Below are 71,028 nucleotides of genomic sequence, written 5' to 3'. Positions count from 1 at the left end.
TTGTTTTTTTGGGTGGGGGCATACTTTAAGCAACACCGGGACCCATAATTTTGGGAATTATCAAAGTTATCGGACCCGCTCCCTGCTCCCCATAAGGCGTAAGTTTGGGGGCCGATAACTTTGAATCCTTCAAAAGTTTGCGGTGGGGCATCTTTTAATGGCAAACTTTTATCGGATCGCATAAACTTTTGAATGAATTATCAAAGCTTACGCTAATCTTGTAAGATACTTACGCCAAGTCCGCCCATAAGGCATAAGTAATGCCGGCCCAAGATAACTTTGGTAATTCCTTCACAAAGTGTATGCTGTCATGATAGCGAAATTTAAACTTTTGCGAATTTTTTTTTAAAATTTTGATCGCGCGTGCGGTTCGAACTCGGAACCTACGGGTTTTAACCGGGCCAAGAAATTTAAAAGATTTCAAATACGGCGCAAAATTTAAAGACCACTAATTAAACGGGTGGCACCACACCGTCTCTAAAAGCTACTTTTTTTAAATTTTCTCGTAAAAATAAATTTTTATTACTACTCGAAACATAGGCGGAATGCCCACAATTTCAGCTTTATAGGTCATAGATTCTTTAAAAAAAAAAAAAAAACAACAACAACAACATTAGTGGGCTCTCTTTAAATTATTTAGGGAAAAGAACACCACCATCCACTACACACAAAATAATTACCCTTTCATGCCCCCTTACTTTCATACCCCAAAAACTATTTACCCTTCTTGCGCATTGTAACTTTTGTAGGTAATTATCTCTTCTTCTTTTTTTAATTTTTATTTTTTATGTCTCTCCTTGGTTTTCTATGATACTCACACGGCATATTCATATCTCTTGTCAGGGTATCATAGAGGACTGGTTCATTTATTCGAAAAAAACATTTCTCGGTCCTCTATGATACCCACAAAGTATATTCATATACTTCCAGGTTATCATAGCGGACTGGTTCATTTTTTCGGAAAAAACCCCTCATATTCTCTATGATACTCATTACACGTATATTCATATACCGTCAGGTATCAGTAGGACTAGCTCATATCTTCGGGAATAAATTTCTCAGTCCTTTGTGATACTCACATGGCATATATCATTTATCGACAGAATTTTCTAGAAGACTGGCTCATATCTTCGGGAAAAAAAACTTCTCAGTCCTTTGTGATACTCACATGCTATATATCATATACCGATAGGGTTTTCTAGAAGACCTGTTCATTCGTTCCAAAAGAAAACTCAATCTTCTATGATACCAACATAATATATATCACACACTGATAGAGTATCATAGATGACCGATGCATTTCAACACTATTCAGTTAATTTTACTATATTTTTATTAATCTAAAATAATAAGTTAATATTTTTATTTTGTATTTTTTAATCTTTAAAAAAAAAACAAGAAGAGAAAAGACAAAAAGAAAAAGGGGCAAAAAAGAAAGAAAGAAAATAAACTAACAAAAAGGAAAAGAAATTTAAGAGAAAACAAAAAAGAAAAAGGAGCCAATTAAGAGCAAACAGATACAAAAGGAGAATAGGAAAAGACAAAAGAAAAAAAAAAAGGTGCAGACTCACATTATTGAAACACAGCCGCAGTTCCGAGTCATCCGGAGGGGCAGCTACTAGAAATAAATTCCATGGGGGCAAATCAGGGTAAATATTTTATTGGGAAAAGGGTCAAATATACCCTTCTATTTTAATTTATTGGTTAATTTTACCCTCCGTTAGTCAAAGTAGTCAAATATATCCCTCTCGTTATAAGTTGGGCCAAATATACCCTTACCGTTAGCAACGTTTCAAAAATACCTCTCGTTTCTAACATATTTCCACATAAACAAGTCTAGTAATTGGAATTGGGTGACATGAACGCCACATGGCATTTAACTTATTCTATATGGTGTCTACGTGACACTTTTTTTTAAAATAATATGGAAAATTGATTTTTCTAAAAATAAATCTGTTAAAAATGGCTTTTATTAAAAATATGATTTTTATTTTATTTTATAAAACCCGCTTCCAAAATTTTTTTTTGAAAAATTGGATTTTTTTATTAAAAAAATCTGGAAAATGATTTTTTTTTAAAACCAGTTTTTCAGATTTTTTTAAAATTAATCCAGATTTAAAAAAAAAAAATTAGGAACATTTTTTTTAAAAAAAATGCTTTACAGTTTTTCAGATTTTTTAACTAAAATATCCAATTTTCGAGAATATATTTTTAAAAAAGGGGCTTTATTAAAACAAAAAAGTTTCAGATTTTTAATAAAAGTCATTTTTTTCTAGATTTGTTTTAAAAAAAAAAAAATCAATTTTCTAGATTATTTTTAAAAAATTACCACGTATGCACCACATAGAATAAGTTAAATGCCATGTGGCGTCCATGTCACTCAATTCCAATGACTAGACTTGCTTATGTGGAAATATGTTAGAAATGAGAGGTATTTTTGAAACGTTGCTAACGGTAGGGGTATATTTGGCCCCAACTTATAACGAGAGGGATATATTTGACTACTTTGACTAACGGAGGATAAAATTAGCCAATAAATTAAAGTAGAGGGGTATATTTGACCTTTTCCCAATAAAATATTTACCCTGATTTGCCCCCGTGGAATTTAATTATAGTAGCTGCCCCTCCGGATGAAAATATTTACCCAAAGAGATTTGACTTCAAATTCCTCAGAACTGCGGCTGTGTTTCACTGAATGTGAGTCTGCTCCCTTTTTTTTTCTCTTTTGTCTTTTCCTATTCTCCTTTTGTATCTGTTTGCTCTTAATTGCCATGTGGCGTCCATGTCACTCAATTCCAATGACTAGACTTGCTTATGTGGGAATATGTTAGAAATGAGGGGTATTTTTTTTATCACGCCCCGAACCATGGCCTAGAAATGAGGGGTATTTTTTAGCTTTATCCTCGATCATTCTCGCATCGAGTATGCGAGCCAAGATATTTTCCATACCCCGTTCAACCTACTCGAGGGTAATCCTCCGGGATTTCCACAGTTCGTGTTTAACTAAGAGTGTAGAATGAGCCTCGGTGGCCACTATATCTTTAAAAGCTTCCTCCAGGTCGACCTGATCTTTCTTTAATATCTTCTCTAGCTCAGACTTCATGTCACTCGGGGTGATCCGAACCTCATTGAGAGATGCCAGTTCGGCCTGAAATGCATCATTGGCTAGAACAGCGTCGTCGAGCTGACCCTTAAGTTCATTATTGATCCGGACTCGTTCCTCGGCCTTTTCCTCAATTACCCTCAACTTCTCCTTCTCGGCAGCTCTTTCAGCTTCGAGCTGTCTGAACTTTTCTATCGTTTTCTCAGCATCAACCTTGACAGAATCAAGCTCTTCCCTCAGTTGGACGACATTAGCTTCAAACTCGCCAAGTTTGGTAGTAAAGTCAGCCTTCTCTCGGCTGAGGTTTTTGTTATCCCCGTCCAGGAGCTTGTTCTTTTCGACTACGTCGTCGAGCTCAGCCTTTAAATGAAGGTTCTCCCTTTTTGCTGCCTCAAGCTCAGATTGAAGATTCGGGGGAGTGGTGACCCAGCTCAGTTCATCCTCTTTTTCTCGCAAGAAAAGTTTGAACTTCACGGTTTCTCGACTTTAAGTATGTAGCTGGGCCTTCAAGTCATCCACCAAGTGCTGGGCTCGGACGAAGCCTTCATTCACAAGCACGACACTCTGAAAAAGGAAAATAAATGAAGATTAAAGATCAACGAACGAAAATAAAGAATCATACGTCGGATGCTTTAAAGATACATTGGAATATTTACCCGATTACCGGCATGCATGCCCTCGTTTATAAGGCACTGCCATGGGATTCCTTCTTTCTTCTCCTTGTCTGAATCTGAAACAAGAGGTCTTAGATAACTGGCAACCCCCACAGGGGGAAATAAAAAGTCAGTCCTTAGGGACGGTAACCACGGCCGACCTTGTCCTTCTCGGCTCTACACTCGGGGCCAAGAAAATATCTACAAGTCTAGATCTCGAACTTGACTCAGTAGACCGGCTAGAAACCCTCGTTGCTCGAGAAATACGGAGATGGCCGAACCCTGAAGCTTCTGTCGTTGCAGCATGGGTATTGGCAAGCATATCATCAAGTTCTCTTGCTCCGAAGAAGGAGCAGAAGGAGAAGTCAGAGCTCTGTCAGTCATTGTCGGCATCTCGGCTATAGTAGCTGGTTCGACACTTGAGGGCAAGTTGGTAGTGTCATACCCTATTTTAACCAGGGTCAAAATAGTTTATAACATCCGGGTAATTCCGGGGTATTTAAAGTTTAAGGAGTCGCCACCTAATTATTTACGGTGAATTAGGGCACCTAAGTTAATTAAAGTAGTTATTTAAAGTTAGCTTTGTTAAAGGTCTCATAAACTTAAGATTCTAGGTAAGGGTTCAATTAGTCTAAAGGGAAGGTATTAGGCACCCTTTAAGACCCATTAACAATGGTTAACCGACCGGACTTATGATTAGTTAGGCTAAGTGTGAATATAGTATTTTTAAATATTTAAGAAAATATCTTATAAGTATTCTTAAAGTTATTTAAAGTAAAACTTGTAGAAAATAATAGTTGCATAAAGAGTTTAGTTAAAAAAATAAACTAAAAGAAATGGGACATGTGATGTTTATATGTATTTGGAGAAAAGTGAGTTATACCGACTCACAAATTAAAAGAGTTATTGTAAGATTAATGTTAAAGAAATTTTAAAGGTTTCATATAAAGACTAGTAGTTTAATATATATATTGTGCTAAAGTTGTTTTAAAACAAATATGTATTTCAAGTGTTGGAAAGGAACTAAAGTGAAAAGTTATCCGTTGAAACTAATCGCCTTTTTTATTTCTTAGAATAAGCTAACATTAGTGTAAGATTCGTGACGTTTTAAACTTCTAAGGTAGTAAACATAAATTATGATTCTCTTAGCTAAAAGATGTAGTCATGCTATTTTGAAAATCAATTACTTAAATAAATGTTGTAGATACCATAAATAGTTTTAAAAATAGAAGTGAATGTAATTTGTGGAATTAACTACCCATTACTAAACTAAAACCCTTAATGTTACTAAAGTTTATCTTAATTAATAAGCACAAACGTTAGTCATACAATACATGTTAAATGCACACAGAAATAAAAACAAATAGAGTGGTAGATATAATGGAAATGGGCTTGGCCCATTAAAGATTGCTGCTGTCCGCTACTGTTGCCGTTCACATTTATTGGGCTTTGGCCCAAATTTTATTTCCTTGTTTGGTTGCGGTTTGGCCACTACTATATGGAGGCTGACTCGAGAGGAGTTGTGTTGGGCTCGTGGCCCAACTTCACAATGCGGGAGAAGATGACGAGTCACTTGGACTCGTATGCGATGTTCATGCATAAGAACAAAAGAAAATGATTAGTATATAATCGCGAATGAGATTAAACATGTAGAAATTAAACCCAAACAAATCAGTAGATTATGTATATATTGTGTATATTCAGGTATATTCATTAGGGCCATTACACAACGCAATCAGGCTGAAACACCAACTCAAGCCAACAAATACGAATGTCAGGAGACAATTTGCACACATAGCAGCAGTTATGAAGCAAAACTGTTGGACCAGTTTAAGCTAGGAAACACAACAGAATTAATTAAGCTAAGAAAACATGTTAAATGGCAAATTAATACTGGCCATTCTAGCAATTGAGCTAATAGTGAGATAATGCAGGATTCATACAACTAATTTGATCTAAAAATGTACTGCTCTGAATAAAGTGGCGTGCCAAATTAACTAACATCTACCAAATGGGTTAAACTAATCATATAAAACAAAACTGAATACCAAACAAGATGAAACAGACGTCCGAGACTTAGTTCAAGCCTTGTGCCATTCCTTAGAAGTTTGCTATCACCTATGTCCAGTTTAAACTTACCAAACTCGAAGACTATCATAAGATATATAATGTAGCTAAATCAAATAGGTAGAACGAGAATCATGTTCATCTTGTCACTTTCAAAGTGTAATTTTAGTTGAATCGGCAAGTCCTTTTCAGGCATTGAAACAGATGTCATCTCTGTTCCCCTTTTGAGCATACATTCAGCACATGCTAGCAGTCTAGAATCTTATGTATTGATCACATTTTATCATGTCATACTTGAAGAGGATATAGCAGATTCCCAGTTACTTCGGACAGGGAACATTTTGAGAATTCAAAAGCATATGATTCACAACCAATTTATATTTACCAATTAACATAAACCATAGCGGAACCCTGCTAGCAATTGTACCAAAACAGTGTACCACCTCAAACACATACATCAATCTTATCGCAAATGATCATGAACCAATCCAACAACTCTTATCACAAAATAGTATATGGACACAATGGTTGAAACTAGATCAGGTTTATCGTTGTTTTCGAGTAAGCGAACAGACAGGTGATAATGCAGAGTATATTTGTCACTTCCGAACAGTCGCAGGCAATGCGAGATGTGTTAATGGATACTATTAGCCATAAAGGGGATAAATAAGTTCTGTTAGGCAGTTCTAGGGCTTGAATACTGCAGCAAACCAGCAGCATTTGGTTATCTAACAACTATAAAAAAAACTTAGAATCCTCTACATGATCATATTAAGCTATTTAATGCACGACAGAGGCTAACTAAGGCACAATAGGGACACTGCCAAATCCAGAGTAGCCTAAAACAGGGCACTAACATGAACATGCATTTTCGACAGCAAAGAGGGACTTGACAGATTAAAGAATGATCTATTCTTATGTATCGAGTACAGATAACACAAATATTTTAAGAGAAAAGGGAATAAGGAAGACCATGGTGCAAACATCCATTCCTCATTTACACTTAAGCTATATTGACACTTTCAGTATTCAGACTTACATCAGTCATTTAACTAACTGCTCAAAACTGAATTATGTTATACCAACAGCTACATCGAATTAGTGCATAAACAACAGTTTTTGTTTTCCTGATAAGCTACTTCAAGACTCTAATGCATTCTGATTCAAACAGCCCAGCAAATAAATATCGAGACTCCCTGATCACAAATTAATTTAAATACCAAGGCAGAATCCAAACCGAGATGAACTAACTGAAACTGTCAAAGAGCCCGGCTAAACCAGACGCAGCAATAGCATTCAGTACTGTCTAAACACAGCAACAACTAAACTAATAATTAAACAGCAAACCAAGACCAAACAATAAAACTAATAAAACATACATACGGAGAACAGCAAGAACTGTAAAAGAGTAATAAAAGATAGGAAATGAATTTGTCGACCTATTTTATCATATACACAATATACCTAAGGTATACACACCACGATGTGTATATCAGATGCATATCGAAGGTATACCTTCTTCTTACCTTGATAACCCATTGTATATCCCATGTATATTCGGTTTCAAATAGGTTCTAAGTCCTGAAAATTCAGTCTAAGCATCCAAACTACAGTATACGGCTTTCAAATTCGTTCTAATATCGAATATCCTATCCTAACACCCCCAAACATCAAACAAATAGCACGACGACCAAGAACTAAATAAAAATGACCATTGTTGGACATATCCTATCCAGCAGATTAGCTTCAACATAAATCCCTAATAATCTTATTTGACTCGAACAAATAGCAATCGCTCCAAATATGCTCATTGGACCAACATATCATATGAATTAGCATTTTTACCACATACCTAACTAATCGATAAGTACATCACAAACGGACGTGCTATTTTCGATAATACAACAAGAAAAACATCCCACTTCTACAAACTTAGCGAAATGTAAACAAAACAAAGAACATAACCAAACGAAACCAAATAGAATAACTAAAATGAGGGAAAGTTACCTTTGTTGGGTGCGGTGAAGTGGGTGTCGACGTCTCGGATTTATGCTCGAACTCGAAGAACTTGGATTAAAGTAACAAAAATTTCCAACCAACAAATAGAGTAATTGTTGGCTGTTCCTTTTCGAATAAGGCTATCTTTGATGATTAAAATTTGTGTTTTTTCGGGGATTTTATGGTTTTTGATCCTTGTTTTTCCTCCCCTTTTCTCATCCGAATTCCCATTCTTTATAGGGTTGTCATTAAGGGTTTTAAGAGAAGAGAGAGAAAGGAGCGTATGAGAGACAGAGATGAGTGGAGAGGAGCGGGGGACAGAGATGAGTGGAGAGGAGCGGGGCGTGGGGAGAGTGGAAGGAGAAGGGAGCGGGAGAGAGATGAGAGGAGAGGCGGCTGAGAAGGGAAAGGAGAAAGAGAAAGAGATGTAGAGGTTAGGGTAAAAATAAGGGGAAATGGGTTGGGCCGGACCGGGTCGGGTATTTGATTGGACCGGGTAGGGATTATTTGGGCTGGTTGATTAAATTAAAAGTGGGCTGATATAATGTGGGTCGGGTATCAAAATGTGGGTTGATTATTTGGGTAGGAAAATAATACTGTATTTGTATTTTGGGCCATTAATTTGGCTGGAAATTGTGGATCCTTCCTCCGCTATTTAATTATTCTTGGGCTTCTTAATTTGATAAATAGTACAATATATACTATGTAAAGACAATAAAGATTTTACAAAATGTTGTCTTGTAATTAATTTAACGATTCCAAACCCGAAAATGAAACGATGACTAACCGTTTAAAAATTTGTGGTAAAGTAATGCTCATAATGTTGAAAATAACAGTAGTGATATTAATAGTAGTGGCAATAAAATATTGTGAAAAATAAAGTATTTAGCTCGTCAGAAAATTTAGAAACCCGAGTAAATTAAATAAAAGAGGGACAAAATTGGGTGTCAACAGGTAGCCGTTGTTGTTTTGACTTCTTGGGTGGTTTCAGCCCTCGGAGCCGTCTCGGCTCCTGAAGTTGGGTCGACCCTTCGAGGCCTCTTTCCCAAAGGCACCTCCTCAGGTGAAGTATCACCGTTAATATTAATAAATTCAACAGACCTTAGTAGAATCGGAGGTTGGATATACTCGGTTATTGGAGGAAAAGGAACCTGATCCTCGCCACCTGTAATCGGGGTCGGAACCTCGATCGGAGCTGTCTCGAACCCGATAGCTATGGCATCGAAGGGTCTCGATACACTTGCGATCACGATGTCGTCCTCGAGTTCATCCCTCAGGCCCTAAATATCTTTCCTCGACCTTTTTTTTTTTTCTTTTGGCCCTTGGTCGAGGGTTTTCTCCTTTCCTTTTCAGCCGCAGCAATAAGCTGAGCTGAACCTGCTGTATCAAAATCTGAGCTTGGTGTTGCAGGCTCATTTGCTGGTGCGGGTCATGGGGTCACAGAACCCTTGCCCAGACTTGGGAATTAGAAGATAAAATGAAGGTAAATTGGAATGGTAAGGGTGTGACAAGGATTAAAGGAAACAGAAGGTTACTATGATTCTGCGCAATCCATCGATCACGAGACAAGTCTGCCCATGTCCGCTCTTCGTGCAAGTGCTGGCCGATAATAGCTTCAATCCAATCGGGGAAACCCGGAATGGCACTTGGAATCCACGGTTCGGCTGTAATATTGGAAAAAGTTTTTAAAAAGAAAAAAAAAAGATGGGATGTTCGAAGGAGGCAACTTCAAGAAACTTACGTTTGTCATTCCATATTTTTGGGAAAGGGCATATATTTGGCTGGTATAATGTCGGCGGTCCTAACCCGGACATAACGCTCGAACCAGCCTCAGTCCCTGTCTTTATCAACACAGGAAAGAATAGGACTCTTGCCTCGTTTTGAGACCTTTATCACACCCCTGCGGAAGATCTTGGGCCAGTACAACCGAATAAAGTGAGCCAACGTAAAGTATTTGTTGACGTTATTCGCCAAAAGACGAAGGCAGGCAACGATCCTCTAGATATTCGAGTCAATCTAGGCCAGGCACACGTTGTACGTACGGCACAATTCAAGGATGACCGGATCAATTGGAAGGTTGAGCTTCAGAGTAAACGGATACGTGTAAACATATAGAAATCCTTATTTGAAGTCGGTGATCGAGTCGTCATCACCGGGAGCAAAAACTTAAACGGGGCGGTTGTCCCAACCACACTCAGCCCGAACTCAAGGAAGATGCTCTTCTTTAATCGATAAGGGGTGACGTCTTATATCATAGCCCCGGTCAGAAGTCTGCACGGCTTTTTCGATGTCGAATTCGTGGTTAAAGTTGGGCTTCAAGGGTATTATGTCTTTGGCAGCCGGCTGGAAAGGTGTTTTACCCCTGGGCTTAGAAGTAGGTTCGGCAGTCGAAGAAGAAACCGATGACATGTTCTGGGAAGCAGTGTTTTGTCGACATTCTGAATTTAAATGATCAAGTATAAAGATATGAAGATTCAAAGGATTTAAGCTGAAGATTTGAAGGCTTGAGTTGAAGGTATGAAGATTTGAAGCCCAGTAGTATAAAGATATGAAGATTTCGAGATAAACAAAATGGAGCTAGCAGAAATTCAAGAAGATTTGCTAGAAAAAAAGAAGATTTTGGGACCCCGAAGGAATTTCCTTAACAACTTCTCTAAAATATGAAGATACTGAAGAAAATAATGTGAAGAGTAAGAACTAACTGAATGGTGAAAAGTGAAAAATGGAGAAATGACAGTGGCTCGCCTTATATAGGCAAACCTCTGCGACGGTTACCGAATCCGACCAACCGAGAGAGGACACGTGTCCACAAATTAATGAGACGTGACTTGAAGCAACGTAACCCTAAGGTGGTTACCGAAGCTGGCCAACCGAAAGGCGACACGTGGCCGAAGTCAGAGGGATGTGACATGAAGAGGCGTTTCAGTTCCCGCTTATTTTCGAGGACTGAACAAATTTACTGAGGAAGTCACCGGAAGAAGTTTCTCTTTTTTTCCACTTCCCGTCGCTTCGGTGTAACTTTGGTCCGGAAAGTGTAGGGACTATCTGTATACGGTAAAAACTGGATAAACTTGTGTCCGATGGGAACCGGAGTAAAGGACAGAACCGAGAAGTCACGAACACTCTGAACTCTGCTTTAACACCGAGGGTAATTTACTGGACAGGGTAAATCTGAGCTTAAAGAGCACACTCAATATAGGTCCAAAAAATCAGTTATGGAGCAGGCCACGCGTCACTCAACCGTTCCGCCACTTGCGCTGACAACAGTACAGGTGTCAGACCATATGGACCAACCTTATCCATTTTAGGGATTTCTTAGAAAAGCTTTTTCTACATTGTACTAGGGCCCATTTATTGTTACCTATAAATAGAGGGCTATTCCTTCCTTTTTTAGGTTAGCTTTTTCACTAATCAAAAAATTGTAATCAGCAAAGTGTTATAAATATTGCTTCAAGTATTTTGGCTCAGTTAAAGGAAGCTCGCTCTAAACCGGACCAACTCATAGCATTTGACAACTCTTCTTCTCTAGTCTTTCCTTGCTATTGTTTGCTATATTCGCTAATATACATCATTATTCACTCGTTATTACTTTATATTATAATTAAATCTAACCACATATTTTATCCACAACTTACAAATTTAATTGTTACTCACTGTTGGGGGTAAACAAACATCTAAAAAATGAAAAATATAATTACAAATAAAATAACTATTATCGGTTTCCTATATATTTCAAATTAAATACAAGATAGGCTAAAAAGGATATGTCTGAAAATATCAGCTCACTTTGTTCTTAAGCTCGAACCCAGTGAGAAAGCAATTTTTTGCACGGATTGCCCTTCGTTTGGGGTGGTCTTTAAATTTTGCCTAATTTGTGATCTTTAAATTTTGCCCTTCATATTTGTGGTCTTTAAATTTTGCCCTTTGCTTGGAAAGATGAGCGAATACATGAAGTTACGGGTTCGAACCCCGCTCGGGCATAAAATAAAAAAATAATTTCGCAAAGGCGGGGAGGGGAGTGTATGGGATCCGGCCATACAATCTTTGAGAAAAAGTTAAAGTTATGCGGACATAACTAAATGTCTGCCCTCGAGGCAAAATCTACCTGGAGGACTTTTAGTTAAACATTGGCTAAACTTTGCCTTATAAGGCAAGTAGTGAGTTTACTCATAGCTTGTGGTTTTGGACCAAAAAAAAGTTTGTGGTTTATAAAGATGCTTTAAGGATTAATTGGCTGCGAAATATGGACTTGAAGTGACCACTTTGTTTAGATTCTAAAGAGTGTACATATTTGAAGGCATCAAAGATATTATGTGGGAATTGAAAAAGAAATTTAAATTGATTGATATTTACATAGGTTTGTCTGGATGTTTGTAACTACTGTTCTAACACGAGTTGAAGTGGTTAAAAAAAAAATACATATATATGCTTAAAAGTTTGCTCATAAGGCATAAGTATAATCGGCATAAGTTAATGGGCAAACTTTTATGCGACCCGGCATAACTTTGTATATCAAAGTTATTCCGAAATACGCAACAAAAGGGCATAAGTATATTTCAAAGTTATGCGGTGGGGGCATACTTTTAATGGGCAAACTTTTATCTTGGGACGGCGTAACTTTGTGAAGGAATTATCAAAGTTATCTTGGGATGCATACTTATACGAAAATCGCCTGGCATAAATATCAGCTGCTTTAGTATTTCCTTAACAAAGTATCGGTAAGAGCGTAGCGAAATTTAAACTTGCCTTGCGAATTTTTTTTTAAAATTTTATTTGGAGTTCGAACTGAAACCTATGGGTGTTAGCTAGAAGGGCAAATTTTAAAGATTTCAAATATGAGGGGTAAAATTTAAAGACCACCCCAAAAGAAGGGCAATTCTGCGAATTGAGTGTAAGAATCTCTAATCGGGTGAGGTTTAGGTGGTAAGAATAAGGCACTTGGGTTAAATTAAGGCACTTGGGTTAAATGGGTCTTCTCATTAATAAATTGATTTTTAATTTGACATAAAACGTCAACAAAGAAAGAATAACGGAGAAAAGGACCAAAATTGTACATTATCTTTGGGTTTGGACCTAAAATCATATATATTCTTTTACTTGGAGCATTAATAGTTCATTATGTTTACATAAGTGGTGCACGTTTGGTCAACTCCCAAATATTTTGTTAAAAATTTAACGAAAAAGGACAAAAATGCCCCTGAATTATTAGAAAAGGTCTAAAAATACCCTTCATTCATCTGTTTTGCTAAAAATGCCTCTCAATTTAACTTTTTGGCTCATTTATGCCTTTGACTAACGGTCAAAACTAAATTTTTTTAAAAAATTATTTAAATTACACTTGGTATTTTATTACTGAAAATTGATTTTTTTAGAAAAAAAAACTGGAAAATTGGATTTTATTAGTTCAAATATCTGGAAAATGTTTTTTTTTTTTAAATCAGGAAATTTTTTTTTTTTTTTTTGGTCCTAAAAATTTAGATTTTCATGATTTTATTTTTAGGCCACTTAAAAAAAAAAAAAAAGAAGGAAAAAGTGGTTTTTTTTTTCAAATCTGAAAAGCTGAATTTTTATAAAAATCTGGAAAAAATGATTTTTTTTACAAAAAGTGTGGAAAAACCGTGGTTAAAGAAAAAATCAAGAAAACTATTTTTTTTAATCTAGAAGAAAATTATGGAGTATTAGTTTGTACATTTTACTTAAAAATTTAGTTTTTTATATTTAAAAAATTCAATTTTCCATTTGAAAAAACAGTTTTCCAAATTTAAAAAGTTCCACATTTGTTAATAAAAATCCATCCTATTTTTTTTTTTTTTTTTTAAAAGGGGGGCTTACCACATTTTTTTTAAAATTTAGTTGTTCCAGATTTTATAAAAAATCAATATTATCAGATTTAGAAAATCAGACTAGTAATGAAATGTCGTGTGTATTTCAATTTTTTTTTTTGGTCAGTTTGACCGTCAATGAGCACAAATGAGCTAAGGGAATTTTTAGCAAAATAGATGGCTGAACGATATTTTTAGACCTTTTCTAATAGTTCAAGGGCATTTTTGCCATTATCGTTAAATTTAACATAATATTTGGGAGTTAGACTAAAAGTGCACCATTTATGCAAACATAATGGATTAGTAATGCTCCATGTAAAAGAACATGCATGGTTTTAGGTCTAAACCCAAAGATAATGTACTATTTTGGTCCTTTTCTCAAGAATAACACTTTGTAGCGTCCCTTATTTTCTAAGTCAAAAAGGTATAGTTGGTTGACTTTGTTGTTTAAAAAAAAAAAAAAAATTAATCGGTTATTTCTCTAACTTGGACGACCATCTAAGGAATTAGAAATACTTAATTATATATATAATTCATATTATAGTATTATATACATATTAATTTGATTAATCTTAAGTATAAACTAATAAAAGGCCTAAAATCCTTTGTACTAAAAGCTTCTTGCCTTTAAAATTAAATATAAACTAAATACTTAATTAGATATAGTCATATACAATACAAATTATTCAAAAATGTGTGTGATTTTCAGCCAATACTGAACATTAGACATTTTCATCTATGAAAGAGTTACTACCATTGTTGAAGTCATAATTCCCCAATATATGTAAATCTGATTAAGCATGATAATATAGACCATTTTTAAAAACCGAAAATTAAAATTACCAAATCAAAATTTTAAAAATCATACCTTTCATGAACAAGCCTACATTGAAGCTTATTTTTCCCTCTCGTTTACATGTGCACATGATGTGACGTCTATTAAACTTTTTGTCTCATTCTACAAAGTATAGGCAACACTCCATGGCAGAAGCAGATCTAGAACTAAAGTTTATGTGTTCCTACATTAACTTTAAATTAAGTCTCTGTTTACACATCTCTGTTTTGCTAATGACCTCTTACTCCTCTCTAAGGGTGATCTTAAATCTGTCTTAGAACTCCAAAATGTTTTTTTACAATTCTCTGGTGCTTCTGGACTTAAGCTAACATGGGGAAAAGTTCAAAATACTTTGGAGGGGTTCCTCAGGATATACAGAGCCAAATTCTCATCTAATTGAGATTCTCACTTGGTGAACTTCCATTTAAATATCTAGGTGTCCCCCTATCCACTAAGAAAATAACTATTCTCCAATGGATGCCTCTTATTGATAGAATCACGGCTAAAATATCAACATGGACAGCCAAGAAAATATCTTATGCTGGTAGAGTCCAGTTAGTCCAATCTGTCCTCTTTGGTGTCCAAGCATATTGGTCTCAGCTTTTGCTTATTCCCTCCAAGGTCATCACTCTTATAGATGGGTATTGTAGAAGCTTCATTTGGTCAGGAGAGCGAGTGATCACCAAAAAAGCATTTGGTAGCATGGGAATATATGTGTAGTCCAAAATCTGCAGGAGGTTTGAACTTGATGAATCTACAGAAATGGAACCAAGGTCCAAGCTGCAATTAAAAAACTATGTTAGGATTTGGCTCATAAGGCAGATAAACTGTGGATCAAATAGGTACATATCTTCTATATCAAAGGGCAACATATAGAGGATTGTCCAATTCCTCAAACTACTAGTTGGATGACAAGGAAGATTATGAATGCTAGAAATCTTGTGCAGCAACTGAATATCATAACTTCTCCTGGTCAGAGTTTGGTTAGGAAATACTGCCTGCACGTACTTGGAGATTTGCCGAGGCTGCCCTGGAAGTGTCTCATGTTTGACAACAAAGCAAGACCTAAAGCTTGCTTCACAATGTGGCTCTGCCTGCACCAAAGACTGTACACAGCAGACAGACTACTCAATTGGGGATTGGAGGCTACTAAGACAAATGAAAATCATGAACATCTATTTGTAACATGCCCTATTACTAAGACTCTGTGGTTAAGGATGCTAAATTCGTGTAATAGGATTGGTTTTCCTCCTATAAATTGGTCTGAATTTATGCATTGGTGTGTGGCCAATGGTAGAGGTAAAACTCAACATGCGCAACTGGGTAAAAGGTTGATTACTAAAGTGCTATACTCATTGTGGATAGAGAAAAATCAAAGACTATTTGAGAAAAGGAACAAAACAGTGGAACAATTAGCAAAGGAGGTGACATTTATATGTACTGTTAGAGCTCCTATGGGACTGCAAACTTTAGTTCATAGTATCTCCTTTTAATAGTTAAATGCTTATCTTCTTTCTATTGGAGTTGTACTGAGTAGAATTAGACCTTAGGAAGCTGTGGTAGCTTTGCTAAATATGTAATGTTGACACTGGTAATTAATAAAAAGATCCGTTAGTTACCACAAAAAAAAAAAAACACTTTAAATTAATATTTAAAAGTAATTGGATTCACAATCAAATATTTAGTGAATTAATTCTTATATATATATATATATATAGGGCATGGATAAAAGTTATTGTGTTCTGGTTATAACCCGTAGGTTCTCTTCTAGATCCGCTCCTACTCTAGGGTCATTGCTCAGGCTTCCAAACCACTTCAGTCATGTTTTAACTAAAGTGCTGGCACATGGAGTATTGAATTAGATGTACGAAATGTTGGAGAGATAGGTGAGATATCTGTGTAGGTAGTTTATCGTAGACTGGTGAAGTTCAGTAAGATTAATCTCAAATCACTTGAAGTTCAGTAAGATTAATCTCAAATCACTTCACTTCAATATCTTGAAGAAAACAATAGCTAGAGTGAATCCTCAAACCCCAGCTTTGATCCCATGGATAACAATGAGAATCTTGCAAACTTGAAACAAGATCATAAGTAGTTGAAGCCATTTTCCCATTTCAAGCTCAAGGCCATCTCAACCCTTTTCTCCAATTTGTCTACCTAATGTCTCTTATGGTCTCTACGTTTAGTATGTTGACTTAGCCAATTACAATCGCCAAGCCAGGGCTTGAGCCAATGCCTTAAATCCTTCAGACATAGCCAAAATCCGCTTCCATGGCCTCCCAATAACGCTTGATTAATTTAGCCACTACTACTCCTGGGTTGATTTCTCATATAGTCACTCAACTAATAGTTATTATCTCAGTAAGTTACATTTATTCTAATTTTCTTCAACAGAGAAAGTGATTCTCTGGGATAATAACTACTAATTGAGCTACCATCGGAGTCATCAATTCTATTCCTCCACTTGATCCCATACCCTTACATTTCTGGACACACCAGAATACTTGTACGTTTCTGCGCGAGCCCATTGCTTCCTTCTTACGAGATATTTCATCTAAAGCAAGATGAGTAGTCGTTGTTCATGATTCTTTAATGCCCTATAACGATCAGGACATTTCTTTCCTTTCATAATGCAGTAGAGTCCTATATCATTAACTGCATTTCTAGTTTCGAGATGTGTTGTAGTCACATATGCAGAGCTGCAGGGTTACCGATCCCATTTGAACAAGAACTTCTTCAAAGGCTACACTCCCTCAACGGATGTTACATAGATGAAATGATACGCCTAGGAAGTTTTCAGGTTCAGTATATCGGGACTAGCACTGGTGATATCTACTTCCTCCGTCTCATATTATCTGTCATGTTTTTCTTTTACACACCCCTTAAGAAAATATTAATTAGGAGGGATTTTTGACTATTTTACCCTCACTTATGTCTTAATATATAATCTTTCTTCCTTAAATATTTACTTTGTTAAGGTGTTTGCAGTACAATTACGACTAAGGATAAATTGGGAAAAAATAAGGGTTAAGGGCCAAATGCACACCTCAAGTATCACCTTTTTTGAGATTTCTACCTGAACTATCAGGTGTGATTGTTTCCTACTTAAACTATCACTAATTAATTTGCAAAACACACCTCAACCATCGGTTGTTCACTTTTCCTATATGAATTATCTCCAACTAGTTTGCAAAACACACCTCATTAAAAATCAATAACTGATAATTGAGGTGTGTTTTGCAAACTAGCCTATGAGATTAAAGAAGAGACTGATGATGATCAATTGATGAATATGATATACAAAGAGTTAAAGGGCCGAAGCTATATTATAGTCATGGACGATATTTGAAGTGACGTTTGGCGTCTTGAAAGTATTGTAAAAACAAACAAACAAACAAAAAAAGTTAGCTTCTTGTGATAATAACTTTTTCGACAAGGGGAGTCAAATTATTTTGACAAGTACGCTCAAAGATGTGGATATGCAAGCCGAGTTGGACAACCCTCCTCATGAGATAAGCCTCTTAAATTCTAGAATTCATGAAGCTTCAGCAAAGAATCTTCGTGTTCATCGCTCATAGTTCAATTTAGGAATATCGAAACGACGAACTATTTGAAACATTGTAGGAGTATTCTGACATGACAATCTTCTGTAAAATACCCATAAATTTTTGTAGGAGAATCGAAATGACGAACGATTTGAAATATTAGAAACTCCACTTCAAGGGCTTTAATTTGATGTATCTTTCATAGTTCGATTTAATCTAACAAGGAGATATGATCATTTGAAGCGATTATGGTCGTCTTATTCCCTTAATTAGACATTTCCAACTTGTTCCAGAATACATCTCCCCTCTTATAAACGTCCAAACAACCTTATTATACACCTTCATAACTTTCTGAATACCGTTGTGCTCAACCTAGGGTCTAATCGAGGACCTAATAATAATAATATAAAATTTCTGTAGGTTTACATAATTTATACAAAATAAAATATTAAAATTGGCCTGAGTTGGTGTCTGGATCATGGCTAGTTTAAAGTAAATATTGAATCCGACTCTCTTTTGGTTATTCGGATGATTAAGGGTGAGATTAATTCCTTCTGGCGGATTAAAGATGACATTAATCAAACTCAAGCTATGACCACACTGGGCCATTTCACTTTCACCCATATCTTCGGAGAAGGTAACACCATGCTAACATTCTTGCTAACTTTGTGGAGCTTTGCAAAATAACGACCTTCTTCACTGGGGATATAAATCTTCCTCCTAAGATTATATCATGTTAAAGAATGATCGATGTAGTTAGAAAGTCTAACAATTGAATCCGAATGAAGAAGGGCAGCTTCATTTTTTATCCTGGCTTACTCTTCTTAGCTTTTTGTATAGCTCGAAGTTCTTGTTAGAAAAATAGGAAATCGAAATTGAAGAAGAAAGGCTTTGATGTGATACTATGTCCTTAAAGAGATATTGCCCGTATATTCTTTGGGAGTATACAAGCAATTTCCTTCATGATTGAACAAAGCCCTAGTATACTACAGATTTTTCTTACGCTACTTCTTATAAAACTCCAGAGATGACTTTTCAGAATATATAGTCATGTTCTTTCACGAACAGATATGTCTGTTCAATTTAAGACCTCTTAATATATTTTTCTTTTAAAACATTTTTATTACATAGGCGAAGGGAAATGGGGGAGGGATTACAAGGTGGAATCGAACCATCACCAATAAAGTGAAAGTTCTAAGTAGCCAACCAACTAAGCTACTAAGATTCCCCGGACCTCTTAATATTACAAACTAATTCAACAGTTCCTTGTTTTAGAACTTCTTTTTTGTAAGCTCACATGTTGAGGAGTAACCACTACTCAAAAATCTCTATTTCCTTACAGATTTCTCGCTGAAAAATGTTTAGTGGAAAAACTTAAGTAGTAGTGTTTTCACACGAAAAAAAATATGAAGTTCTCGGCGTTTTATAGGAGCTTGTTTTACAAGGCGTTTTACAATTTGGTTCGGTGGGAGTGAGGATTAAAAATCATGTTTTATAAGCAAACTTCGGTAGAAAAAATATCTTTTTCTATCAGTGAACCTCCTTTTCGCTTCTTTGATAAGCTAGAGTGTACGGATGAGTTCCTCATCCATAGTACTGTAATGCAGAGGTCGGCATAGCCCTCCTCTATTTTCCTTTGGCCTATCTATGAAATCTGGGAACTTTGACAAAAAGAAAAAAAAAAATAGTAATACATGGATAAAATATTTTAAGACAAAAATACCATTAAAGTAAGTTATCCATGCATGACAATTCCTTCATTATTTACTATGGCATGTCAATTTGTTCATTATATTAATTGATTACTGTATAAAATAATTCTTTCATTATTATATTACTCGGTGCATAAATAATAGGAGTATCTGATAAACCAATCGACCGACCAGACAACCATCTGTACATTTTTATTTTAAAAAATGTTCACCCATTTGGACAGTCATGTGACTGCTATTTCAAGATTCAAGAACTGAAGTATAGCTACCTTAGTCATCCTCCATGCTTTCATTTTCTTTTGTTCTTTACTTTTAGAGATTAGATTTTATGATCTATAACAAAGTGCATTTTGGATTTTGAAGGCTCTGTGTTTGTCAATCTGCAGCAATATTCATTTTTTACTTTGAAGGAATCAATCTGCAGTATTGTTTTACTGCCTCTCTCTTCCAACTAAAGCTAGGTAAGTATTTGAGGCTCAAAACTCTTCTAGTCCTTTTTTTTCCTGTTCTCTAAATTGATGTACACCTACCAATCTATGATTTATCAGCTAAGGCGGAGCCAGAATCTGAAGTTTATAGGTTCTGGATTCTAATCTTTTTAAGTTGCTGGGTTCCAAATTAATTATCTGTACATATTTAATGGATTTTAAGACAAATACAAGATTTCAATCAAAGCTACGGGTTCAGCCAAACCCGTAATTGACACTCTAGCTCCGCCTTTGTTAATTATCAAAGAAACCAATAAAAAAGATACACTACAACAACAAAAAAAAACAAAAACAAAACAAAAAAAAAAAAAAAAAAAAAAAAAAAAACTAGAATTAGCTGCGAACTTAGTCACTAATTTGTAGCTAACATACTTTTTTGATAATCTGTCGCTAATCCGTTGCTAAATAGGTTTTAGCGCGGATTTGCTGTTTAGCTACAGAATTCGTCTATCGCTAATTTCTATTTTTTAGTAGTGATAACAAGTGTAAAAGAGCAAAGCAATCTTGTCCTGCAGTTTGGTGAGAAATGGTTCATGTTGCTGTGTCTTCGCTCATTCGAACAGTCAAACAACTCTTGAAAAGAAGTCCACTTGGGGTCAGTGATGAAACAATTAAATTGTGGGAATCTGTCCTTGATAGTCTTGAATATATTTCAAAATTTATTGTGGAAACTAGTAAGAGAAGGCAAGATTCTGAAAAGATTAAAGAGTTGGAGAGAAAGATTAGAGCTGCAGCTGATGAAACAAAATGTATGATTGGACTAAAGATATATGAATTTAATCTTCTGGAAGGCTCAGAAGTTGGAACAGGAAGCCAAGGTTTATGCAAAACCTTGCTTCCAATTGTAGAAAAGTTTGATGCTTTCAAGAGGGAGTTGAGCGGAAGCAGTTTTGATGCAAATGAGGATTTACAATCATCTAGACATGTTGCAAATCCGAATATAGAAAATGTCGCTGTGGGTCTTGAAGATGATTTGATGAAAATCATGAGAAGAGTGAAAGGGCCACCATCTACTCGTGAAATAGTCTTTATTTTGGGAATGGGTGGAATAGGTAAGACCACTCTTGCAAAAATTGCATATGATCATCCTGAAATCAGGTATCGCTTTGACATCCATGTTTGGGTGACAGTATCTCAAGAATATCGAATTAGAAATTTGTTGTTGTGCATTCTTTCTTGTATTTCTCAAGTGACAAATAAGATTGAAAATGAGACTGATCAAACAAACGAGATTAAGAAACAGACTAATGATCAGTTGATGGATATGATATAAAAAAGTTAAAGCGTCGGAGGTATCTCGTGGTCATGGATGATATCTGGAGTAATGATGTTTGGGATCTATTGACAAGAATTTTTCCGGATGATAATAATGGGAGTCGAATAATTTTGACCAGTAGGCTCAAACATGTCGTCATGCATGCTGATCCAGACAGCCATCCTCACGAGATGAGCCTTTTAAATTTAGATAATAGTTGGAAGTTACTTCATGAAAAAACATTTGGGGCAAAACATGTTTGCCCAGCTGGATTAGAGGATATCCGGAAGAAAATAGCACAAAAGTGCCAAGGACTGCCTTTAGCTCTTCTAGTGGTTGCAGGGCATCTCTCTAAAATTGAGGGAACACGACAAAGTTGGGAAGATGTTGCCAAAAGTATGAGTAAAGTTGCTGCTAGTGTACCTGAAAAATGTCTGGGAGTGCTTTCTTTGAGTTACAGTTACTTGCCAAATCACTTAAAACCATGCTTCCTTTCTATGGGAGCTTTTCTAGAGGATTTTGAGGTTAAAACTTGGAGATTGATCCAATTATGGGTTTTCTAAGGAAAGAAAGGGTCAAAAGCTTGGAAGAAGTGGGAAAAGACTGTTTGGAGGATCTTGTTAGTAGAAATCTGATAATGGTTAGAAAGATGAGATATAACGGAGAGTTGATAACATGTGCTGTTCATGATCTGGTGCGCCACTTGATTTTAAGTCAAGCTGAGAAAGAGAAGTTCTTGCAGGTTAAAAGAATTCATCAAGTATCTAATAGCACGTCTCGTTTTCATCGCTAAAGTTTCCATTCAGACATTACACAGGGTGAATCCTGGAAGTCAGCGCCTAGTCTGGCCCGAACATTGTACTACTTCAATGGACGAAGACTTGCATCGCCCCCTTCTAAACTAGTTCCTCTTTTGACACACTTCAAACTTCCAAGAGTTTTGGCGATCCTTCAAGTTACGTTTCAGCATTTCCCCTTTGAGATAACAAAGTTAGTAAATCTGAGATACCTTGAATTCAACTGTCATGATGATCTTCACAGGTCAGCGTTTGAACTTTATAAACTGCAGACGTTGGTTTTTGGACACGAATATTCAGTTTTACCCACGTGGATCTGGGAGATGAAAGATTTAAGGCATCTTCATGTAACAGGTATCTCTTCTTTCAGTATCCCTTCATCTAAGGTAGAGTCTGGTTTCAAGCTACAAAATCTAGAGGGACTTTCCGCTCCACTTTTTTCCAGCTGCACTAAGGAATTGTTTACCGGTATTCCCAATCTAAAGAGGTTGAAAATTCATGGAGCCTGGGGAGAATGCACGCGCAAGATGATTTTGCGGAGCTTAAATAACCTTTCTTGCTTGAATAAACTCGAAATACTGAAGTTCGTCTGCAGCAGAAAAGTACTTCCTCTCCCAGTCCCGAGTAAGTATGTTTTGCCTGTATCTCTAAAAAGGTTAACTCTAAAAAGGACATACTTACCATGGGAAGACATGGAAAATATTGTAATGTTGCCAAACCTGGAAGTGCTTAAAATCGAAGATAGACGTTTCTACGGTAAAGTATGGAGATTAAATGATGATGAGACATTCAATCAACTTAAGTTGCTTGTAATCGATTGGACGAATCTGGAGAACTGGGAAGCTGGCAGTGTTAACTTTCCAAATCTGCAGCATCTAGTTTTGAAAGGATGTTTATACCTGGAGGAAATCCCTAAAGATTTCGGGGAAATTTATACCCTGGAGTCAATAGAGCTGCATCAATGCAGCAGTTCTGCTGCAAAATCCGTGAAGGAAATTCAAGAAGATCAAGAGAGCATCGGAAATGATTGCCTCAGCGTCCAAATCTATGATAATCCTTGTAAGATTCAAATCCAAATCTATGATAATCCTTGTAAGATTCAAACTATCTTAAACGGTTGCTCGTTAATTGGATTTAACTTTTTTCTTGTACATGCTACATTCTTCTTGGAAATCATTGATTTTCGAATAAGTCCCCAACTCTCTTCAAATGTTATATTGTCCTATGCTGCTTTGGACATCATTGATTTTCTTTAATTCTTGCAGGGTATTTTTAATGTCAAGTTCAAGATCACTGATCATGACTCGAAGAGAATATTGATGTGTGTTTCGTGGATCTCCAGTAGTGGAAAGCTCTTTGTCCTAGATCAAGAAAGCAATATCATCCTGCAACACATTTATAAACATATATGTAATAGCTATCTTTCAATCTTTCACATTGATTATTGTTGGTATTGATCATCCTAACTACACATATCTTTCACTTTCATTACGATCGCTAGCTAACTAGAAAACCGTAACTTCAAAAAGGAATCTTCACTTTGTTCTATGACTACGAATATGCAGATAATCTAACTCTGAGTTATGTTCTAAGACTCTGGGATATTGTGTTTTGAATTTTTATCAACCCACCGTATTCACTATTTATGTGAAGCCCAGTGAACTTGGACGTTAATTCGGACTAATTCAAGCCTTAACGAAGCTTTTAAAATTGTATCTAGATGTGTACCAGGCCGCATGAGCTTAGCGATGTTATTGGAATATGTGTATACATTCACGGGACTGGTTGGGCATGCCATACGAGCCCCTGTGTGCATCTCTCAGGAGAAAGCTGGGAAGAAGTGGCTGATTATGAGTTGATTTTGAACCTTTAATGCTATCATTAACTCATTAACATCAATTCATCATTGGAATTTATCTTTTTTAAGAACTAAGGGGGGCAAAGTTGTTCCCTTTATTAAGAGTGACCGTTGAGTCTTTTATTTGAGGAATGTGACTCAAGTTGTTTTTATTGGGCAAGGGTGATTCTTTTGAAATTAGTGTTAATGACACTAATATTAAAAGCCCCCAAGTTTTGTTATTTATACAAAATCCCTACCTTCTCCTCACCCATCCCCCTTCCTTTTCCTCTTCCTCTTCCTCTTCCTCTTCCGTGTCCTCCTCGACCTCCTCAAGAATACCGAATTAGAGATTTGTTGTTAGACGTCAGCAAGTAAGCGTACTTTTGTTCGCTTCTTCTCCACCAAGCACGGAAGTTTAAGGATAACTGTAGGTCGGTGGCAACCTAAGGAAATTCCGATTTCTATACCTTTACGTGCACAAAAGTGGCAATTATTCTATTTTTATCATAGAATGAGTTAGTAGGTGTAAGAGAGATTAATGTCAAATCCTCAAGGACAAATGATTGATTTACCTATTCAAAGAAATTTGAGCGTTGCGGGGACTACTTTAGGACGACGGACGATCGCCCGTAGAAGGTTTACTACACAAGGCCCCTACAAAGGAAAAGCTTTATCCCAACGAATAGAAGATACTCAGCTCCACACAACATAGGGATTAGCACACTTTCGGGAAGAGGGGTAGCCTTCTGTGTAAGGATAGCATTTCTGGTCGAACTCGCCCTACCGAACTAAGAAGAACCGAACCTCGCAGACACATCTTTTTCCTTTTGGGAGGGTACTCCCAGTAGTGGGTACCTCGTAGGAGCTCGACCTACCTACTCGAGTCTTGTATGGATATGCAAGAATGGTTGCTCCTAGGTGTGTGTAGGGGTTGTGTTTGTTCACGAGAAAGGATTCCTCGTCAAGTAAGTTTGGGGGTATGGACACACTTGCGCGAATTCGGGTAACGGCTACAAGGGAGAAATCAAAAGGAAATTGTACCCGACCAAGGATGGACTTAAACTTGTAAGCTACCTAAGGTAGGGATAATCGTCCAGTCCATTGTGAAAGAAAAAAGCCTCCCCGCCATAGCGGACGAGGGTTCTTGCTTAAATTCGTCATCGTCTGGGAGCTCTTGGCGAAGAGACCTTAGGATAAGTTGATAAAACAAAAGGGATGGGAGGATCGATTCCGTTCGATAATTTTTGAAGAAAAGGCTCATTAAATGGGTAGAGAGATTGTTTTTTTTTTTTTTTCCTCTTCAAAACTAAAGGAAATGCGGGCTGGGTAGAGCTTGGCAGAGGGTTCGAGAATAGGGTAGGTACCTATCCTTAAGATTTAGTTAAGAAAAGAGTTCCAAACCTTTAGGCTCTGTACAAGTGCTGCATACAAGTTCCGGCCAGGATGATTGAGAAAGATTCAACCAATTTGAACCGCTCACATCACAATAGTAGTAGCATAAAGGCTGTAAGTCGGGGACGGCCATAACATAAGGCTATTACTTTCACACACATCTCTCTCTCTCTATCTATCTATCTATCTATCTATCTATCTATAGAGAGAGAGATATTCGTTTCTTGAACAACCTGAATGTGCCTTACATGTGTTCTACAGGCCGCACGTAATCTTTCTTCCCAACGAGCCTTTTTTTTAATTGGAAGACGGGCATTGTATTCGGTTCAAAAGGCATGGTTTCTAGTATGTCTCTAGATAGGGCCCCATATGTAAACATAGTATCTATTTAGATAGGTCTGATTGACCCTTCTCATAATGAGAATGTATATAACCCTATTCTATCCTGGTCCGGTATGGAATGAACTTATAATCATGAAATCAACTCGATCATCAGATTATAAGTTCATAACCCTAGCCCATTCCCATTTTGGGCGGAACAAATCTACTAATCTTTAATTCCAGTAAGTAAGAGGGATCTTGAACCAAGAAAAACAGAAAGGGCAAAATGATTTCCCTTTTAGTTGATTTTATTCAACGATTGACCAATACTCAAGTTAGAGTTTTGCGCTCTCTCAAAACGCCTGCACACCTGCAGGTGTTCTCCCCGGTCCTACAAACTGAGTTTCAATAAGGGGTGCTTGCTGGAGCAGCTCAACGAGATCACAAGAATGCTACTTAGGGAGAACAATCTTTTGACTCTGGAGCACTTGAATCTATTCTTTCTGTGTCCCACATCCGCCTACGTTAAAGCATCCCATTCCTTAGTGAACGGAAACAAGAGATCGGGCTAAGATGAAAAGAGGAATTCTGAAAGGTCAGTCTAAATACGAAATAGCACTTCCTGCATTACCAGGAACCCGATGTTTGGACACAGGAGAAGGGGACCCCATATGACATCTGAAAGGACTTCTCCACAGTTCCGCTAGAGAAGATCCCCTGTTGAGCAGCAGGAAAATAGGAGAACTAGATGTTTTTTCTTGTACACTTCAAATGAGATTAAAGAAGAGAATGATGATGTTCAATTGATGGATATGATATAGAAGAAGTTGAAGGGTCGAAGGTATCTTCTTGTCATGGATGACATTTGAAGTAGTAACGTTTGGGATCTCGTGATAAGAACTTTTCCAGACGACAATGATGAGAGTCGAATTATTTTGACTCGTAGGGTCAAAGATGTGGCTATGTATGTTGTAGTCCGGACAACCCTCCTTATGAAATAAGCCTCTTGAATTTAGATGATAGCTGGAAGTTACTTCATGCCAAGGTGTTTAGGATACAATAACAGGTTTGTCCTCCTGAACTAGAGGACATCGGAAGCAATTGAATCTCCAAATTACACTATGCAAAAAGGCTTAAAACAATTCTTTTGTATTTACATAAACTATGATTCCTGGCTCTATTCATACCATCGTTTCTGCATTTTTTTTTATTGTACTTAAAAGCCTCCATCCTCATCGATTATTGTCAGTAAGACTCAAACTGTCTCACATTATTGCTCGCTAACCGGTTTAAAAAATTTCTACTTTATTTTATGTGCTCCCTTTCTTATTTTACATTGCCTCATGAAATATATTTACAATTTGATAGTTTAAAATTTTAAAGAACATAGTCGAAGAAGTCCCCAATCCACTTGATATATTTTGTTGTCTTATGTTGCCTTGGACATCATGATCTGCTTCAAGAATCATGATGATGTATTGTAGTGTTCCATATCTTTTCTTGAAGAGTTCCATGCCATATATTATTAGTCTGGTTTATTCAGTAAGCTTTATTTGAAAGGTATATATATGTATGACGCATAATTTCAAGACAAAAGGTTTCAAAACAAGCTCTAAAGTCATGAATATCTTGTAGGGTAGCCGGGTAGCCTTTGGGATATGCTTAGATGTTCTTAAGGTTTCAATGGTATAAAAATTTGCAGAACATAGCCAGAAGTCTGTATAATATTGTCCTTCGTGCCCTGGACGTCCAATTAACTTTTTTCCCCGCAGGTAGTCAGAAAATATACAGGTCTTTAATCTTAGTTAACTGATAGTGACCATCGGAAATAGCCCCCGGAGCATGTTCTGGTCAGTTTTTTGTCAGAAATTAATGATTACCGACAGTGTTCCATCGGTTTCTCCATCGGAAAAATGCGTGTTTTTAGCAGTGTTGACACAATTGACCTGCTTCAAGAATCAGGACGAGCTAAGTCATTGCAAGTAATGTACATACCAGATTTACCAACTGAATCTATCACTACAAGCAACCTCCAATATGCATACTCCAACCAATGAAAGCTATACCGACTATCATGCAACACTTCACTACTAAAGAATTTAACAAAACTTGAGGAGTTTATTGATTTTCTCTTTCCAAATACCCTACAAAATGACAATAATATGACAATAAAAGTAAACAAGAATGACTTAAGACACATTTGCATATGTTTCTTCAATGGTGATTTTGCTATCTCTTTCTTTTTTCTGCCCAATAGACTTCTTCTTCAATCAAACTTCACTGAAGAGAACAAGTAATGTACAAACCAGAAAGAGGAAAGGAACCCAACCGTGCCTGTTGCGAGCATGATGGCAAGGACCATGAAGAGGGAATATCCTAGGTAAAGGGTAGCGGAAACAGGCCCACTCAAGCTTTTGAGATCGAAGATTAGATAGTTAACGGAGTATAGGAAAATGTATATAGCAACCGATCCAGAGGCAAAGAAAGATTTCCACCACCATTTCCAGTCCTCCACACAAAGATGCATATAGGTCAAAACAAGAGACACCTCAGCACAAACAACGACTAGCAGGATCATGACAATGAGGAGGAAACCAAAGACATAGTACACACGACCCATCCAGAGACTTGACATGATGAAGAAGAGCTCGATGAATAGAGTACCGAAAGGAAGGGTCCCTGCACCCAAAACCAAAAGCCAAGATGGATATTTTTGTGGCGGGATTTCACGTGGGATTTGGTTGGTTCGGACTGGGTATTCTATGTGAGGAGCCTTTGCCCCGAAATAACCACCAACTAAGGTTAGAGGAACGGAAATGCAGAACCAAAGTAAAATGAGAACGACGAAAAGTGAAAACGGAATGGCCCCTGTACTGTGACTACCCCATAGCAGGAAGTTCAATATGGTTAGAATGAGAAAAGCAATTCCAGGGAAGAAACAAGCCGCCTTCCACGAGACCGAAACCCAACCCTTGTGGTCCCCACAATAGATTGTCCTCCAGAGACGAACAGCGACATAACCAGCTGCAACACCAAGAATCATATAGAAGAATAACATGCCAGTAATCAATGTTCCACGAGAAGCCGGGGACATAAATCCGAGGGCAGCAAACATGATAGTCACAACACCCATCCCTAGGATTTGAACCCCGTCTCCAACCATCGCACACAAAAGCGATGGATTACTCGGAGCCCTAAAAACATCAGACACCACAAGTTTCCACCCGGATAACTCCTCGTTCATCTGAGCTTGAGCTTCTTTGTCGAGTTCCTCGTACCTCGTCAGATCCCGCCTCACAGTTCTCAAGAAGATTACAAGCACGATTCCAGCCAAGAAAGTGACCACCATAAGGGAGTTAAGGATAGAGAACCAGTGCACCTTTGCACCTTCCATCTTCAAATAAGCATCCCATCTCGACGGCCACTTGATGTCACTTTCCACAAAGTTCACCTCATAAGTAAAAGACACAGGCTCATTTTCTTTAATAGCCATGGCGACGGTTGTAGGGTCACACTTAATCGGAGTCGGGTACTTACTATACATTTTCAAGTTCTTAGCTGAGTCAGGAGCATGCTGGACGCTACAAGGAACAACCTCAAACCCAACAACCATGTAACCGGGCGCCTCGGATTCACCCTTTCCAACGGTCGAGATCACCTCCGCTCCGTCCCCAGTACCCATAACCCGAGCCACATTGGTCTTCTCATACTTATGAACAAGAACCGTAAACTTCAAGTGATTAAACACATAATACGCATCTTGAACCTTAATCCCAACCGGATACCCCGTCCACCGCAAGAAATAACCTTCTTTCCTCGTATACCGAATAGCAGGCAAATTATCAAGAATCAAATTCACTTGATACATCTCATCAATCCTTTTCTTCAAAAGCTTAAACTCCTCACCAGATAAAGGTTTAGTTTGACACATAAAAATGTCAGTCTCATTAGTATACATCTTAAACCTATAAGGTGAATTCTCAATCCTATCACCCATAAGAAGTTCACCAAGATTCTCAGCACTATCTTTTACACCTTCTTGGGGTTGACAAAAAGGTAAACTATAGTAACTATAAGGCAACTCAGTATCAATTGATGTCAATGAGTTAACCTTAACATTCAAGAAATCACCAACACCATATTTGTGAGGGTAACTTCCAGGCAGATAAAACCCATAACACAATTGAGATACCAAGCAGATTAACAAAACCCAAATCTTGAATTTCTCAAAAGATCTCATTTTTATTGGTTTCTTGATCAGATCTGGATGACCCAAATCAGTAACTGTAAGTAAAATGCCAAGATTAGTTGAATTCTCAAAAGAGTTTTACACAAATGTCAAGAATTAGTAAAAACTCAATGGTTTTGAGATCAAATAATGCAGTTTTTATTACTCTCTCTGTTTTATGTCTCAATTTAATTGATACAATTCTTGAGAGTCAGACAAGAAAATCTTTAACCGCTGATCTATTCATATGTCTTTTACATATTTTAAATGTCATGATTACTGTGATACAATTCAAATTTCGAGAATCAATACAAGAAAATCTTTAATCGTGATTTATCCATATCTTTTAAATATTTAAATCGTTTGATTACTATGATTTATAGTACTTTTTACGTAATTTTTAAATTATTTTCAAAAAACTTAAAGATTGTTGTTTGAATTTGAATCTTACGAACTGTATCACATAAACTGGAACAGAGGAATTAGTAAACAAGTAAGAATTACAAAAAAAAAAAAAAAAAAAAAAGAAGAGAATATATGAAGAGATTTGACTTACCTCTCTGAATGGAGAGCTACACAATGGAGAGATTTTGGAGAGACAAAAGGAAGAAGTAACAGAGGGATCTGTCTGTATGCAAAGAATTTATGTATCCAATCTCCTTGTCGGTGGGAGACTTTTGGTCAGTCTTGGGTGGGACCCCCTTGCAGAAAATGACTTATGTCCTAATCATCAAACAAAATAACTTCATAATATTTGTAACTAAATGAAAAGCAATAAAAGTACAATAATATATATATATATAATTAGATAATAATAAACGTAAATACTTATCCTTCGGGGTCCTTTCGACTTTGAGTGTATACAAGCACCTCAACTTATCTCCACTTTATCGCTAAATATCCAAGACTTACAAAATGATCATTATTATTTCAAAATTTAAGCTTTAAAAATCATACAGTATTTACGTTTATTATGTTCAATTTTATACAAATTTGTCGCTGTATGCGTACTCTAAAGTTAGAAGATACTGCCAAATTTGAGGCCAAATTTGAGGGCCTGTTTATGTATTATGCCTTTATAATTTTAAATAAAATTACAAAAATAATCCTTTATTTTTGCATATAGGTTTAAAGTAGACGTTTAAACATGCTCGAGCAATTTTCATCCTTTAATTTTGCATTAGCACTTACAATTTCCGTCAATATTTAACAAACTATATATATTAGATTTGAATCGAAACTATGAAAAAAAGGATTTAGTGGGAACTCATATTTGGAGGTGGAGTTTCTCTTATTTTTCACCTATTTCTAGAGTCTTTGTGCAATTTTTTGAAGTTCAATTCCTAAAATTCTTGTTCAATTTTTTCTTTTTGATATTTCAATTTTTTCTTTTTCATATTTCTATTTTATTTTCTTTTACATTTTTAGTCAAGTCTAATTGTTTGATCATTAAGGTGTTGTGAGAATGTTATTGATACTCAAAAGTAATTAGCACAAGCATGATGGGTGGCCTAATTCTTAGCTTTATTAACGAGGACACGACATGTCTTATCCTTTATAGGCATGAAAAAATAAGAACTAGTGAGTATGAAATTTCTTAATATTTAAAAATAAGAACCAGTGAGTATGAAATTTCTCAATATGTTAAAGTTTATAAGGGATTGAGCAATACTGAAGAGAAGGCCGTGGTGGAACGACATAGACTCAGAGATGATCAGTTGAAAATCCTTCATCAAATAATTATAAAATATTACTTTTTATATAAAATCTTGAAGATCTTTAGCAAATTTTCTGACTTCGCCGTTGGAATAATGAATCTGCTTTTCGAGAATTATAATTTTTAAAAAATTTTAATAATTTTTTTATTATTATTTGATTATATATTCCTTATGGAGAGAGAGATGTACCCAATTTATCTTATTGTGATTTATCTAATCATTCATAATTCGTTATGTGTTATGGATACATTGAATATCTATTCCTATATATTCTTGTGCTTTGATTATATATTCCTTATGGAGAGAGAGAGATACCTAATTTATCTTATTCAGTATACCTCATTCGCTAATTTTCTCAAATCATTCATAATTAGTTATGTGTTATGGATACATTGAATATCTATTCCTATATAGTTTTTCAATTAATGTGTCAAAATAGAAAAATTAATTAATTCTATCTTTCAACCATTTATTAATTAAGCACATGTTAAATATTAAGGCCTCATTTGTTTGCCTATAAATGGAATATTTGTAACCCCTTAACTCATCTCCGTTCCATATTATTTGTTCACTTTCCTCTTACACCCACCTTCTCCAACCCCCCACTTTTAAAAAATCATAAATAAATGTGTACTTTTACTACATTACCCATATCTCTCTCCAATAAATTACACTCTAATCAATATTAGTTACTTTAAAAAACAATTAATGTCAAGGTCAAAATAGAATTTTTTAATTAATTCTATCTTAATTTTGTAAATTGACAAATATTTTGGGACGAATATTTTTAGTAATGTAGACAACTAATATGGGACGGAGGGAGTGACAGAGATGAATTAACTGAGATTGCGTAATAACTGATACACTTCTCTTTGCACGTTAAGTTTTACATATAATATGCCTTTTGGCATAAACATTTTTGGGGAGGCTTAAACAGGAAAGTAAGGAAAAAGATCATTTTTTTCCTTAACAACTTAACATGCACCATACGTCTTGTTTTAATATTATTTTGAGCTATATTTTGTAATTATCATTTGGGACTCTTTTCCGACTTAGATTTTACCACTTATTGCCATGTGCTGTGTACACCTTTTCTGCTTGCGAAACAATTTCTTATGACCTTTTCAAAGAAAATGACCTCACAAAAGATCTTTTGTATCTTATTTTCTGGTCTCCAGTGTTGTAATCTTCTGTAAAAATGATCATATAACAATGAAAAACACTCATAATGAATCTAGGCCTATCCTTAACCAAAGGTCTGAATAAGGAATTGCCTATAGTAGGGAATGCTTACCCTCAAAGTGAGACTTCTCAGTGGATTATTTAAGCCCAGAGCAGGTACCAGACGCTGGGTGGAAAACCAAAAAAAAGGTGAACTTCACACTCCAATGCACCACGAACATGAAAACTTGATTTCTAGTTACAATGATTTATTCTCTAGATAATTAGTCAGCCACTGAAATAGGGCGTCAGGACAACGTACAAAGATTAACTAATAAGTCCAATCATAGTAGAACACATAACATAAAATAATCTACATCAAGATGGGAAATATAAACATTTCTTTCCCTAGTTGAAAGAAGATTAATGTGATTTTTAGCTTTTCGCACCAAGTCCTTGGGATTTAGGACGTCTAACAGCAGTTAAAGGATTGGTTATGCCTTGTGAATTTCTCCCAAGTCCCATGCCTTCAACAAACCCCATTTTTGCCATCATCTTTGATCCAAACCCCTTTGTATGCCTTTCAAATCCTCCAAATCCAATAGATGACTCCTTCCTGATGGATTTCTCGCTTCTACCGACGACTTCAGCACCTGAAACAGCTGATGATTTGGGGAGAAAATCCTTCTTTACTGATGATCTGGGTAGAAAATCCTTCTTTGCTGATGATCTACTACTTGTTTCAGGAATTTCAGCTCCCAATCCGAGAGCTTTAGGCCGCTGACGTGCTTCGATGGGCTCTGAAATGCCCTGTCCATCTTTACCTAAACCTTTACCTTCTTGATAACCCATTTTTGCCATCATTTTTGAGCCAAAACCCGTGGTGTGCATCTCAAATGCCCCGTATTCGATTGAGTTGGTCACAACCTTCGTTTCAAGGAAGGCGTTAGTTGTCTCGGTTGTTTCAATTGATTTCTCCTCAACTGTCTCGGAACGCATTATACCACTTGAAACAAAGGAGACGGGAAGAGCGGCATAGGAGCCTGTTTTCTGATCCCTTCTTTTCTTTCCGCTATCTTTTTGCCCACGTGGATTTACCGGGGTTTTGAACAATTTGCTTGGGCCAGATTGTCCACGACTACCCTTAGAAGACCTTTTAGCTGCATTTCCATCCTTTCTATGACTATGTATACCAGTGACTGTGAAATCAGAATCCTCGTCACCAGCTCCTATCAACTGAATGTTCAAAAAATGGAAATGTCATTGTCAGACAGGAACATGCATCTTTTACATAATGTTTATGAAAGGGATATGTTTTGTAAACCATTGAACTCTTCAACAGACTGGAGGTGTTAAGTAACATTACCTTCTCCAAACGAATTTTATCATTTGCAGAAGGCATAGATGTATGTTGTGTCTTGGTAACTGTCACAAACCTGGAAAATAGGGACATAGATGACTACAATGAGCACAATTTTCTTCCCATAGCAGTATTACATCTAAGATACATGTCAAAAGCTGTCTAATCAAGAAGAGGTGCACAAGCCACAATCCACATATACCGGATGGAGAAGTCTGTTCATGATCTCACATCTTCTCCTCAAAAGATTTTCCATTACTAATATTCACATCTTAAAATCCTCCTACCCGTAGACTAAGCTGTCACAAGAACCATAATTTTCACAACTAAAATCCAATGAAACATATCTATTTAAGGCCTAGAAATAAAGAAATGTCGGGATATTGCAATTTTTTTCTTCTTCATTAAGAAAGTTTTAGAACATCAGGAAATACATCTGCAATTACACACCTTGGCTTTTATATGTTTTTTTTAAACATTAAATGAAAGTCCCCACCCCCCCCCCCCCCCGGCGATCATCATTGAAAATCGCACTCCGGAAAGCTTAAAAAGGGAAAAACTACCATAGGCACAATTTGTCCTACCTCTTCTTGCCAGAACCTTGACCAACGCTTCGCAAACGGTATATTGCTGCTAATCTCTGAACCTGTGCATATTCAGCACTAAGTGTCAAAACAAGTGATACATTGAGCTCCTAATAGACACTCAATGGCAATTAATTCCTTCCTTTTGCAAGTTAAGAGTCATAGGAGCTGGTTATGCATGACTACAAACGGTTACCTTGCATTTAATTATTAAAATAATGATGTTCCATTCTTTACAAGAAAGGGGCAAAGAAAGATCAAATGAGCAACATCACCATCTAGCACATTTTTATAGTTTCCATTACAAAGAAGCGGCACACAGAGAAGTTTGAATATGATATAAGAAGTTTTCCTTTGTTATATGACTTTTCTTCTAAATTATTATTGACTATACATGAGATAATACATAATTGATTAAAACAGCACCAATTCATGAAAATTGTTTTCAAAATATGTTGAATATTTAGATGAGAAGTTGTTGGACTACACATAGACAGGTAAAGACTTTTTTTCCCTTGACATAGGTAGGACACAACACTATACCTGAGAACAATCACGTGAGTGCATAGGTTGGAAAGATAACATATCTGCTCCATCCAAAACCATCTGTTGCAGTTTCTACAATTTAAGAGAGGAAATTTCAATAAAAAGGAAAAGAAGATTATAGCTTTTGCATAGATCTATTCAACATCAGTTTGGTTTCTTTGATGCGCTGTGCTTTTACGATGGACTATAGTACTCGGGAGATGATGATTTCAATAACAAGGCAATAAAAGGGGCTCCCAACCCTTGTAAAATGTCAAGATATACATAGGTCTCTCAAGGTAGGGAAAAAGGAAGTTTCTAGGAGCTAAAGAGGGCAGCTTTAAAGTCTAAATCACCTACAAAATTAAGCAACTTAAAGGCAACGACGAAAAGGATACTCTTTTTTTTATTTGATGAAGGAGGATGCTCGTTTTTATTACTGAGTAACTAGCACAGTGACTCAGCTACAAAAGGAAATAACATGAAAAGGGATAAAAAATGACTCGATGAACATTCAACTGCAACTTACTTTACACCATTCTCATCTGCTCACCGAACTAATAAATCGACTGAAACGAACAAAACCAGAAATACAAAGAGGAAAAAACAAGACCAATCAATCAAAAGAAGTTACGCCTTCATGTCAGCAGATAAGTGATGCTTAAAGACCAATTGACAAATAATAGTTCAAAAGTTTCACACTACTGATATTAGAGAACTTCACCGTTTAGGCAAGAGAATGGTGTTTTCTATTCCTTATCCCTTTACCTATTCAGTGAGGTTCTTTCATATCAAACTTTTTCTTATCCTGAATGTAGAAGAGAATGGAAACTGTCTTAGTCTGATTAGGAACCTCCTACAATCCCAACCAACACGTATTTGCAGTAAAATTTGGTTACACAACTATTTGCAGTATATCAGGATTCTCTTATGGCCTGGTTCTTATAGAAACAAGATCAACAAAGAGACAGGATAAATGTACGGACTTTAGAACATCCATCAGCCTAAACATACAAGAGAGCTCAAAACTTAAAAAACAAAAAGGAAATAGATGAGATAATTTTTCATACCACCATGTTTCTCACCGACAAAGTTACTAAACAAATTTAGCGGAATAGAAAAAAGAATTAAACAAGGAAAAGTTTGTGTTTAATGCACAAATAACCTTAAGATGCTCTCTGCTTCCTCAGTTCAGGAAAAGAATTCCAGGAATGTGAACTGACATGCCTGAGTCATTGATTCTAGAATAAGCTTTCACAAGCTAAACCATACCCTAATATATTTTTCCATCAATAAATCAATTAAAGAATCTAAGTAGTACAAAATGTCAAAAAGACGGATCTGCATAGGAGCGTAGGCAGTTGAGAGGATCAAGCTGGTGGCAAGATAAAAGCAACACAAGACTAGATACCGAGCAAGGCAGACAATCTCAAGCTCTTACTATATTTATCTTCTGAAGATCAACACCTCGGCGGAGCATTCTCTCTCGACGCTTCAAAGCCATCATCTCCTTGCGATGTTTCTTCTTAGCACCTGAAAACATAAGCTAGGAGTATATACAGTGGAGTTGAAGGCACATGGTCAATACACACACAAAAAACAAGGTGAACAGAAGAAAACAATGACAGCAACAGCACAGAGAGAGAATTCCAGGGGAACTTTATCCTCTTCCAACACAAGAGAGTACCAACTTATGCGTACTTGAAATTTAATGGCCAAGCATAAGCAGATTTACATAAAGACAAAACATATTGTCGCAAGTCGGTGATAGGGCAGATATCTTTACCTGGAATCCTCCCGAAATTTTTACTCTTTTGAGACTCAAACGGCCATGACTGAGGAAATTTAGCAGCATGTTTCTTTTTCCCAGAAACTGTTCTCGGATCCTTTACAAACATAAGGTCATCCAAATCAGATCCCCGAACATGCTTGGCAGGAGTAGATTTCTGACCTCCTCGGTACTTTCTCTCTTTTTGAGGCTTCTTCTTTCCATACTCCCTAGAGGCTTCCTGAAGATCAATCCCACCCAACTTCTCTACGGTTTCATCTAAGCTGTCATCAGAACAGCTAATGGGAACTTGTCCAACCAACTGTTTAACGTCAATAACATCGCACATTCCACCAGTGCCTTCGTAATAATCTGCAGCAACCTCTTCATCAATATCTGAATCACTATCAGATGAGCCATCACTTTCAGATGATCCATCAGATTCTGACGAACAAGAACTTCCATCATCTGATGAAATGTCTTCATAATCACCATCACTTTCCTCATCTGATATGTCATGAGTATATAGCCTAAGCCCCCCAATAGACAAAAATCCCTCATTCTCCGCAGAAGATATTTCAGCTGGCAGGGGATCGTCCATGTCCATGCTCGCCCCACCAAGGAAGCCACCATCAGCATCCATATCCTCCTCAGAAGAAGAATTTTCTTTCTCATCTTTGGATGACAATCCAACTCCTCCATGTGTTGTTTCTGCTTCATCATAGAATCCCAATCCTCTGTGTGAACTCTCATCCAATGAGAAACCAGCACTATAATCTCCAGCATAGTCAACTTCATGAGAATCTTTATTTTGTCCAACATCTATAGATAAAGGGGTTGTGCAATCATAAATACATCCCTCGTTTTGAGGTTCCTTATTTGGGCCTTCATCTATGAAAGCAACAATTTGAGTTTCCTTTGTATCAACCAAAATAATAGGATGTTCCGAGTCCAGCTCATTGTCTTTTACTTCTCCACTAGGCACCGCATCTGAACCTATCTGGAAAAAGAGACAGATAATTTCATCAGCAATGCAAATTATTGCAATTTTATTTTTATTTTTTGAAGGTATCAGATTATATATATGAATAAATAAGTAGCCCTTAGCACAAAGACCGTATTGCAATTTTTTGTTTTATAGTCACATTATAGTGGGCATAGTTCAGTGGTAAAAGTTATAGGGCATAGTTCGGTTAAAGATGGCTGCACGAGCAGCAGCACCAACTGTGAGAAATCCACCAATCCACATGTGATGCGCGAATAATGACAGTTGTGTACCATAGTCATTAGCTAGAAACGGATAAGGGGCAAGAAATACATATGGCGAGCTACAACAGTGGTTAAAGAGCCAAACATAGCTAAGTTAAGAGATATTGAGCATGCCCATGATGCTGTTAGGATCTCATATAGGCCTTATGGCATAGCTGAGTTACGAGATAATTGAGCATGCCCATGACGCTGTTAGGATCTCATATAGGCCTTATGGCCCTTGATAAGGAAATTGAAAAACGATTAACGAATGTGAAAAGTAGAAATGCAGTTTGCAAATTGGAATTTATTTTCATGTTTCTAAGCTCTAAGCTAAGATTAAACAAAAAAATTTGCAAATAAAAGTGCTGATGCTACAACCAGTCAATAAATTGTTAAAGCTTAAATAAAAGCTAGATTAAGCAGTAGCGTACCTCGTATTTTTCCCTCTCATCAGAAAATTACAATAAAAATGGATAAATAGCCAAAACAAAACTCCCCTACTCATCAATTTAAGGGAACGCTAATCCTTTAAGGGAACGCTAATCCTTATACTCCCTACATTTCAATTTATGTGAACCCATTTGACTGGGCACGGAGTTTAAGAAAGAAGAAAAGATTTTTAAACTTGTGGTGTTAAATGAGTCACATATATTTTGTGTGGCTATAAACCCTTGCATAAAGGTAAATTGTTTCCAGATATAGAAAGGGGTCATTCTTTTTGACACGGACTAATAAGGAAATAGGTTCAGATAAATTGAAACAGAGGGAGTACATACTGGGCAGATAATTAAGGAGGCGATAATTTGTAAAGTTCAAGAATAAATAAAGTCATTCCAAACCCATCAGAGGAAATAAGTGGAAAATCCAAATGTCTAGCCTTTTTTTTATCACGACCATATTTCCCGCCTTTAGCCAATATCAACAGGGATCAACCAAATATTTTATTAAGATCCAAATTATTAAGCTAGAGCTTGTGTACAGAAATAAATTATTAACTAAATAGTCCTTTGAACTACAGCACTTCACTAGATGTGTATAGTTCTTTCACAACCAAAATACAACATAAATCTTCCCTAAATATTCAACCTTTAAACCTCCAGCAACAAAAGGATGCAGAGACATACAACTTTCTCATCCTCACTGTAACCAGGATATAAAAGAATTTCTACTCAATATTGCATTTCCCTATAAAGCTATCCACAGTTACTGTAACACCAAAATCTCTGTGATCATCATTACCTTACACTAAAAATTCAATCTTTGACAATTAAATCAACTTCAAAATGCCTCTGAATCTACAAAGGATATACTCTAAGTCTCTAACCTGCTCATTCCTACACAATCATCAACTTTTTTAATGGAAAACAAACATAAAATACTGATCAACAACAACAACATACCTAGTGTAATCCCACAAAGGAGGTGTTTGGGAGGAACATAAATGTGATCAACAACAACAACATACCCAAAAGGGGGGTGTAATACCTTGGAAGGTAGAGAGGTTGTTTCCGATAAACGCTAGGCTCTAGGAACATAAAATACTGATCCTTGAAGGAAAAATTCAATCCAAAAAATAAACATACCACTGAATCAGCAGAAGGGTATACATAACGGATCTCATTTCCTCTACTTTTCTTCGATTCGCTTTTCGAACTCGAAGCATTTTTCGAGCTGCTAACAGCTGCATTACGATTCCTTGAATTACCATTTCCACTTCCATTTCCACTCTTCAAATTCCTCCCTAAATTACCAAATAAATAAACAAACAATTTCACGGTTAATACACACATATATAAATAAATAAACAAAACATTTCCAGTCTTCAAATTCCTCCCTAAATTCCCAAGTAAAGAACTAAATAAATAAATAAATATTTTCACTGTCAAAACACACATATATAAGTAAATAAACAAACAATTCCACTCTTCAAATTCCTCCTAAATCCCCAAATAAATAAACAAACAATTTCACTGTTAATACACACATATTTACACACAAACATATATTATTAAATAAACAAACAATTTCACTGTTAACACACACATATATACACACAAACATATATTATTAAATAAACAAACAATTTCACTGTTAATACACACATACTCCCTCCCTTTCAATTTGTTTGTCCGGTTTTGACTTGACACGGAATTTAAGAAAGTAAATAACACTTTTTAATCTTGTTATCTTAAACTAAATATACGTAGAATGTACCGAAATACGATCTTAAACATATCATGCCGAATGTTGAAAATAAAGAGTTGCCACAAAAAAAAAAAAAAGAGGCACTTTTTTAGCCAGCGTTTGGCCATAAATGTTGGATCAGATTTCAAAAATTTATCTTCAAAATATTTTCAAGTTCCACAAGCTGGCCATTCACAAAAATTTCAAATTATTTCTCAGGTAAATTGCTAAGTCCAAACACAACTTCAAAAACTCAAATTTACCTGTTGAAACTAAAAAGTAACCAAAAAAAAAAAAAAAGACATTCTGTTGAAATACAGAGTAATTATACCTGTTGAAGGAGGAGAATTGTAAGGGGCCCAATCAGATAAGACTCCACCTTCAACAAACAACCCGACCCGACCCGAATAAGAAGACCGGTTCCTATTGGGCTTTCGGGTTGTTTTGGATTTATTATTAGATCTACTTTTTCTGTTATTATTTCCTCCCATTTCTTGTTTGATCTAACGGTGGCGAAACGCCGTGGACGGCGGAGAGAGAAGGAGGAGATTGTAGATTTTTTGTAAGAAAGAAAAAAAAAAAGAAAGGGTAAGACGGTGAAGAGGTTGGATCCAATGTGGTGAGGTGTTTGTAATTCTTGTGGTGAGGTTCAGCTCAAAATGTTGTACTCCCAGTCACAAGTTATTGTTTTTCTCTTACATGTTCCTTAAAAAAAAAAAAAAAAAAAAAAAAAAAAAAAAATTACTACATTGTATTTAATTGGGATAAAAATGCTATCAAAATTGACTTTTTTTTTAATTCTTACAAAAAATGACCCAAGTTTTTCTCTCTCGCGCTCTCTCTCCCTCTGCCTTCTTATATATTTGTATATGTTGGTATAAGTATCGGTAGATGTTTGTATATGTCTGTATATGTTTGTATATTTTGAGCCATTTTTTGTAATGTAAGTTTTAGGCTATTTTTTTGCAATGTAAGTGACCAACTTGTATATTTCTGAAATTTTGCAAAAAAAAAAAAAAAAAAAAAAATTACTTCCTCCTGTCTCAAAATAAGTATTGTTTTAGCTTATTTCAGGCCTATTAAGAGAAATAACAAACACAAAATGAAGTATAATTTACTAAATTATTTTTATTTATTGGATATTTCTTGAAAACGAACACTATTAAGAAAAAGTAGTTTTTTAGAAATAATTACTATTTTTTGTCTTTAATTTCTAAAGCGACACTTTATTTTAGGACTTTTTTTTGGGGCTAAAATGACACTTATTGAGAAAGTATTAATTAGGAGGAATTTTAATTATTTTATCATTATTTATTTATCTCTTTTTATTTAATATTTACTCTATCTCTGTCATCTCCCTTTATAAATAAAGTGTTTGTAATCTTCAAGAATAAATACTAGTATTAAGGATAAAAATGGGAAAAGAAAAATGGATTTTGTCTTGAGTTTATCAAAGGATGAATAAATTGAGACAAATATTCTTAGAAAGCACGATAAATAATTTGCTAAGGTGAGTACTTTTTTCTATTTATGGAAAGCATATGAGGTACAAGGGAGTTATTGCGTGAGGTTGAAGTTGTATAAATGTTACTTGTGGGTGTAATGTGTACATACTGAAAGAATCGATATGATGGAATGGCATCTACTGCAAGATATGCGAACAGGCATCCACGGTGAAGCACGTCTTGCTTGCCTTGTGGCTTGAGCATAAAATAACGAATATTTGAAACTAGAAGAATATTTCGAACAAAAACAAATAAATTATCTTTTTTTTAAAATTATGCTTACTCATTAATTTTTATCTAGATTAGATATTTTATTATATTAAGTAAAGTATAAATTTAGAATGTATATATGTCTATCAAATCGTAATTTCGTGTACCAAATATTTCAATAGGGTCGCATTACTATTTTTATTTTGTTCCAACTGTATGATGAATAGATATTGGCCCCACTTGTGAGATTAAACTGAGAATGTTGTTGTTGTACTTTTAGGGGTCGTTTGGTGCATAGTATAATATATCCTAAATTAATTTTTTATCTCCACTATTTATTAAGAAGCGTATAAATTTATCCCATGATAAATTTATACCTTCTACCAAACAAAGTATAAAATGCTTCCAACTTAAAAGATGGGATATTCCTTCTTACTCCAATAATCCCAAAAGATGGGATAAATTAATCCCGGGATTATAATCTCGGGATAATTTTGGCTACCTACCAAACGACCACTACTATATGAGACAACTTTAATAGATAATATTCCCTTAAATTATATTTTGTGCTCCACTATTTATTAAGGGTGGGCGTTCAATATTCAGATCGATATTTTTAAATTTCGGGTTCGATAATCGGTAATTGTGAGTAGATATCAAATATCGAATCAAAAAAGTTCGGTTCGGTAATTCGGTAAATCAAACTTCTGCTCAGTACGGTATTCGGTAATACTATATTAAAATAGGACAACATAACTTGTAAACACAAATTCTAAATCTTCCCGTCAATATATAATTCTAAAAACAGAATAATTAAAGCCTGATGTACTCTGAAAACATGACATATACCACCATAACACCGAGAAACTCAAAAACACAAATTAAACTTAATGACTCATCTTTGTATCCATAATATTATAACAATATTAATGACTTCTATTTTTTCTCAACGACCAACATTTGGCCTCAGCAACCTTCGCAAAACTGTAACTTGGCTATTCGTCACTTTGTTAATAATCTATCTTCTTTACTCTTTCAATCTTTCAATTTAATTCTCAATGTAGATTCCCCTGAATGTACTAATTCTTTGCCTTCTTCCTCAGGTTTATCCACACAAAAAAAAAAAAAAAAAAAAAAACGCATTTTCCACCAAATATCCTCCACCTTCTCGTGATTCCAAAAACTCAATTTCATGAGGGTATTGCATAAATCGATCTTTGAGACTAAGGACTAAGGTCTCTTTAGGATGACCATTTTCTATTGATGAGCTTGTTAGTGTTAGACATATGAGTTATAATTAGGGATGGGCCTTTATTCAACAAATAATTTGCGTATTCGGGAAATACCCAATACCAAATGATATTAATATTTCATACCAAACCCAAATCCGAACCCTGTAATTCCAAAATTTTACTTCTCCAAACCGAATTACAGAATCGCGAATTACCAATATTTTCGGTTCGGTAATTCGGTTTCGGTAATTTATGCCCAGCCCTACTATTTACTAATTAATTCATTCTGAAAAGAATTAAAAAAATTAAATTTTGTGAAGTGATTAAGATTACAAGTATTAAAAAAAAAAAATCTTTTTTAAAATTATGCTAAGTGAAATGACGTCAAATAAAATGAAATGGACGGGGTATAATATTTCGTTTACAGTGGCATGTATATATAATGGTGTTCTCCAGAAATTAAATAAAAATACTTGCTTTATTTTTCAACAGTGGAAAATGTTCTATTTAATTTTAGTTTTTAAGAACACAAAACGTGGAACATTTGTGTAGTTTCTTTTATTTATTTTTTATTTCCAAAAATCATTTGCACGGAACACAAAAGTGATAAAAACCTCCAACTTGTAAATTACTTTGTGTAGGAAGAATGTAGTGGTTAATATAATAGTTCTACTCTAGACGAAAATATATCTAAACGAAAATACGTCAGCTAGATAAAGTGGAGTAATTTTTTCATTATAAGAAAATGTTTAATGATTTTAGTGCAATAAAATAGTGAAAGTTGAGTCACTATCAATGAAATCAACCCTTGATCTTTAAAGTTCATATATATCGACAAAAATTAAGTTAAATTAGGAGAATTAATGTGTTGAAATCTTGACTTTCTTTCAAAATAATATATTGAACTATATAGGGAGCCAATTAGTATTTGCATGTTGAGGACACAAGCTTGTAAGGGCAAAGGTGCAAATATATTCCTCAACTTTGCGATTTAGAGCAGATATAGCCCCCGTTAAAAAAGTGGTGTATATATACCCATGCCGTTATAAAATGGTGCAAATATACCCCTGCCCTTACACAAATAGTGCAAATATACCCTTTTCGCTAACGGAATTTTTTAAATATTATTTAGCTTATTTTTTAATTAAAAAAGTCTACTCATTTTTTTCGAGTAGGCATATTTTTCTAACGCCACATGGTAAATTTTTTTCTGGTGGGTCGAGTCTGGTTCGTTTCAAAAAAATATCTCTGTGGCTTTAAAAAAAATAAGTCTACCCATTTTTTTAAACGAACCAGACCCAACCCACCAGAAAAAAAAAATTATCATGTGGCTTTAGAAAAATATGTCTATTAAAAAAAATGGGTAGAACTTTTTTTTAAAGCCATGTGGTACTTTTTTTAATTAAAAAATAACCTAAATGACTTTTTAAAAAAATTCCGTCAGCAAAAAAGGTATATTTGCACCATTTTGTAACGGCACGGGTATATTTATACCACTTTTATAACCGGGGGGTGAGTTATATCTGCTCTAAATCGCAAAATTGAGGGGTATATTTGCTCCTTTTCCCAACTTACAAAATCACTGAGGACTTGTTTCAATTAAGTTATGGTGCTCATTAATGTGAAAAATGAGATAATCAATATATGAGCTGTGACTGAAGTTGACTCCAATGATGAGGCAGATTATTCTGACTCAACGAATAGTGACGAAGTGAATCCAGAAGTAGTTTTCCACGATAAGAAACACTCTTTCACCATGGAAGCAGATGAGGATTTTTAAAGAAAATTGCGAAACCTTGGCAACAATTTGTAGTGGTGAAAATGTTGGGCAAGGAAATTGGCTTTTTAAATTTTCGTGAAAATGCTGGAAAATTAGCCTAAAAGGTGATGGAAAGTGATTGATCTTGAACGAAATTATTACCTAGTACAGTTTGATTCCAAAGATGACTACATGCATGTTTTGTTGGATGGACCGTGGATTGTTCTAAGTAACTATTTGGTCGTTCAACCATGGAAATCAAATTTTTTCGATAGACGATCAAATTAATTCTATTTGGTCTACAACTTTTGAATCATTATTTCCAACAAGAGAAAGCAGATCAATTGAGTTGAATTAAAAATATAACTGATTTTTTTTTCCAGTAGTGATAGCGGCGGCGGTAATGTCGATGATGGTTGGCAGATGGTAGAAAAAAGAATGAAGAAGAAGAAGAGAAGGAAATTATATAAAAAAAAATAAAAAAAATTGTTTTTTGGCCTTCCACGCACCTGTTTGGTGTGAAATCCACACAACTTGTCAAGTCAGCGAAAAGTGTTTAAATGACACAGTAAAGGTCCAGCTCAGGTGTCTAATTGGAATAAGATTAGTTGAGGTGTCTAAGTGAAAGATCTTGACGATCACAAGGGGCCGCCGATGGGTTTGGCCCGCATGGAATCCACTTTGAAATGAAAGAGCTCCCTACTAAATATAATTTCATTCTGAAACTAGATTCGAATTGAAAATCCCTGATTAATTAAGGATAAAGGGTAAGTCAATTATCACTTACCAGTAGTCTTTTGTTATATTTTTTTCTGCATATAAAAAAGGAGAAAGAGCTCAATAGTCGAGAAACGTGATATGCACACTCACATACGTGATAGTAGATCTCAGTTGAAAATAATGGTTTCTTTCGAGTCTATAACACTGGATCATCAATCAAATTTTGAGGTTTCTCTATATAATTTTTACATGATATCTCCTAAGAATGACAATTTGTATGATGACATGCTGCAGAGACTATACAATATTGATCATGAAAATTAACTTCTTCAGAAAACAACTGCATAAAATGCGATCGATTCGCATTGAAGAGTTGAGACTTCCCCGGTCTCCGACTATATTTCGCATTAAGCGTTTACACCAAATTAATAGATGTAGGATACGTATTTACATATAAAATTTTATCATTTAATCATGATTAATTAAGATATGTTTCTTTATTAAGTTATTTAATCACATTTAATTAATTTGATTTAAACATCGAGTATGATAAGTTAATATTTGTCCTCTTAGACCTAGTGTAAGGCCATAATAATAGGATCACGAAGGAAGTTGAATTATTCTTCCTCCAAATTAGAGAAGTGGAGCTGGAAAATAGCTTAGATCTGTCCTTACTTTTTGCGTCACTCCTTTCGTATTAGATTATTGTTTCAGAAAAATACTCATCTTATTCTTATATTTGTAATTAATTTTTCCTTAAATTCCCCATTATCTTAAATGATAGGGGTATATTTTTATAGTCATATAAATATCATAACATATTTATTAGGTCTTTGGATATAGATATGGTTGAAATTTGAAAAAAGAGTTTATGATTGAACTTGAATAGTATTTGAAAATTACAGTTGTATTTACACATACATTTCACTTGGAAAAATATTAAAGTTTTGTTGTGTAAGTTTAAATTTTTTCCAGAATACCAACTTTTCAAACTCATCTTCAAAAACGAGCCAAAAATTATTCTAATGTTTATCCAAACAATGTTTTAAAAATATTTTTTGGAAAAAAGGAACAAATTATTCATATTCAAACCCTTAATATCACAAGTTCAAATAATCTTTATTAATATGGCATATTGGCATTTAGTCAAACATTGCTACATTAACCAAAACAAAAAGCATAAAATTATGAATAAAATGATAGGGACCGTTTTTGTGCATTCAGATTCGAATCAAAGTTACAGTATCGGAGAAACTTCCGTACGAGGTCGACGACGACTTCTCATTTTATTTAGGCTTAAGACATATCGAGCCCTTTAAATTTGTCAGGATATTTTATTTAGACACTCGAATTAGATCATGTTTTAATTGAGCATTGTAATTCTTAATAAAGTGTTTAAAATAGACACTTTCGGTTCAAATTTTAGAAATTTTTTTACATCTGTTTTCATTCGTATATTAGGTAGTTAAGTTAACCACCTAAAATATGTCATCTCCTTTAATTATACGTGTCACCCTCAGATGGAAAATGTTTGGGATTTTACAGCTTATTCAGACAAATGCGTATAGTTATAGGAGATGACATATTTTATGTGGTTAATTTAACTACCTAATAGACGAACGAAAACACATGCCAAAAAAATTTAAAATTTGAACTGAAAATGTCTAATAAGAATATTTTATTCGGAATTGAGATGTTCAATTAATACATGACTTAGTTCGAGTATCTAAATAAAACATCACGCAAGTTTAAGGGCTACCTTCTTATTAAGCCTTTTATTTAATAGTAAGACATTTTAAAAATAAACTTGGCATAGGTCTCTAACATATTGACTTTGTCCTTTTTCGTTCAACTTTTCAAGGCAAGATAATCTGATCAATTGTTGGGAAAAATTAGCCTTCTTCATTTTCTCTCTCTATCCTTCTTGTGTGATCAGTGTGTGTGAAAATGTCTAGCATGTTTACTGCTCTGCTTTCTGCAAGGAGGAGAAGGTTTCATCAAAGTAGTGGATTATTCTTGGATACTCCTTCAAGTACCTCTGCTACAAAGGTGCCTAATAATTTCACCTTTCTTCCTCAATCTTGTGTATGTTATTGTATTTGACTAGCATTTATTTGCCACCAATATGGGTTGTGGGGTGATTGATATCCCTCCACCTTTAATTAAAGATCTCGGGTTTGAGCGTTGCGTTGAAATGGGCCCCGCACGGCAGTGCATGATCCAGATTTAGTCGGGCCCATAACTGATGTCCAATCCAATCTATAGTCACAAGGGATTTAGAAGAAGTTTTTTTTGAAACTTGTGGTGTACAGTATGTCATAGACATTTTGTGGCTTTAAAATTATATACTATGAACAATTCAAAGTTAAATAGTTTCTGAATATAAAAATGTATCATTCTTCTTAAAACATACATAATAAAAAGGAAAGTGTCACTTAAAAATGAAAAAAAAAATGAGTAAGACATATTTGTATTATTTTCAAGTGTTGTCGCTTGTTGATTTGCATATTGTGGGCGGTCCGGTCCGGGTGGCGGGGTTTGTGCACTTTGGTGGCATGCCCAACCTGCTAAAACTTTTAAGAAAATTGAAAAATATTTGCCTTCTTGCCAAACACAACCATAAGAATTTGTTTTAACAAAATGGTGTCACATAACACTACTTACTAAAGGGTATGTCCATTACTATTTTTTTCAAATTTCAATTAACAGCAGAGAAGTGCACCAGACCAGGCTTCTTACAGAGATGATGAGGAACTAGGTGAAATTGCCAGTGAAGCCAGGCAAAGATTGGACAAGAAGCTGATTGCACAAAGGTAATTTGAAGAAAGAGATACTTAAATTTTAATTTATGTTTAATTTTTTTTTTAGTCTGTCCCATAAAGAATTAATGTCATACTTTCTATTTAGAAATAATTTAAACTTTCTATATTGCCATTAATGAAATGATTTGTAGTCACACGAAAGTCTGTGACTTGTTTTGATTCATAAATTTCAAAAGTTTTTCTTCTTTCCTAAACTCCGTCCCTATTTAAACACTGCTGCAATATTGGGACGAATATTTTTCGGTAAGTGTATTCAACTGACCATCTTTTTCTGCTGTAACTATCAACCCTTGGTATCGTGCATGTATAATTTGTGTCATCGCTCTTTGATACGTCACACTTTTTTTTAGAACAAATCGTAGTAAGCAAAGCAATCGAGACACTAATTCAAATTGAATATTTGAAACTACTATAACTCTTATTTTTCTGCTTTAAGGGAAGCCTTCTAGCTCATTTTAAAGCGTCATGGAGAAAGATAAGACATTCTTTAGCAATGTTATGGTTACTAATTCAATTTCCCCTCAACTTACTGATTCATTCTGTGTCGTTGAACTTTTTTCAGGTTTAACATTAATAGACAAAAAAGGCCAAAGAAAGAGTGCAATTTGCTGAAAAGTGGATCAAAGAAGTTAAATTGGGCAAAGCTAAAACCAAAGGCTAAACAACGTAATTGTGTCATTTGCTTGGAACCATTTGATGGTGGAGGTAACCTAATGCAATTGCCTTGTGCCCACAAATTCCATTCCAAGTGTTTGGTACCATGGCTAGAATCTAATGCACATTGTCCATGTTGTAGAATGATTGTTCAAATTACTCAATAAAGGATAAAAGGGAAAAAGGTCCAAATTTGTACTTATTATTATATTATATGTGAAATTTCTCAATGTCATCGTCCGTTATTATGTCAGATTCGCTCTTGCCATTAACCGAGCTTCAACATGAAATGGACGGACTCTATGTGTCCAACTTCTTTGAGAAAAACAAAGGATTGATCACCCCTCAAACTTCCGACTATAATCTAAAAGTGTCATGGAACACGAGAGACAATATTAGGTTAAAAATATAACGAGGACAATGTTGCTCAATTTGAAGAATGCATGAGTCAATTTAACTTCTTTTTTTTTTCAAGAGAAAAAACTTGTAAGTATTACTTATATTATTTTTATTTTTATTGTTTTGGGAGATGGAGTGAGCTCAAGTACAAGGGGAGGAGAAGGTCAAAAGGAAGAAGATTCTAGTTAAGATTTGCACTTGAATTTTGTATTCTTAGGTTGAGGCTGCAAGCCTGCAACCAATAGGATTTAGGCAGTACTTCAACTTTAATTTTTATGATTAAGCTTATAGACAACTAAGGAATTATTTTAACTCTGGTGTGCAGAAAATTGTGGCCTTGGTCAATAGTTTTTTAATAAATTAAGTAGTATTGTTAACTTTTCTCTCAAGTAAAATAGTCAAAATTATTTGGTCAAAGATACTCCAATTGATCGTCCGGCTCAACCAACATGGTAACGTGATACGTTGAGATCCCTTTAATTTTTCTCGATTATAATATAGTACTCTAACTCTTTTTCTTTTTTTTTTAATCATTGGTTTAGAAAGAAGAATGTAATTTATAGTAAGATTTTAACTACATCATTTCATTTTTATCCTCAGTGACACCTCCTATTAGAATGATATGGCATGTTAAAAATTATTATAAGAGTAATTTTTACTAATTTATACAAACCTTTCGTTTGGAAAAATCTAATTTACATTTTTAAATTTAGTGCTCAATAAAAATAAGATGTATAAAATAAAACACAAGGAATATAAGAATTCGTAGATGCAGTTTCAATCTCTTACCACGGTAACAAACTCAAATTACCAACACAATATTTATGTATATTACAGCCATTGAGAACACAATTACTCTAATAAAGGGACACAACAAATAATTAACGAGTGACCATCATAAGGGAAAACTAACAAGAGGAAACCAGAATGGGAAGAGAAGCTTAGAGAAAGGAGACGAGAGGGAACATACCGTTTTCTTAACAATATGCATGGACCCATTTGTTCCCACGAGACGCTATATATATTTCAACCTGGATCCCAAGCAAATATCTTGTTGGGCTGTTAACTATATAGCCCCATGTCCAACAGCTTGGCCAGCCTCTGTCCAAATTAAATAACTGGCCCAGAAGCATTATAGGAGTATATATTACGGAAAAGGGTCAAGGTTATCATCAAGCCCTTCAAAATTATTTTACCCTCAAATAATTTTTTTACCCACTAAAATAACTCAATCCGATTCGAATTTTTTTTTTCAAGTAAAAATAATACGGATAATTTTTATTTTTATTTTTTGGAAAAAATTTCGGTATTATTTTTGCTGGAAAAAAAAATTAGGGTCGGATTGAGTTATTTTAGTGGGTAAAAAATTATTTGAGGGTAAAATTTGGCTGATTAGACATAAGGGTATAATTGATCCCATAGTATAATATATGTTTTTGTGCGCGAACTATTTTTCAAAATAATAACTTTTCCGTATATATTATCGATTCACAACACCTACCCCATCGGTTCCCTCTCTTTTATTTTTTAACTAGAAAAAAAAAAAACAATTTCTAGCTAGGTTTGTGAAAGCTATTTTCTAGTTGTGCTAGGATTACTCAATGTATCAACGAGCAAAGGCTTACAAATTTGTCAAGGTTATCCGCCTTTCATTTTTTTTTTTTTTTTTTTGAGATAAAGACTGCTCCATATATATGTTTCTGATGAATATAATGGCAAAACCCCAAACAAAAAACAAAGACAGCTCCAACAATTTACCTCTGAATGTGACGAGGACATATCAAAATGTGAATACATCACATAAAGTACCAACAAATATAATTCTTTAATTTCAGTGAGCACAGAGTGCTTGCCCCTTAACGAGCTCTACACAACACAAATCTAGGAGCGAGGTGATGTGGAAGCTCCGAGGGGTCAGTATTATTTATCATACAAGCATTAGCAGTGCTAGAACCTAGACTAGGGGAACTCATACGTGAGTCATTACAAAAAGGGATAACAGAGGAAGCATTTGAGCGTTTGATAATCCTTGGTCTAGTTGTGCTTGACTTATCTTCTTCCAGCAGAGTGTTAATAAAAAGTGGAATGTTGCTCCAAAACCACGAGTGAAGGTGATCAATTTGTGAGACTACATCCTTCCTTAGCAAGTGCATCTGTCACCTTGTTTTGCTCTACGTGATCGATGAGCGGATCAGCCAGCCTGATGAGGAAGTACCTACAATCGTTAACATCATTAATGAGATTAGCATGTAAGGATTATTTTTATGCAATAATGTAATAATTTCTTTAGCATCAATGTTAATATATAAAGCACGAAATATCGTTAAAGAGCTATTATGAGCAAGTGAGTCGTTAGTGGTGAGCTTAATACTCCCATATGGAGGTGTTTCCCATTTAAGATGAAATTTCGATGCTTGTTGGTGTACAACCGATGCTTTTGTGCGTTGGTTTAAATTTCCGAAGATATTATGATTATGAGTGATTCATAGGTTCCAAAAGCGAAACAAGAACAATAAGTGATTATTGTGCATTAAATATCATTTTTAAGTTATTTTAATATAAACATTCATAATTTTCTTGTGTATACTGCATTAAATTTTCTTTCTAAATTTTCAAGTTGTAATTTCAATATCTCAAGTTACAATTAATTTCAATTCTTCACCAGAGGCCTCTAAAAAATTACCTTATATATCAAAAAGTTACAATTAATATTTAGAAAAGTTCATTATTTCCTTATATGATCATGGCATTACGAATGTAGTAAATCGCCTTTCAAAGCTTTTTTTTTAGTTTTAAATTAAAATTTTCAATTTGACACTGGAACTTTGCCTACTATTTTAGAACTTTCACTAATAAAAAACTGCTGAAAACCGACAAAAATAATAATTTATTTTTCCGACTTCACGAGGTCTGTTTATGAAAACAAAACCGACCTCAAAACCGACCTCAAAGGTAGGTCGAGTATGGGCAGGTCGCAAATGAGGTCGGAAAAAAGCGACTACAAGTGGTCGGTACATGATTCGTCCAAAAAATGGGGAAAATTAACATAAAGACCTCATGTGGTCGATATATTAAATTATTATTTTTTCAGAAAAAACATTAACGACTACATGAGGTAAGTAAATTATATTAGTTTTTGTTTATTTTTTCAAGTTACCGACTTCGTGTAGTCGGTATGTTGAATTTTTCTTTTTTAAACTTTTTGTGTTACCGACTACATGTGGTCGGTTTTATCAAAAATAATTTTTGTTATTTAAGTTTACCGACCACACGTAGTCGGAAAATACGTTAATATATATTTTTTTTCTTAAGTAAACCGACCACATGAGGTCGATAATTATAAATTTATGAGTCATGATAATCAAGAAGCAACCTCATGAAGTCGGTTTTACGCAAAATATAATTTATTTATCGACCACATGTGGTCGGGTTCTTTTTAAATCTGGAAAATGATATGAGCAGAAGCGACCTCATGTGGTCGGTTTCTTTAAAATCTGGAAAATTAAATTAAGAACACCGACCTCATGTGGTCGGTTTTCTGCAGAAAAATTGGAAGCATTTTCTTTGCTGCCCACCTACCAAAAATATAAACAATTCTATATTTTTCCTAAACCAGCTCAAAGCCAACAATCCAACAAACACATATAATAATATGCTACAACGCGCACTACATCAAATTAAACTCAAAACTACTTCAAAGTTGAATCAAAACATAATTCAAACATTCACAAAGGACATTAAACTATTTCAGCCTTTACAAACATCCACAAAACATTAAACTTGTCTACATTAAATTAGTCTACAACATTAAAAATTACTATAAGAGTAATTTTTACTAATTTATAAAAATCTTTCGTCTAATAAAATCTGATTTACAATTTTTAAATTCCGTGCTCAATAAAAATAAAATGTAAGGATTATAATAGTTCGTAGATGTAGTTTTCATCTCTTACTCACATAAACCTTGGGAAATTACCAACACCGGTGCTAATCCACTCGGGCACACTCTTATCATACTTCCACATTTACATCTAGGTGACCATAGCTAAATCATACTTTTCATCCATTATTCATACTAATTCCGTTGGGCAACATATATATATATCGTCAATAACAATACCCATATATAGATGTACATAAGCCACGAGGCTAACAAAACGACATCCAAAATAGGCCGACATAGACCAAATACATATATATATATATATCTACGCCTCAAGGAGAGTATGTCATATCATATAGACACGGGACCCCGCCATGCCCATAAATATGTACACGAAAAGAATAAGTACCAAAGGTAGCTCCGAATGAAATGGAGCTCCCGTATCACTAATGAAGCTATGGATATTACGGCCACTGCGGGCATGACGCGAGCGTCCACAAATAAAAAAACGGCGAAGAATTTATGTAAGCATGATCAACATCATTTAAAGATAATAAGCAACATAAGAAATAGCATAAGATGGGAGGTAGTAGAACCATCGTCATAAACTTTTATAGGGACTTTCCATTTCTAATGCGTGATTGTATACATACATCCATATCCGTATCCGTATTCAATATTTTACATTTCGTATCCATTTTCGTATTCATAGCATATTCGTATTTATATTCATATGCGTATAATATCCATAAATGTACAAAATACCCGATCACGAAGGTTCGGTGTTTCGCGTATCAACCATGGCTAGGCTCGGTGATTATACATAATTCAAGGCTCGGGGTTTCAAATTGGTGTACAATTAATTTATAAGCTCGGGGTTTAATAGTCATACATAAACATATATATATATATATATATATATATATATATATATATATATATATATATATATATATATATATATATATATAAGAGGTAAGCATCTTTAGCATCGTTACTATCGTCATTTTATCCTTTGATTTCTCAATATAAATTTAGTACAATCGTAACATATCGAGAATCACGAGCTTAGTAGCTTTTAAAGATAGGATCATTTGGAGGACATCATATCATAGAAGAATAGATATTTGGCCAAGGAACCATGCCTTATGAAAGAATTAGCCTTACATACCTTTATTCATTATTCTATCAACTTGCGTTCTCTTGATATCGTTTCTACCTTCGTTACAGTTATACTATCATTAGAAAATCGATAGCTTAAAACATGACTAAACCTAGAGAAAATTGGACAGCATCTCCTTTGTTTATACAACTTTCCATTTACATCAACTCCCAAACATCTAGAATATATTTAACAGTAACAATATTTATTCACAGTATCCATATTCCTCAATTCCACTTCAAGTCATCCATAATAGTGGTCATGGTACACTATTACGTCCATTCATATGAAACGTTTATCCTATATTCTTAATGTCATTTATAGCATAATCATAGTCACAACATATCAGAATCATAACTCAATCTAACTCTTCTTTCAAAAAATATCACTATTCTCGGAACCCGTTTTCTATATTCTTCTACAATCCAAGTCTTTCAATGTCTTAATACTTTAAACAACATGGAAATACCATAAAACTTACCTTAGATGGTGTGGGAATAACCTTGAGTGGAAATATACTTCACTTGAACCAAAACCCTAGTTCACCTCGATGGAATCTTTTTGTGGTCCTCTAACCTTGGAAGCTTTCTAACACATAGACACTTGATTCTAATCTTTTGATCTTTGTGTTCTCTTGAACTTGAGTGGAATGTGCTTAGAAAGGGTTTTGAGCTCTCAATACTTGTAGAAGATGAAAAATGAGTAAAGAACCCAAGGCATCTATTTATACAAAAACTAAAAATTAACCCGTCGGGTACTATACGGACACTTATACGGTCCGAGTATTGCGATCCGTATAAGTTGGTTCACCAACTAGAAAATCATCTCACTGGCAGGAGTTATACGGACCGTATAAAGTTATACGGACCGTATAAGTTTTTTTTTTTTTTGAAATGGTTTCCGTTGTTCGTTCGATCTCCAATCCTTATGGAACCTTCTTAACACTTGTTTAAAACCTCATTAACTATCTAAGGGACGTTATAACCCTTCTACAAAACATCACTAAGTCATCATTAACGTGTTACTCGTAAATCCTTTTCGATACATATTGTATGCCTTGCCTTCTCTTGGCAAACTTTCTCCTCTTACCTCGAATGTCTTTGAAATCTTAATTAGGGTCATCAAATGTCATTCCTTTTAAATACCATATACTTCGTGCTCTTCGTTAGTCTTTTTTGCATTTTTTTTCCAAGGTGTAACAGTTACAAACTTAAATTACCAACACAACACTGATGTATATTATAACTATTTAGAACACAATAACTCTGATAAAGGGACATAACAAGGAAGTATTAACAATGACTACTTTTAAGAAAATTAAGAAGAGAAACTAGAGATGAGAAATTTAGAAAGGAGATAGAAACATATTGTTTCTTAACAATATGCTTTTGTTCTCTGACGCTTATATATATTGGGCAAACAACATATATGTACATGGTAAGGGGTATATTTACAGAACATGATGCTACTTTTCAGTTTACAAAATATATCAATAGACTTGTTATAAAATCTATACGAATTAGGTAATTTAAAAGGAAACAAATAAAACACATTAAATAAGATGAGGAAATCGTTTTACTTATTTTATCCACTTTTCTCTCTCCATTCAAAATTTAGAGATATAGTTCCACCGATTTTCTCAACTTTTGCTTCCTTATTTCATCACTTTTTCTCTCCCCATTCAAAATTAAGAGATATTGTTACTTAATTTTCTCCAACTTTTACGCAAAGAGTCCATTATAATAGGTAATTTTTATGTACAAAGTTCATACACTAAAAAACATATATGTATAATTTTCGTATGCAAATGTAATAGCACATATATTTGTATAATTCTTACAATTTTTATATATGAAATATGTATAAAGATTATATGAGTATTTTGATTATTATAAAGTACATATAAATTGTATAAAATCTAACCAAAGTATGTATAAATTTTGAGAAAAATATGTATAATAAACTTGTAATTGATACAAACCAGATTCCATACAAAGTTCATGCACCATAAAATAAATATATATTAATTTTTGTATGCAATAGGTATAAATGTATAAATTCGTTATAATTTATACGTATGAAAAATGTATAAAAGTTGTAAGTATATTGTGATTATAATAAAGTACATACTCCCTCCGTTTCAATTTATGTGAATCCATTTTGATTTTTTAACAAAAAAGAGAAGACTTTTGAACTTGTAGTGTAAAATGAGGCACATATATTTTGTGTGGCTATAAATCATTGCATAAAGTAAATTGTTTCCAAATATGGAAAGAGGTCATTCTTTTTTGGCACGGACTAAAAAGGAAATAGGTTCACATAAATTGAAACAGAGGGAGTATAAATTATATAAAATCTGATCAAAGTATGTATAGATTATGAGAAAGTATATATGTATAATAAGTTTTCTGATTGATACAAACCAAATTCCATCCACATTTCATACACATATCATTTTTCAACATTTTTAAGACTAATTGATATCGAATTTATTCGCATTTCATACACATTGGGCCGCATATATCTAAAAAATGACACATAGCAGAGTCCACATTTCATACATATATTAGTTTTCAACATGTTTTAAAACTACAGTTTATATAATTTATACAGGTTTTCAAAACACACAATGATCATATATATCTCAAAACGATACAAATCAATTTTTATATACGATTAACACACAAGTTAGTAATCAAATATAATTTGTAATATTGGTTTGAAAATTTATAATAGGAGAGAAGATGGACTTTAGGTATGAAAATGGTGTCTATCATAGAGGGAGAGAGAGATAGAGAGAAATATTTTTAAAAAGAAGAAGAAGTTGAATGGTACTATCCTAGAATTAAGTCCACATTTAAAATCAGATTTTCTTCCTTAAAAAAAGCCTAAAATCGTGGGTATCCCATTAAGCCCAAATCTGATATACTTTGTAATTTTGTTGGTATGTTTTGTAAATAAGGAAAAATATCCTTATGTTTTGTAATATAGTCTTAAATAGGTATTATTAGGTCATATATATTTCAACCTGGATCTCAAACAACTATCTTATTAGACTGTCCAAATAACTAGCCCATTCGTGGTTTAGCGCAAGGCCCAACAGCTTGGACAGCCTCTATCCAAATAACTGGCCCATAAATTATTTATGTTTTCCCGATTCACAAAACCGGGCAATTGGCGCGAATGCCCTTCAAATGCGCTGGTCTTTAATTTTTGCCCCCGTAATGCGTGGTCTTTAATATTTGCCCTTCTAAGCTAAAAGATAATAAGAAAAAGACTTTCTTGCTCCTACCCATAACATATAAAAATTTAAAAGTACGTAATGAATAAAACATCCAATTAAAATCCATCATTTCAAGACAAAACCTTTCAATCGTTCCATCGTTTATTTCGTGAGAAATCTCCGTTGATTTTCTTTTCGCTACAACATCGAAAAAGATAAAATATATAATATATAGCGTTTCAATTGAATGTAATTCAACTCAATTTCATGCTTTATTAAGTTTAGATTTGTTAATATTTGAAAATAACAACAAATCATCTTCTTCTCTCCATTTTCCGATATCAAGAGATTCAACATTGCGAATCATAATTTTTACTCAACAACATAGAATTGACTCAAATTTATTGCTTTGTTCCGATTTTATTAGTTTATACGTTCCATTTGATTAGTATACAATGCTCAATGACTTAGACTTGAAATTATAGTAATGCTTGACAAAAAATAATGCAAAGTTAGAACAAGTATGTAGGAGGAGGAGAAGTTTACTTTACAAAAGAACAAAGTATCTTTATTAGAGGCAAATTTCATTTTCATAAGCAAAATAAAAAAAATACACAAGTATTAAGAATAAAGAGTTTACATTAGAAAAGAACAAAGTATCTTGTTAGCGGCAAACTTTCATTTTTATGAGCAAAACAAAAATTTACGCAAGTGTTAAGAACTAGAAAGTATGTCGGAGTAAAAGTTCACTTTACAAAAAGAACAAAGTATGCTATTATAGGCAACTTTCATTTTCATAAGCAAAATAAAAAATTACATAAGTGTTAAGAATTAGACAAGTATACGGAGGAGCGGAATTTCACTTTACAAAAGAACAAAGTACTGTTAGAGGCAAGTATCTTGTTAGAGGCAAACTTTCATTTTCATGAGCAAAACAAAAATTTACGCAAGTGTTAAGAACTAGAAAAGTATAGGAGGCAGAAGTTCACTTTACAAAAGAACAAGTATCTTTTAGTTAGAGGCAACTTTCATTTTCATAAGCAAAAATAAAAAAGTACACAAGTGTTAAGATTTAGACAAGTCTCTGGGAGGGTATGAAGTTCTCTTTACAAAAGAACAAAGATGTATATAGCAGCAAACTTTCATTTCATAAGCAAAATAAAAAAATACACAAGTGTTAAAATTAGTACGCGATAGGGCGAAGTTCACTTTAAAAAATACAAAGTATGCCGTGAAGTGCAAACTTTCATTTTTTCATGAGAAAACAAAAAAAAATACACAAGTGTTAAGAATTAACAAGTCTTCGGAGGGCGAAGTTCTGATTAAAAAATTACAAAGTATGCCGTGAGAGCAAACTTTCATTTTTCATAACAAAACAAAAAATACACAAGTGTTAAGACATTTTTAAGAGCGAGAAGTTCACTTTAAAAAATTACAAAGTATGTCGTGAGAGGCAAACTTTCATTTTTCATAACCAAAATAAAAATACACAAGTGTTAAGAATTAGACAAGTACTGTGGGAGGCATACATAAGTTCACTTTAAAAAATTACAAAGTATGCCGTGAGAGGCAAACTTTCATTTTAATAACCAAAACAAAACATTATTAACAAAACAACACCAAAAACACATATATAAAATCAAAATTATTAACAAGAAAACACCATAAAACCAAGCACACATAAATTAACTTAATTCATGAAGTTATCGGAACAAATATAACTTTATGTCGGAACAAACATAATTGGTTTCAAAAATCAATAACTACTGGAGACCAGGCATATGTTGCCTCAAACAAACACATTCTTCATGAAAACCAGATTATTAAATAAAAGGAGAGACAACATAAGACAGAAGTTTTTAAAAACTTCAATGATTCAACAAAAGAAAACCAAAACGCATATCAAAATCAACTAAAACATATTACGACATTCATAATACGACATTCAAAAAACTAAAATATATACATGGGAATGAAACTAAAGTTCAAAAAAATCATACGGACACTATAACAAGACATTATCATTTTAAATAAAAAAAGGATCAATTAAATATAAAAAACGATGAAGACAAAGATATTAATTCAACAAATAACAATTTAACATAAAAACAAATATTGAAACGAGCAAAAGATCCAAATTGTACACTACGTTTTAGAACATATGAGACAAACACAAAACAGGAGGAGGAAGAAGAAAAAAAAAAAAAAAGGGGGCAAATGACGAAATAAAAAGGATTTTAATGGGGTAAGGATAATTTCGTCAAAAAACTTTCATTGGTTTAGCGCAAGGGCAAAATTTAAAGAAGACATAAATGAGGGGCAAAATATAAAGACCAGCCCAAAAGAAGGGCACTCCGCGCAAAAAAAAGCACAACACCTACCCCATCAGTTCCCCTTCTTTTATGTTTTAACTAGAAAAAATAATAATTTCAAGCTAGGTTTGTGAAAGTTATTTTTTTATTCTTTTTTAATTGCACTAGGACTACTGAATGTATCAACGAACAAAGGCTTACAAATTTGTCAAGGTTATCCGCCTTTCATCAACTCAAATAAGATAAAGACTGCTTCATATATATGTTTCTGATGAATATAATGGAAAAAATGTTGAAAGAGTGACCAAGGCCACAATTTTCTGCCCACGCACCCGGTGTCGAACCCTGCGGGTGAGGTTGGGTGTTGAAAGAGTGAAAAAGTCTCTCGTCGTTGGTTAGTGAGATCGGTGGTCTCCTTATATGGATTTGGGCAATCTTCCCCTCATAATCTAGCTTTTAGAATTAAGTTAGGCCCCAGATCTATTTCTTTAACCTAAAACCCAAACAACAACAAAAAAAAAGAAGGAAAAAAAAAAAAGATAGCTCCAACAATTTACTTCTGAATGTGATGAGGACATATCAAAATGTGAATACATCACATAAAGTACCAACAAATATGATTCTTTATTTCTAGTTAGCGCAGAGCGCTTGCCTATTAACGGGCTACATGACACAAATCTAGATTGACTGGGTCAATAAGGTTTGGCTACCATATAGTCGAAAGAAACTAAAAAGTTTTAGATTTACTCCATGTTTGCTGCACATTCAGACTATTGAACTGTGTTAATTTTTCTGTCCTGTGTACGACTATCACATCTAAAAATTATTTTCTTTAAGGAAAATATGATTTTAAGTAATAATTATGCCTCTAACAAAAAAACACAATATAAACTAAGAGAAACTATTGTGTTTAAACACAATGCCTTTATTTTCAATTGCACCATTTTTATCAGCCAATAGGACTTGATATTTCATCATTCTGTGGTCTTCATCAGCAACAACATACATACATACATATATATATATATTTTGTTTTTTCTTCATATGTAGGCACTTTTCTTCGTTAAGCTCACACTTTAATTGCACTTTGCGCTTCAAGCTCCATCAGGCGTATATATATATATATATATATATATATATATATATATATATATATATATATATATATATATATATATATATAGTTTTCTCTTCATATATAGGCACTTTTCTTCGTTAAGCTCACACTGCACTTTGTGCTTAAAGCTCCATCAGGCTTTGGCGCTTTCTTTTCGCTATTTTCTTTTGATTACTTTGCTTAGTGTAATGTACCAAAAGCAAGGAATCATAATTTTCCATTGCCAATTCTAATATCTAATTATGTATGTAGGTGTTGAACAAAGTGAGATCAATGATCAAGACAAAACCGCAACATTGTCTATTCCGGAAAGTAGTTTAGTTAATAAGTTGGGTTAAAGTTAGTTGTTTTCCTCATGACAGTGATGAGAACTTAGCATAGATTCAGATGTGTATATATACACTTGTATATTGTACAAATGAATCAAGCAAATTACATTACACATTGAATGAAATATCTAAAACTGTATCACCTTCTTTCTCCTTCTCTTTCTCTAAACCTTGATTTCTTGTTGATTAACATGACTGTTACTAAATTCTTCATAAAATAAAGATTTGACAAAGAAGATGGTTCAAGAACTTACAATTTACAAAGAGAAATAGCCACCTTGTGTCAAGGAACCACTACTGTGACTGAATACTATACTAGACTCAAGAATCTATGGGTTGAATTTCAATCATTAGTTCCTCTACCTGGTTGCAATTGTGAAAGGTCCAAAGACTTTGTGTTAGCCTTGCAAAGACAGAAATTGTACCAGTTCTTGATGGGTCTCAATGAAAACTACAAACAGGCAAGAAGCCTAATACTGCTGATAACCCCATTACCTTTTTGTAAACAAGGCTTATTCCATGATTATAAGTGATGGAAGTCAAAAATCAGTTTCAAGTTCTGCAGGATTGTTAGGCGTTGTACCTAATAGGAGTAATGTTTCTAATTTTGATCCTACAGTAATGTATTCTAAGGCAAGACCATCCGAGTTCAATAAGAACTATAACTTGGTGTGTGAAGTGTGCAAGTTAAAGGGACATACTAAAGAATTCTCGTACAAAGTTGTTGGATACCCTCCAGGATTCAAATCGAAGAGGAAGGAACATGCAGCATACAGTGTCTATTCTGGAGGCAATATGACTAGCAATGATGCAGTAAACAAGAATACTGGTTACTCTGGGGCATATGCATATCTTCAGGCTGATATGAGTACTGGTATGAATCAACACCAACTTGGAGCACCAAAATTCTCTCAAGGACAATATGAGCAAAATGTGCAACTTCTGAATCAGACTTCAACTGGACCAAATGCCAAGGCTGTAGCACAACCATCTGTTCCATAACCATCTGCAAATGCAACAAGTATTAGTTGTCATAAAGCTTTTCTAGTTTCAAATATATTGAATCAATGGATCATTGGCACAGGGGTCACCAATGATTTGGTATCTGATATAAAGTTATTAGATAAGGCTACAGTAGTCAAAACTTCAAGTTCAAAACCAATATATCTACCTAATGGAGATGTTTCAAATGTCACTCATATTGGTTCAAGTAGTATATTATATAGAAGTACCTTGACTGATATGTTCTTGCTATCCAGTTTCAATACAACTTAATGTCAGTTTTAAAGTTGACTAGAGAATTGTGTTGTGCAACAACCTTTTACCCTGATTTATGTTTATTTCAAGATCTATTCAATAGGAGGGTGAAGTAGATTGGTAAGCTGCAGGATGGACTATATGTACTACTAAATAAGACATCGTCAACTGCTAGAGTCTCAGAAGGAAACTTGAGTCTAGCATTTAGAGGAACAACTTTGATTAGTGAAAAAGAAAAAAATATGTGGCATAGGAGATTTGGACATACTTCTAGTAGTGTACTAAGCAAATTGATCTCTGCTAGTTCTGATGGCATTGTGAAAACTCTCAAGAGATATAATGTGTGTCCTTGTGCAAAACAGTGTAGACTTCCTTTTCCTGTGTTGTATCAAAAGTTCAGATAGCTTTGATCTAGTTAATATGGATGTATGGGGCCCTTATAAGGTTCAAACTTATGATGGAAATAAATACTTCTTGACTATAGTTAATGATTTTACAAGAGTGACTTGGGTTTGTATGCTTAAGTTCAAATACGATGTGTGTGTTGTTTTACGGTATTTCCTGCAGTATGTGAAAACTCAGTTCAGTAAAACTATCAAAACTGTAAGGTCTGGTAATGGTACTGAGTTTGTAAATGAGTTTTGTAGAAAGTTATTCTTGGATCTGGTAATTGTACATCAAAGATCTTGTGCTTATACTCCTTAGCAAAATGGAGTGGCTGAAAGGAAGCACAAGCACAATTTAGAAATTACAAGAGCAGTCAGGTTTCATGCAAACATACCACTGAGGTTTTGGGGACTATGTGTCGAAGTTGCATCACATCTCATTAATAGACTACCTTCATAGTAATTGGAATGACACCTTATGAAAAACTCTATCATAATAAACCTTCTATTTCCCATCTATAAGCCTTAGGCTGCTTATGCTATGCAAAAAATCTAGCTAATACTGATAAACTACAATCCGGAACAAGGACTGAAACTTTTATGGGATACTCTGAGGTATAAAAAGGATATATACCATATGATATGAAGAGCAAACTGTTTTTTGTCAATAGAGATGTTAGTTTCAGAGAAACTGAATTTCCTTTTAGATGGAGTACATCAATCCCTTGTTTGTGCATAACCTATCTTATACTATTAATGACACCACAATTAAACAACCTATCTTACCAATCATGCAAACTCAACCACAAGTCATGCTGATCCTGCACATTCTCCTACAAGTCAAAACTCAAATCCAACTCCTACAAGTCCTACAAGCACTAATTCTGCAAATCCAAATATTGATCCACTTATTTTAACCAACAGTCAAAGTCACAATACTAATCCTCAAAGTCATATCCAAGTCCAACAACTCCATTACCTACTGAACTAACTAGAAAATCAGGTGGGGCCAAGAAGCCTCCTATTTGGATGAAAGACTTTGTTACTCAAAATCTCAGTACAAACACACCTTACTCTGTAGCAAACTATATATCATATCAGTTTATCTCACCCAAATACCAGGCTTTTCTTACAAAATTCTCTAATGTTATTGAATCAAAGTCATATGCAGAAGCATCTAAAGATCCTAGAAGGGTTGAAGCAATGCAATAAGAAATTGTTGCCTTACAAAACAACCATGCTTGGGACATCGTGACTCTTCCTGATGGTAAAACACCTAGGGTGCAAATGGATTTACAGAATCAAGTATAAGGCATCTAGTAAAATTGAGAGACTGAAAGCAAGATTGGTAGCAAAAGGGTATAGTCAAAAGGAAGGAATTGATTACCAAGAGACATTCTCACATGTTTTTAAAATGGTTACTGTAAGATCAATCCTAGCAGTTACAGCAATTAGAAAGTGGCACACACATTCGATGGATGTATATAATGCCTTCTTATAAGGTGATCTCAATTATGAAATCTACATGGAATTACCACAAGATTCAAGAGCCGGGGGGAGTATAAACCAGCATTCACGCTCATCAAATCCTTGTATGGACTGAAATAAGCACCAAGACAGTGGAATTTCAAAAATACTGAGTCTCTAATTCAAATGCAGTTCACACAAAGTCAGTATGATCACTCCTTATTCGCTAAAAGGACAGGTAAAAGAATCATCTTGGTCCTAGTATATGTAGATGACATGCTAATTCCAGGAGATCACTTGGAACAAATAAAGAAACAAAGGAATCACTACAGAAAGCTTTCAAAATGAAAGATCTAGGGGAACTGAAATAATTTTTGGGGATAGAATTTGCATGATCCAGTAAAGGAATACTAATGCATCAAGAAAGTATGCATTAGAACTCATTTCTGAACTTGGTTTATCTGCTGCCAAGCCAATAAGCGCCCCCATAGACAGCAGTGTCAAACTCACTACAAAGGAATATGATGATCATATAGCAGATACAAGATACAAGGTATGATGATCATGTAGCAGCTAAAAAGCATGCCGATGATAAGATCATTCAGGAAATCAGTGTTTACTAAAGACTTATAGGCAAGCTAATTCTTTACTTAACTGTTACCAGGCCTAACATTTCATACAATGTACAGACACTAAGTCAGTTTCTACAACAACCAAAGAAGTCTCACCTAGATGCAACACTCAGAATTGTTAGATATGTCAAAAATCAACCTAGTTTGTGTATTCTATTGGCTAGCAACTAACAAGAAACAATAACTGCCTTTTGTGATGTTGATTGGGTTGCACGCCCTCAGACAAAAAAATCACCTACTGGCTACCTAGTCAAAATTGGTGATTCAGTAATTTCCTAGAAATCAAAAAAACAGTCTACAATCTGAAGAAGCTCTGTTGAGTCTGAATACAGAAGCTTAGCAGCAACAGTTGTAGAACTGACCTGGATCCTTAGCTTATTTAAGAAAATTGGAATTAAAATAACTCTACCAGTTGCAATCTATACTGACATCAAATCTGCCATCCAAATAGCAACAAAACCATGTGTTCTATGAGCGAACAAAACACAAAGGTAGATCTTCATTTTATCAGAGAAAAGATCCAACAAGGTCTAGTGAAAACTGAATACATCAACACTACAAATCATCTGCTGAAGTACTTACAAAAGGTCTGAGTAAAGCTCAACATCAGTACTTATGCTCCAAGTTAGGACTTCTCAATATCTTCATAACTTCTAGCTTGAAAGGGATGGTTGAACAAAGTGAGATTAGTGATCAGGGGTAAAACCGCAACATTGGCTATTTCGGAAAGTAGTTAAGTTAGTTAAGAAGTTGAGTTAAAGTTAGTTATTTTCCTAATGACAGTTATGAGAACTTACCATAGATTCAGCTGTGTATATGTGTATACATACACTTGTATATTGTACAAATGAATCAAGCAAATTACATTTTACACATTGAATGAAACAATCTTCTCTCTAAAACTATATCACCTTCTTCCTCCTTCTCTTTCTCTAAACCTTGATTTCTTGTTGAATAACATCAATGGTTTTTACTGAATTCTTCAGTAGGAAAACTAATTCTCCTCTGACATTGTCATAGTATGTCATATTCTCCACAGTCTATGTATATATATAGTATATGTAATTGGTGAAACTCTTATGGTTAATTTGTGTCTATCTGGTGTTTTCTCTGCTTACCTTCTTGTCTAATTTTCAATTTTTGGTGATGATCATACGTGTAATCTACTACTGAAGAGTGAAGATGCAATGAAGGAAAAATGTGTTTGTTAATTATGATACCTGTTTATGATGATAAAGTGATTGTAACTTGAAGAGCTATTAGACGTGAACTTTAGAGACACGTCTAAAATCTAAATTTCTCAATAGAAACACAAAGAAAATGGGGGTTTCTTGTCCCTTTTTCTATCATTAAAAATTAATGATGGTTAGGTCTATTAGGTATGACGATAATATAGGGAAATTTCCAAAATATTTGGAAAGGTTGTTATTAAATAGTAGTACAAAATTTGTTTGGATCTTTTCTCTTGATTGCAAGTTATTTGAATCTTTTGCCCTACAAAGATTTTTCTTTTTTGACTTTACAAAGATGTTGCAGTAGGCAAGTTCTATACGTTTTTCCTTTTACAGTCTTGAATTTTAGGTGCACCGTATACATGTACCTTAGCTGTCATCTTCTCTGGAATTGGTGATAGTCTAATGTAGGGACATCATCTTTGTTTGTAGCTATTTTCGTTTTCACTATGCTATAATTTTTAGAGGAAATGATTAAATTTGTCCTTGAATTCTATATAAGGATCCAAGTTTAACCTTCGTTAATAATTCGGGTTAAATCTACCTTTGCCGTTACAAAATTAGGCTACATTTGCCTTCAGTGAATAACCGCAGAAGAGTAGTATCTAATGATATTGTTTAATATTCAATGATGTCACATGTCCAAGATGTGGGTCTTTTTTACAAGAAGAATTAATCAAATTCTCTTTTGAACGTTCAGATTTGCCCCTAATTTTAAAGAATGGGATCATTGTTTTGCGGAGGCTCTATCGTCTTCTTCAACATCAAAACATCCTCTATTCCATGAGGTCAAATTAATAGCCCTCAAAGCTCAAATAGTCCAACTAGAACTAATAGTAATAATCAATTAAACCACTAAGATGAATTCCTATCTATGTCGGAACTCCATTTATACAACTCCATCACCACTTTTTTAGTATCACCAATAATGATATCAAAGCCTCAAATCAACCTCTTAATGCTAAAATAAATTAATCTATACAGAATTCAGGTCCTAATCATTTTGCAGCATATTGTAGCGGCCAATGTGGGGTTACAGTGGTTGAGGGTCGGTGGTTTTTTGGCGAAGGTATAATAATAACCGTAGAAAGTGATAATGAGAAGTGTATAAGAGAGATTGTAGAGTGGAAAGATTTTTGTGCAAAACTACTTGTGTTCTTTCTACTAGTGTTGTGGAGTGAAGCGGAAGTGGATTAATGATGATCTTAGAGTGGTGTTTTTAAAAGTAATGAGATCAATTGTTATGATGGTGATTGATATATAGGGTTGAGGGATGGTGGCTGGAAAAAATGATGGTCAAATATGGACCATTTTAAAAAGTGTGGGACAAATTTGAAGCATATGGCATAGTTTATGCGTAAAATTGACCCTTTAACCTTGTTAAAAAAAAAACTGATGCGTTGGATACATGGTATCACCAGATGATAAACTTTGTGATTTGTGCTTCTGCAAAAACGCAAATATATCACACCTGTGTAAATATAACGATAAATTTGATCCAAACTATTAACGAAGGGCAAATCTAAATTACCTTACCTAAGTTCAAAGCAAATTGAATATTTTCCCTACTTCAGAAGTGCTCTTTGAACTGAATGCATGTGAAAGTAATTTCCTATCAAATTGTTTTTGTGCGTTTCTACTCTCAAGTTAGATAATGGGACCCCTTCATTTTTGTTGTCGGCACTTTCATGAATCTGTGGGAGAACTTATTGCATACACAACTTTTAAATCTTTTATATATTAAACTACTGAATTTTTTTTTCCTTTTTTATAATTAAACGATGGTTTAATTTTCTTAAACGAAAAGTTAACTTTGCGTACAATTTTTAAAATATTCCCTTTCATCTAACTACATAAAATTCCAATTGTTGTAAAGAAAATCTTACCAACCGAATGAACACCAAAATTGAAACAAAAGGATATATACTTATTTAGGATGGCAATAATATTTTATTTTCTATTTTTAATTTTTACTATATTTCTTTGTCTAGAAAGTTAAGTCTCTTCTAATAAAGAAAGTGACTTCCTATGTAAAAATGCATGGGAGGGATGCAAATACATTCAATTAGTACATTGCTGTTCTTTATTTAATTCGACTTTGTGTAGTCATCAAGAAAATCCTATTTTCTCATTTATTTGGATTTGGTACCTATAAATGTGTCCCAAAATTTAGGAGCACTGTGTTATTAAAAGGACAAGCACATTATAAGTTAATAGATATTAGGAGTATAATACAAGGATTATCGATATAGTTTTCAACTATAGGTCTTATCAATAAAGGTATATCTAGGGTTATAAGAGAGTTAGAAAGGAATATTCAAGTCCTTTTATTGAGAAAATTACAATGATGTCAAGTGTTCAATAACCCAGTGAAATACCAACATAAGGAAGCGAAAATTACAATGATTGGGATCAAAATCAAAGTTACTACTTTTTTTATAACGGTTTTGTTCGGGTCAGCCTACGCGCATCTCTAATAATTTCACGGGATGCCTGCCACCTCCCGCGAGCACATATATCAGGTAACTCTATTCACCAAGACTTACGACACAATTTTTTAAGAAATCACAGTGTTTTCTCTATTTTAGATTTGAATGCGGGGCGGCTTTTTGATGCTCAATCCACTTCATTGACTAGTAGGTCACACCCTGAGTGCAAATCAAAGTTGTAAAAACAACAAGGTGTGGAGATTGACCTCACCAACAAGTGATTTAGATGTCAAATAACCGAGTTCTAATTAATTCCCGATATCTATTTTACTGAGGTTTAGCTAATGAGTAAAAAGTACTTTTTGAAAAGATATTTTTTTGTTAAAGGTTGATAGCAATGTGTTAGCAGATAAGGAAATTTTAATAATGCCTTAATGGCTTAATGTCGGTTAGAATAGCGACAGGAAATTAAGATATTGGTGAAGTAGATTGACTTTCACCCATAAGTGGGATGCATTTTTTGATGAATTTTTTTCCTAATAATCTAACATTGAAAAATGACTGAGAAAATGTTAGTCAAGAAATATATACTAAGTTTTGGGCACATACTAGAAACTTCCCACAAGCCAAGGCTAGCACGACGCTATATTTACTTTTTGAGTGGTCCAACTTTTCAATAGTGGCGCTTATGTCGAACCTTTTTTCTTTTATAGGAAAAGGTCTCAATTTTTGGAAGTATCAAAATTTCGTAATTTTGCTTTTTGTTGTATTTTCATAATTTGTTTGACCAAGATTCTTAAACTGTTTCTGGGGAAAAAAAATATTTTTTTCAGTGTTTGCTACTATTAAGAATACTTTTTTTTCTTCCTAAAAATTGGTCAAGCATCAGAATTATATTTGTAAAAAAAAATTAATTTTTTCACTTCTTGTAGCATTTCATTGCTAATAACGAAGCTCTAGCTTAAAATAAATATTTTTTTATCACGCTTAGAATAAATATACTCAAAAAACATTTGTTTTTACCCTTAACTTTTATTATGAGTTGAAATTACTCTCAAAGTTCCATTGGGTATCACGAAGACAAGAACGAAAATGAAACTTTTTCCTGACTAACATTAGACCAAATTTAACGAAGAGTAAAGTTATTTAATTTTGGATAGTACATGACAAATTTGGCTATGTTCCTTTATTTTAACAAAATAACTACTCCCTTCATTACGATTTGAACTTTATGGTTTTAATTTTAAGATATGTAGAATTAGAATGTGTCAAAATGCCCTGTAGTCTTAATATGTCAGGAGAAAAGTTAGAATTAGAAAGTCGCTAAAAAGGAAAAGAAAAATATTATTGAATGAAATGTACTAGAAAACAAATTAAGACAAACAAATTAAAACAGATGGAGTGATAGTTTCTTAAAATTCCTGTAACGTATTTGACAACTTTTTTGAGAAAGCTCAAACTTCTTAATTTTGACTGTTTGTTTGAACATAAAATCTTTAAATTTTATGAAATAAAATTTAAATATTTGAAAACTACGAAAAAAGTTCTATAAATCACCATAATTAATAATTTAAAATATTTAAAAGACATATATAAAAAAAATTATTGTAAAAGAACAGCTCGTTTGATTTTCAAAAAGCGAAAAATGTTAAATAATTTGAGACGAAAAGAGTAAAACTTTACTTACAATC

The 71,028-nt window shown here is 34.4% G+C and overlaps 4 protein-coding genes across 11 annotated transcripts; 2 read left to right on the top strand and 2 right to left on the bottom strand.

Moving 5' to 3' along the window:
• Nucleotides 1–19,894: 19,894 nt before the first annotated feature.
• LOC132040305 (disease resistance protein RPP13-like) lies at nucleotides 19,895–23,874 on the top strand. 3 transcript variants are annotated; one of them, XR_009410663.1, is made up of 3 exons: nucleotides 19,895–19,994; nucleotides 20,099–20,196; nucleotides 23,541–23,874. XR_009410663.1 is itself a non-coding variant. In XM_059430943.1 (2 exons), the coding sequence occupies exon 1, from the start codon at nucleotides 20,750–20,752 to the stop codon at nucleotides 21,494–21,496; it is 747 nt and encodes a 248-aa protein (XP_059286926.1). In that variant the 5' UTR covers nucleotides 20,586–20,749; the 3' UTR covers nucleotides 21,497–23,334; nucleotides 23,541–23,874. The 3 variants fall into 3 exon arrangements, 1 of the variants encoding a protein (XP_059286926.1); XR_009410662.1 differs by lacking the exon at nucleotides 19,895–19,994 and having other exon boundaries at nucleotides 20,010–20,196; XM_059430943.1 differs by lacking the exons at nucleotides 19,895–19,994; nucleotides 20,099–20,196 and adding an exon at nucleotides 20,586–23,334.
• Nucleotides 23,875–27,803: 3,929 nt separating this feature from the next.
• Nucleotides 27,804–30,748, bottom strand: LOC132041106 (transmembrane 9 superfamily member 11). The gene is made up of 2 exons (XM_059431893.1): nucleotides 30,613–30,748; nucleotides 27,804–30,112 (listed from the first exon to the last, which is right to left on the bottom strand). The coding sequence occupies exon 2, from the start codon at nucleotides 30,066–30,068 to the stop codon at nucleotides 28,095–28,097; it is 1,974 nt and encodes a 657-aa protein (XP_059287876.1). The 5' UTR covers nucleotides 30,069–30,112; nucleotides 30,613–30,748; the 3' UTR covers nucleotides 27,804–28,094.
• Nucleotides 30,749–33,165: 2,417 nt separating this feature from the next.
• On the bottom strand, nucleotides 33,166–41,280 carry LOC132040857 (uncharacterized). Of its 5 annotated transcripts, none has more exons than XM_059431547.1 (9): nucleotides 40,926–41,279; nucleotides 40,244–40,253; nucleotides 40,007–40,138; nucleotides 37,191–38,172; nucleotides 36,846–36,937; nucleotides 35,423–35,497; nucleotides 34,880–34,941; nucleotides 34,302–34,371; nucleotides 33,166–34,171 (listed from the first exon to the last, which is right to left on the bottom strand). In XM_059431547.1, exons 1-9 carry the CDS (start codon nucleotides 41,096–41,098, stop codon nucleotides 33,371–33,373), a joined length of 2,397 nt encoding a protein of 798 aa, XP_059287530.1. In that variant the 5' UTR covers nucleotides 41,099–41,279; the 3' UTR covers nucleotides 33,166–33,370. The 5 variants fall into 5 exon arrangements, with proteins under 5 accessions (XP_059287530.1, XP_059287531.1, XP_059287527.1 ...); XM_059431548.1 differs by having other exon boundaries at nucleotides 40,244–40,257; nucleotides 40,939–41,279; XM_059431544.1 differs by lacking the exon at nucleotides 40,244–40,253 and having other exon boundaries at nucleotides 40,007–40,160.
• Nucleotides 41,281–47,844: 6,564 nt separating this feature from the next.
• On the top strand, nucleotides 47,845–49,739 carry LOC132040413 (probable E3 ubiquitin-protein ligase RHY1A). 2 transcript variants are annotated; one of them, XM_059431051.1, is made up of 3 exons: nucleotides 47,845–48,082; nucleotides 48,746–48,846; nucleotides 49,418–49,739. In XM_059431051.1, exons 1-3 carry the CDS (start codon nucleotides 47,981–47,983, stop codon nucleotides 49,674–49,676), a joined length of 462 nt encoding a protein of 153 aa, XP_059287034.1. In that variant the 5' UTR covers nucleotides 47,845–47,980; the 3' UTR covers nucleotides 49,677–49,739. The 2 variants fall into 2 exon arrangements, with proteins under 2 accessions (XP_059287034.1, XP_059287032.1); XM_059431049.1 differs by having other exon boundaries at nucleotides 47,847–48,082; nucleotides 48,743–48,846.
• The last annotated feature ends 21,289 nt before the right edge of the window (nucleotides 49,740–71,028 follow it).

The sequence above is a fragment of the Lycium ferocissimum genome, chromosome 12 (genome assembly GCF_029784015.1).
Source record: "Lycium ferocissimum isolate CSIRO_LF1 chromosome 12, AGI_CSIRO_Lferr_CH_V1, whole genome shotgun sequence".
Taxonomy (NCBI): domain Eukaryota; kingdom Viridiplantae; phylum Streptophyta; class Magnoliopsida; order Solanales; family Solanaceae; genus Lycium; species Lycium ferocissimum.
This window is presented reverse-complemented; position numbering and strand designations above follow the sequence as displayed.

What these genes read in the sequence shown, in the direction of transcription:
- LOC132040305 (XM_059430943.1), top strand. Translation starts at nt 20,750, where the DNA reads ATGGTTCATGTTGCTGTGTCTTCGCTCATTCGAACAGTCAAACAACTC.
- LOC132041106 (XM_059431893.1), bottom strand. Translation starts at nt 30,068, where the DNA reads ATGAGATCTTTTGAGAAATTCAAGATTTGGGTTTTGTTAATCTGCTTG.
- LOC132040857 (XM_059431544.1), bottom strand. Translation starts at nt 41,098, where the DNA reads ATGGGAGGAAATAATAACAGAAAAAGTAGATCTAATAATAAATCCAAA. An exon ending in TCAACAGGTATAATTACTCT is followed by an intron (nt 40,161 to 40,925) that starts GTATTTCAACAG and finishes TAATTTAGGGAG; the next exon opens with GAATTTGAAGAGTGGAAATG. An exon ending in CAAGGTTCTGGCAAGAAGAG is followed by an intron (nt 34,372 to 34,879) that starts GTAGGACAAATT and finishes CCTATTTTCCAG; the next exon opens with GTTTGTGACAGTTACCAAGA.
- LOC132040413 (XM_059431049.1), top strand. Translation starts at nt 47,981, where the DNA reads ATGTCTAGCATGTTTACTGCTCTGCTTTCTGCAAGGAGGAGAAGGTTT. An exon ending in CAAGTACCTCTGCTACAAAG is followed by an intron (nt 48,083 to 48,742) that starts GTGCCTAATAAT and finishes TTCAATTAACAG; the next exon opens with CAGAGAAGTGCACCAGACCA. An exon ending in AAGAAGCTGATTGCACAAAG is followed by an intron (nt 48,847 to 49,417) that starts GTAATTTGAAGA and finishes AACTTTTTTCAG; the next exon opens with GTTTAACATTAATAGACAAA.